The 72,089-nt window shown below is 44.1% G+C and overlaps 1 protein-coding gene across 1 annotated transcript; it reads left to right on the top strand.

Moving 5' to 3' along the window:
- The first annotated feature begins 23,422 nt into the window (after nt 1–23,422).
- Nucleotides 23,423–55,176, top strand: LOC147453189 (mitochondrial import inner membrane translocase subunit TIM8-like). Its single transcript, XM_086518659.1, has 2 exons — nt 23,423–23,581; nt 54,637–55,176. Exons 1-2 carry the CDS (start codon nt 23,537–23,539, stop codon nt 54,817–54,819), a joined length of 228 nt encoding a protein of 75 aa, XP_086374785.1. The 5' UTR covers nt 23,423–23,536; the 3' UTR covers nt 54,820–55,176.
- The last annotated feature ends 16,913 nt before the right edge of the window (nt 55,177–72,089 follow it).

Raw genomic sequence — 72,089 nt, 5'->3', positions numbered from 1 at the left:
TCCTAGTCTCCACCCAATCATGCTATCTTATAGCCTCCCCCTAGCGTACACACTGTCCAGCCGTGTTGGTGGCCTTGCCCGTACGACCCATGTCCTTACATTACCCCCCCTTGGAGAATCATTTTCTTAAGTGCGGAGACAATCTCCCATGTAGAACCTTCTTCAGGTCTATCTAGCCATTTTACCAACACCTATCGTCTGACATGATGTCTGGTGTGAAGCTCATGAGAATCCAAAATCTTTTCGGGCTCATGAGGGATGCTTAGCGGTTCGATAAGGTCAACTAACACACCTGTGTCAATGACATTATCATTCTGTCCTAGCTGTTTTCGTAAATGGCTAACATGAAAAACAGGATGACCTCGTGAGTGCTCTGGGAGAGCTAACTTATAGGCCACTTGACCTATACGTTTGAGAATGATAAATGGTCCACAATAGCGTGGTGAAAGTTTAGCAACTTTTCCCGTCTTCAGACTTTCTGAATGCTCCAAAACTTTGAGGAAAACCTTGTCTCCTTCTTCGAAAGTAGCAAGATGACGATGCTCATCTGCGTACTTCTTATATCGATCTTGAGCTTGCTTAACATTCTGTCGAGCAGCTCGAAGCATGTCAAAATGTTCTTGGAGAAAATCCTTCGCTTGTTGTATCTTCTCCTTAGCCAACCCCACCGTAACGGGTGATCTAGGTTGAAATCCATATAAAAGCATAAATGGACTAAACCCTGTAGTCACATGCTTTGAAGTATTATAAGAAAATTCCAACATAGGCAAGTAGTCTTCCCAATTGGTTTGCTTCTTGCTAACGTACGCTCGTAGCATATTTTCTAGCACTTGATTAACTCTTTTGATATGAACATTTGTTTTTAGACGATCAACCATACTAAGATTAAGTGTATTTTTCAACTTTTCGAACACGTCTCTCCAGAAGTGATAATCGAACTTTCGATCTCGTCACTAATGATACTAGCTGGAAGACCATAGAGTTTATATATATACTCTACAAATAGCCGTGCTAATTCCGGTGTCTTAACCGTAGTCTTAGTGGGAATGAATCAACCCTTCTTTGTGAGACGGTCTACAATTACCCAAATGGCATCATGGCCACAATTTGTAGTAGGTAGTCCTACTACAAAATCCATAGAGATACTCTCCCACTTACCTTGTGGAATCTCTAAAGGATGAAAAAGGCCACCTACCTTGAGGCGCTTTGCCTTATTAATTTGGCACTGTTTTGGCAGTTTAGTACGTACTCTTGAACATCATGATGTAAGCTCGGCCAATAAAATTTCCGTCAAACTAAGGCATACATCTTACAAATACCTGGGTGACCAGCACTTGGACTATCATGACACTCAAATAAGATTCGGCGCCTAGTGTCTGAGTCCTTTGGCACACATACTCTACCCTTGCCAAGTAAGTAGCCATCATTAATGAAAAATTCTTCCATCACTCAAGCTCTTCTTGAGTAGGGGTGGAGCTCTGTGTGTTGGATTTTTTATCTGCGTGTGCAGAGACATGTTGATCTGGCTGTACGGAGACATGTGAGTGTGGGATCCCTTTTTAAAATTGCACTCCACACTTTAGCATATGATTGATCTTGTGCACACTTGCCACGTAATGACTGCAAAAATCCACTCTTGATTTCCGTGAAAGTAAGTGAATTAACATGAGGCATCCGACTTAGTGAGTGATGAGGATCAAAGGTGTTTTATGACATAGGTTTCTATTTCAATATACCGGATGTGAATGTGTAGGTCTGGGTCAATGTTTTGACTTTTATTGTGCATACTCGTTTACTAATTGCTCTTGCTCTTTATTATTTTTGTTTTTTGTGAGTATAAGGCTTTATATATACATTCCCTAAGATTGGAGATTAAGAGGTCAGGGAGGAAGGTTGAGAGGGAAGCAAGTGAATGATGGATGTCAGCAAACACTCCCCCCGTCCTTGGGTAGATCATACCGTTTGAAATGTGCTCGTTACCCTTTGAAACCAATTGTTCCAGTTGGTACTAGGTGAGGATTTTTGCGAGTAGTTTTCTATTACCTTAGGTGCCTCGTCGAGTTGCAAGGGTGGTAAGGTACTCTCCCAGGATCGAACTTGAAGTGGTTCATCAGGCGATTCTTGAACACTAGGAGATGTGGATTTCTTTGTAGCTTCATGAAGGTCCACTATTGTAGGTGGAGGCTGTGGAGAAGCTTTTACCTCCATGGATGCATTATATGAGGATCTAGAAGCTTCATGGGACTCCCCCCTTCCTGAGCTAGGTGGAACAAATCGTCTTTCTTTGGTACCCAAACTAGATTTGGAGAGGGTGTGTAGCATTTTGTGAGTTTTTTCTTTCCGCGATCGTTCATTCGTTTTGGAGCTACAGGATTGGGCTCACATGGGTCAGGTGACAAGTAAGAACACAATCTACGCTTTGGCACCCAGATTTGATCATTTCTTTCATAGTAGCCTTGGGCTTCCAATAACTTTTTAGGAATCCAACGCCACGTTTTATTACATTTCTTGGGGCGAGAGGAACGTCTCTTACCAGGCTGCTATCTTTTAGCACTGGCTATGGTCGCTAAAGAAGCTTTAGGGACCCACTTGTATGTTTATTTCGTCCTATTAGGATGAGTCTTGTCAGAAGCTATATGCATTGCTTGTAGCATATTTAAGGGTACAGTCATTTCATCCCCCTCAGGTGTTACCCAGGTTGTCTCCCTATTTCCCCAAGTGTCTATGGTTGCTGCTAGGTGGACCCAATCCACATTGTCCGACACAATCATCCCAGATAGTACATCCATATAAGGAGAATCTTCCACAACATCATTGTCCACTTTACACGTATAACAATATTGCAATGGGGCCGAGTGAACTGTCGTGTCAAATCTATGATCAATTATAAACCTGTTTCCTAGAGGATGTGCTCGACCCATCACAAGATCCACTCGAATGACAGAATCTTGGAACTGCAAGTAGACATGGCTCTTAGACCAGTCATACACCATTTTTGCTTCCCTCATGAAAGGACGTCCTAAGATCATCTCCGATGCCATAGTGTGCTTGGAGAAATTCATAACAATGAAGGTAACTCTTATCTTATGTCCAAAGACCTTGATCTTGAGATCTTCTAGCATCCCAATAGGTTTAACAATATACCCATTGGCCATCTTCACTACTATGGTTGTGGTCGCAAGGTGGGGTCTTCCCATAGTTTCCCAACAATTTTTAGTCACAATGCTAACCCCAGTGCCACCATCAAGGATTCCCTTCACAGTTAATTCCTTAGTAGTGATTGGTATGGTCGCATTGGATTCATCACCATAAAAGTATTGTCCCAAACTTGTTAACAGGTATTTCTATAACAAGGTTCTCATCTAGGTTGGGTTGTGGATCTAAGTGTTCCTCCTCTATTGGCATCTCCCCAACTCCATCCATCTGTGAAAATTGTGGTAGCCCAAACTTTAGTTCTCCATTGAGGAAGGCTCGAAGAGTTGAAACTAGCTCAGGGTCTTTATATAGTTTGGACATGATGGTGGTTCTAACTTCTAAAGACATGAAATCCATCAATTTGGCAATGTTTAACGGCACCTTTTCGCCTTGAGTCCCTTGACGTGGGGAAGATGGGATCTCCATTTCTTCGATAGGATTAGGCAGTCCCTCTGTAAACATTCTTTCCATCGAGAAGTGAGTACGTCCACTTTCCCATGACTTTAAGTCATTTTCTTCTTGGATGACACTAGGTATGTCCAAGGGTCTATGGACTTGGTGAGGTTGTTGTTGCGTAGGGAACACGGTGTCTGTAATCTGGATCTTCCTAGGTGCTGGTTCTAGATCCCTTTGGGTATCTTCTACCAAAATCCTTAATTGCTTGACTCGCTCGATCTCCTCTGTAGGGTTTGGGTAAGTTCCTATCTTCTTTTTGGATCCTGGCCATTGTGGCTCATGAAGATCTTCCTTGTTGGTTTCTATGTTAGTGGTTGTTTTGGTCTCCATGGTTTCACCTGAATCAGAATCTTCTTCAGCGTCGTTCATATATACGGGGTCGTCACGAGTCCCTATGTTGGTCTTTGAACTAGGGTCTGACTTCGCTGCTTTTTGCGATCTCTTTCTTCGTGTTTTCTTATTTTTCTGAGATTGGGCAATTGATGCCGTGTCTCTTTCCTCAAGAATATAATTTTGTTTATGGAGCATCGATCATGTGAGTACGTTTACTGGTACCACGGGTGTACTTGGTGATGGCTCCTCGGTAACTTCAATCAAGTTTAATGGCGTGATCTTCGGTGCATTTGGATTATTTGGAGATTGGGCAATCAAATGATCTATGCCACATCGATTACACATGAGTATCGGCATTGTAGACGTGCTTGCTTGATTGGTTTGCATTAGTGTGGCATTTTTTTTGTAGCCTAATAGGACACTCGGCTACACGATGTGGACCTCCACACTCAAAGCATTGAAGAGGTGGTCTCTTAGCAGTGTAATTGATATTTTGGCCTCTTGCCGCAAGAGCAGCTACTTGATATACAGATTTGACTTGTCCCCAATAGTCCTCCATGTAATATTGTGGACTTTCTTCAAGCACATCCATCCCATAGGCAATATTAGGATCTATATCTTCCTCATAGCCTTCCAAACAAGCAATAGATGACTCACAACCCATTTGATTCATAGAATTGATTCTCGGATGTGGTGGTTGCGGTCCTAGCACTGGAGGTGGTAAGGGTGTTGTTTGAACAACATTTTGGGCCCTAGGCATTGGGAAACCCTCCATGATGTCATAGCCAGAGGAAGAGTCACTGGCCGCTATGTTCGGGTCTTGGTTTGTACTACCTTGAGTTCCCACCGAGGGCCCGGAACCTAAAGTAGGTGGATATTGAGAACTCGCGTAAGTCAAAATTCTCTCTAGTTGCTCTGTCTCTAGCACACGACCAGAGCGCAGATGCATGTGCCTTTGGCACCCTACAAACGTCGACGAATAACCTCGAAGGTTAACTGCTTACCTTTTTTAAGCGTCCGTTTTCACTCGTGTTTTTTACGTTTTTAATGTTTTTTAATGTTTGATTTTTTTTATTAAAGTGTGTGATAGCTTGAAATGAGCGTATCACTTAGAGGGTTGTTGTGTGCTTTACAGCACAATTTTTGGGCATCTTACGTTCCGTTGGTCCTCAAAAAATCGATTTTTAGCTACGTGTGAAGCTAAAATTCGTTTTTTTTTTTAAGGCGACTGAAGCTTAGGCCTGAGCGTGAGCTTGGGCTTGGGTCTTGGCTTAGGTCTGGGAGATATTCCCGATCCCGGTCCTACCTTTAAATTTTTTATTTTTTATTTTTTTAATAAAGGATAAGGTCGCCGTGGCCTGCGTGAGAGCACACACACACACACTCTATCTACCTACTTCTAACTAATACACCTACTGTTACACACTGACACACTCTATTAACTCTCACAAATCTACTTCCTACTTACTGTACACAGAAAACTAACAACCTTAGTATACAGAGGATAAACATAGTACCTTTGAAAACTCCATTAGCAAAGAAAACTAACAACCTTAATACACAGAGAATAAACACAGTACCTTTGAAAACTCCATTAACAAAAAAATATGACATAGTACAACACCAAATCCTTCTTCCCAACACACACACACACTCCTTCCTTACCTTTCCTACAATAGAAATTGCACCACGGAGAAGCACAGAGTGCTACTCGAGCTTAATGCACGGCATTCCCCGAAAACGGCGCCAAAAATATGCACGTATGTCACACGTGTCAATGCAAGGAACTTGCCGATACACCGTGCGCGAGCCATAAATGGCTCCAAGCACACAACAAGCCTAAACTAGTAAGCTCAAAGAAGGCGATGGTGTGTCACTCACCGCTCTACGCTTGCTTCGTGGAGGATTCCTCGCCGCGAAGAAGAAGGAGCCGCCGCTTCGCCGCGCTCAACCGCTTCACCGCCGCCGTGCCGTCGTCGCAATGCTCGATCGCACTCTCTCTCTCTCTCTCTCTCTCTCTCTCTCTCACGCATACACACATACAAGGAGATGAAGAAGAAGAAGATGGAGATGGAGCAAGAGCACTCTTCTATTGCACAAATGAGTGAATTTTAGGTTTAGTTGACTTTTATATGATCTCGCCCCATTCACACTTGGGCGCCCATGCTTAGCCAACTAATCCCTTGAATGTTCCAATTAGAGTGCGCCTCTCATCGGCGATCACTCTTACCCTTTTCCTATTGGACCAACAAGCCCGGTACCTGACTCTACCAAATAAATAATACAATGTCCACTGTAGGTTACAACGTCCGTCGTAGGTGATAGGGTGTCCGTGAGCCGTGAGGGTTAACACAGTAGCAACACAAAATCCTTCTTCTCAACACACACACCCTCCTTCCTTTTTCCTACAATTGAAATTGCACCACGAAAGAAGCACAGAATGCCATTCAAGCTTAGTGTATGGCATTCCCCGGCAACGGCGCCAAAAATGTGCGCGTCTGTCTCACGTGTCAATGCAAGGAACTTGCCGATACATTGTGTGCGAGCCACAAATGGCTCCAAGCACACAACAAGCCTAAACTAGTAAGCTTAAAGATGGCGATGGTGTGTCACTCACCGCTCTACGCTTGCTGTCGTGGAGGATTTCTCATCGCGAAGAAGAAGGAGACGCCGCTACGCCGCGCTCAACCGCTTCACCATCGCCGTACCATCGTTGCAATGCTCGATCGCACACACTCTTTCTCTCCCTCTCTCTCTCTCTCACGCATACACACACACACACAAGGAGATGAAGAAGAAGAAGATGAAGATGGAGCAAGAGCACTCTTCAATTGCACAAATGAGAGAATGAGTGAATTTTAGGTTTAGTTGACTTTTATATGAGCTCGCCCCATTCACACTTGGGCGCCCATGCTTAGCCAATTAATCCCTTGAATGTTCCAGTTAGAGTGCGTCTCTCATCGACGATCACTCTTACCCTTTTCTTATTGGACCGACAAGCCCGGTACCTGACTCTACCAAATAAATAATACAGTGTCCGTCTTAGGTGATAGGAATGTGTGTGAGGGTTATGAACAATAATCTCAACCCCTTGAACTACCGTGTCCCATACTTCTTTATCATTGCCAGATATCTGCTCCACCACATACTTGTGAGAGCAGGGAGTCTGTGTAAGCTTCAATTTCTTGACTAGCTTATAGTTCAAGAAGTTATGAGTTGCACCATCATCCACTAAAGTACGAACACGTTGTCCGTTAATAGTGCCATGCATGCGAATCAAATCATGGGGCACAAAGGTGGTCTGCCACATTGAAGCAGGTAGACAACACTTGTGCTTTTCTTCCATATGAAAAACCTCTACAACACAATATTTAGGAGATGAATCTAATGTGAGGCGTTACACCGTGTGCATGAGCTTTTCTTTGCCTTGCAAAAGAGGACAATATTTCTCGTTATGTTGGTTCGAAAGACATTTAAAACACAAATTGTGTTTCTTTGCATGCTCAAAATTGGCAGTGTTGAGAGACCCACGTGGAGTATCTCGTGAATGCTTAGGCTTCTTAGCCTCTTGTGGGTGTGGAGAGGTAGATTGTCTCTTATTCCTCTTGGAACGTGTGGGAGATCTACCTCGCCATTGGCTCTTAGCCACATTGCTCTTAGCAAAATCATTCTTAGAGTAGGGAACATTTCCTTTCCTCTCTTGGTCATCATCATATCTTTGGGCATGGCTGATGGCTTCTTCCAAAGTTTTTGGATGTTGGGTCTTGACATGAAGACGATAGTCTTTGTCAAGACCCCTATTAAAACTCCGTATCTTTTGGAATTCATCTAGACCTTCTAGTTTTAATATGATTTCCCAATACTTTGAAAGGTACTGTGTGAGAGAGAGGCCAAACATGAGGTATGCATCCCATGCTAACCAATTCTTATCTTTTTCGTTGGAGTCCAAAAACTCTTTGGAGAAAGAAGCTTGAAACGCAGCCCAAGACGGAGGACAGGCATCTATTGGAAATATCATCCACCACTTATAGGCCTTGCCTTTAAGAGATAGACTTGTTTCCACAGCCGTCTTTATATATGGGGTGTGTCTCAATCTATGAATATATCACTCCATTTGTGTAAGAATGTATTGACCACATTCTTGTTGCGATCACGCTCTTCTCCATGAAACTCAGGAATGGTGATATTCTTAAGTAATGCATTGCTACCTTTTGCATCTTTTGAAGCACTTGTCTCTTGGACTCCTTGAGTCATGAGAGCTTGGTTCCCTTGAAACGTGCCACTTGTGGCTCCTTGAGCCATCTGTGAATTCATAAATTTCACAAGTAACTCCGTAAGATTGGTAACATTTGCATTGAGTGCAGAGAGGTTGCGTTCAAGTATGCTTTGGCGACTTTCCAAAGTCTTGTAAGCAGCCATATCTACAAGGCCATGATCTCTTAGATCATCATCGTCATGCATATTAGTGTCAACAACACCCGTGGTGCCCTGATTTTGCTCTACGTGCTCAAAATCAAACGTGTGTGTAGGTGGGATATCCTCACTGGCTATGGTAAACACATACTAATGTAAAGAGAGAGAAAAAAAATGTCAACTTGTACCTTGTGAAATTGAAGTCTTTGTGTTTTGTATGCTCCGCGATTTGTATTGCATGCGAACCTCGCCTTGTGGAAATTGTAGCGCTTCACGTGTCGTTCATCGTAAGAACACCTTTGTCGATTCTTCACAAAAACTCATCATTTTTGTGAAGGATTTTGTTCACTTTGAAGCTACCTCCTTGAAGAAAAAAGAATTCTTGGAGGAAAACTTGCCTTCTTTCAAGAAGTGAAAAGGAAGGGTTAAACTACTTCTTTGAAGTTTGAAGCTTTCCCTTTCCTTAGAGTTTTCTTTTCAACACAAGTATGCTATCTTTCCTTGTTATACACAACAAGGGTCAATAGCTTGATAGTAAAGTGTTGGCCTCTTACTCTCATGGGGTGGGTTCAACCCTCCTTCATGCAAGGATTAAGCGGGCCTTTCTACGCGTGCAGCCAATGGCGCCAACAGAAACCTTCGAAGCCTCGGTGTCGTCGAGTTGCCGGTCGAGTTTCCCTTGGTCGTCCGCCTTGGTCGTGCGTTGTGGAGGTGGACGCAGTCGGCTGTCGCTGTCTATCTACGTACACTACGCACATGAAACTATGCATGTCCTTCTATTTACTGCACAACGGAGACGTCACTGTCTACGGAACATGGAGGAGAAGCAACGCGCCGCATGCACATGCAACTCGCTTTTCCTCTTCTCCAAAATAGCTCGGATACCAGTGAAAGGACGGTGGTAATGCGTGTCCTAGTCTCCACCCAACTGTGCTATCTTATAGCATTCCCCTAGCGTACACATTGTCCAACCGTGCTGGTGGCCTTGCCTGTAGGACCCATGTCCTTACAAGTGCAATGAAGATGGAAGCTTCAAGCACTAAGCAAAACACTTATAAAACATAACATCAATTCCCTCACGGTCTCAGACCCAATACCTCACACACCTCGAAGATGGTGAGAGCTAGCGGGGTATGAGAATAGATTGAGAGGAAGAAGTAGTAGTCTTATGAGAAAGATGTACATCTCCTCACATAATCACTCATATTAGCATAGCGTAGCTTAGTAGTTAGCATGGTAGAGGAGATAAGTATGCATTGAAGCTTGGCTCTTGGTTGGATTTGCATTATAAAGCCAAGAGTTGTTGGTGTAGGCCTCCCTTCTCACAAGCTTGGAGTAGGTGATAATCTTTCCATTAAAGCTTAAGAAGGAGAGAGAGAGTCTTCTTGCTTCACCATGAGCTTGTGTGAGTGTGTGTGGAATTATGCCTTGAGAAAATCAGCCCCCTCTCTCTCTTGGTCGACCCCTCTTGCTATTTGCTCATGCTAACACCCCATTGAACCTCTCCAGGCTTAGCAAATGGAATTTTAAGAGTATAAGTGATAGCATGTCCCCCTTTCCCCTTTTGTGAGAGCTTTAGGTTATTAATTAATGCAACTAAACTCTCATTGGACCCCTTTGTCTCGTGGCCAATAAAAATCAGGCAAGCCATTGGGTTGTTGAATGCTCATTGGACCCCTTGGGAGACTGCCCAATAATCTTCTAAAGAGCTTAATTCCTATTGGTTCTTTTATTAAGTGTTTTTAAATTAATTAAACTATATTTACTCTAGCCTAATTCTCATTGGTCCACCTCCATGGCCATCCAATAGGATTTGAGTACACCTTGTGGGCATCACATGTGTCTCTCTTTCCCCTTATGTAAAGGAAGCTTGTGAGTGAGTGAGTGTGTGTGTGTGTGTGTGTGTGTGTTTCTCTCTCATCCCCTACTTGCAAGGATCGCCCCCTCCTCTGTAGGATCCTTTGAAGACTTTTTGTACACACACAAAGCATCCAATTTAACTAAGCTTTGACCATTGGACACAACCTTTGAATTTTGGAACCTTAGCATTTTGGAAGTCTTAATAGGCTTAACCTTAGGGTCTTGTAAGCCCATTGTTGCACATTGCTCTTTTGCATATGGGCCCCCCTTTGGATCCCTATTTTCCCTCCTTTGGATCCCTATTGTGGCCAGTCTGCCAGCTTAACCAATATTCTAGCTTTTTTCTCCCCTGGTACTTCCCCATATTAAATGATTAGTTTAACATGAGAAAATCGTTTAGGAGAATTAGATATTAATTATTATGACATTACCTCTCTCTTGAAATTGTCCTCGACTATGGGATAGATAAGATAAAGCCTATTCATTAGTCCTTTTTCTAGCGGGTAGAGGATCCCTATGTTACCCTACGACATCGTTCCAGAATGGATGACTAATCCATTTGGCGCTTGAGAGCCCAAGGTTGCCGCAAGCATGTATGCACATTAGTTCTATCAATCTTCCATAGCAGACTGACAAGCTCTACTTGGTGTTTGGGAGACGTCATCTCCGCAAACTTGATCTAAGTATGCATACTACTTCATTTTTGTGCACAATAAAGAAAAAGAGAGTCTTATAAGACAAAAACTTTGTTCATTTTAAACATTTGTACATTTGCTTACTCTAGAAGCATATTAAGCATTGACAAGGTTTAGCTTATCCTTTAATTTTATGCCTTGCATCCATCTAGCATCTTCAAAAGGATAATTCTTAAACTTAATAAGATATCGTCGGATAGTCTTACTGCCTCTTAATACCTTGTCTTCATGTCGGAGAATAGACTCGGGCTGCAACACCTCTTCTTGGTCCTTAATCTCCGGTGGGTCTTCAATAGTTGGTTCTTGAGGTGGCTCTTCTTTGTAAGGCTTTAGTAGGCTCACATGAAAAGCATTGTGTATGAGTCAATGGCTGGGCAACTTGAGTTGATAGGCAATCTCATTGATTGGCCTATGAATCTGGAAGGGACCATAGTACCTTTTTGCTAACTTAGCATAGTACTTTTGGTGTCCCATAGGATTCTTGCCCGTCGTGTGTCTTAATCATTTTCTTTAAAGGCTTGGGCTCTTCTGTGCTTATCAGCAGCAGCCTTTTGCCTTTGCTGTGAGATAGAAATATCATCCTTAATATTTTGGAAAGATTCTTGTAGGTCTCAGCTATACTCATCTGTAGCGAAGATCTTCCCGTGTATCTTAAGTAGCAGGGGACTTTTTTATCTTCCCTCTATTACCTCGAAAGGTGCTTTTCCCATGGAGGTATGTAGAGTGTTGTTGTAGACATACTCCACTAAGGGTAAGTACTTCTCCCATTGGGACCTTTGATCTACTTCCGTTACATAGGCTTTTAGTAGATCAAGAATTGTTAGGTTAGCTATTTCACTTTGGCCATCCGTTTGCGGGTGATAGGCCAAAGAGAAGTTTAGCCTTGTCCCTAAATTCTCAAAGAGACCCTTCCAGAAATTACTGGTCATTCTAGGATCTCTATCCAACACTATGGACATTGGCAAGCCATGGTATTTGAAGATTTGTGATATGAAGAGGGTTGCCATTTGATGGGCTTTGATAGTCTTTTCGACAGGTATAAAATGAGCTGTCTACTATCGTCAATATTCCCGTATTCCCATGGATAGACTTAGGCAATCCAAAGATAAAATCCATGGATATGCTTGCGAGTGCGCGGATGCGGTGCATGTGCACACACACACACACACACACACACAGAGAGAGAGCATGACACAGGATGTGGGGTGGAGCTCCCAAATATCATTGTGTGAGCACCATGTGAGAATGTGAGTGAGATCTCCTTATTCTTTGCATGTATAAAGAATAACGAGATAAATGTGGGCGGTCGGGATATTTGCCGACAGACACAAGCAAAGCAAGGTGAGGCACACCGCCTTTACCTAACATTCTCCCACTAAAGGTTGTGTGCAGATAAGTGGCGAGAAGACTAGCCTACAACTAGTATATACAAGAGGTGAGAGAAGACAACTCTCAACCTATACCCACTGGCTCACTCCAAACATGCTCTAGTGTAGATGCAACATGCATACCACTAGGACTAGAGCCACGATGACACTCCTCATGCAGGTATTGAGTGATGACCTGCATGGCTCCACAATGCACAATGCCATTGTCAGTCATCGCACGACTGACAACTCCCACTGCAAATGCACCAACCGCATAAGCAAGATCAGGTCTCGAGACCAAAGGGTCAGACATGAGAGACCCAAAAGCTGACAAAACATGCACTATGTCTGTCAACCTATCCCTGTCAGCAGCCTCAGTGCCATATACATCCTCATCAGGAACCACCTGACTATGCATCACCATGTCAGCATCATCTGGCAAAGGCATATTTGTTGAAAATGACTACAAAACCGAAAAATCAGCACCACTGTAATCGTACATAGCTCTCTGAAGGACACTATCGCCCTCAAACGTATTAGACGCATCATAGAATAATGCATCGGTCTCTGGCTCGGTCTCTGGCTCAACTGATGTCACCTCAACTGATGACTGACAAAGCTGTGCATCCGCAGAGATACCACTATCTGCGTGAACGTCACCACAAGACAAATGCACAACCTACTCTCCATGCAGCACATCCGCAAAAGAGACGTCTCGTCTCTCGCTCCAAACACGGTTGCAAATACACAAAGACTACACCGCCTCGTGTGTCAGAAATATGCAAAGGGTACACCATACCACTCCTAGCACCTCTGGTTGTCACCAGTGATCCCCTATGTATCTGAAATGACCGCTCTCTAAGCAGTACACAATGTCCACTACTCTACAACCGACGCATTTAAATGAGACTCTGACTGAGTCCTGGTACATAACGTACATCTCGTAGAGTAAGCAATGCACCTCTAGGCAAGGACATGCATACATCTCCAGCACCCTCTATGTCGTATGCTGAACCATCAACAAACTGCACACAACCAAGTCTCCCACTAGAGAAAGAGCAAAACAAATCACGACGTGGCGTCACGTGAAAAACTGCATGCTCGTTTAGTAGAAAACGGGTAGACAATGTGCTATCCCAAGACACAAAGTAGTTTGAAGGCAAGCTAGACTCAAAAGTGACATGCCCGTCACATGCATACACTCTAGCATCTGTCCTCACAGTAGCACCATGCATCTGCCTCTTCCGCCGCCTCATACGCCTGAAGCAACGACACTTAATATGCCCATTGTGGCCGCAGTGCCAACATGTAAGTCGCCGCAATCATGAGCGAGAAGCACCTCTAACTTGAAGTGTCTCTTGCCAAAACTATGGCGAACAATGCTCAAGATCACAAGACTCTCCCACCTGAGAGCAAACCACCATCTCAAGCAGACAAAGTAAGCAAATTGTTAAGCTCACCAGCCTCTACAATAGGCAAATAAATTTGACAAAATTTTGGCAGAGTCTCCCTTGTAAATGGAGCAAAAACTCAACAGTAAACCGCAAATGGAGACAACACAAAATGCCCAAATGGCCGAATCCGGGAATGTAGTCGTCCGGAATCACCTCACAAAGTTATACAAAGAGCAAGCACGCTCTAGTCGGAGTACCACTCGACGAAATATTGACAAAACCTGTCAACCTGTTTGCATAAACAAGCTTCAATGGATGCGCATAAACAAATGCTCAATTGCGAGCATCAACCAAGCATCCAAAATACTTAGTCATGATGGCTCCACATCTCCACATCTGTTCCCACATAGAGCATATATCAACACAAAACCATGTGCCGAGAAACTGCATAAGGATGTGCCTTAGTCCAAGAACCACATCCCAAACTAGAGTGCTTCGTTAGCCGCAAAGTCCGAGGGTAAGAGAAAACAAGAAGACAAAAACGGGGCGGGGGGAGAGAGAGAGAGAGAGAGAGAGAGAGAGAGAGAGAGAGAGAGAGAGAGAGAGAGAGAGATGTATATTTTTTATTATCTCCACATAGGTCTCCAGCTATCATGGGCAAGCAGAGTCATGATGAGATTGTTAGGTAGGGGCTGTTACAAAAAGATGTCGTGCTTGGCAATGCTTTGGTTGACATGTATGCCAAGTGTGGCGTACTTTTTAAGCCCATGTCGACATTCTTTGCATTTGTTGGAAACATTGTAAATCTTTCTGGCACTTCTCTTATTGCACATATCACGCAATTAGTGAATTCGAAGAGGTGACATCCCGGACAGAGCACTTTTAGTGCTTTGTCAAGCGCTCCACATTTGGCATACATATCGATCAAGGTAGTACCAAGCACGACATATCGGCATCTTGCGTACATCCACATGCCTTCAAGATGCACGCTTATGTGACTGCATCTGGAGAGAGGCACTCGCTTCGCATTTGCTGAAAACAGACTAGAGCTTTTTGGTCTTGCCATAGGGGGAAACCTTGCAATCAGTGCATTCCAAGAGTCCACACTCCGGACAAGAAGCTCCTCAAGCAAATATTGCGTAGAGCCACATGCCTTCAAGATGTAAGCATAGCTTGCAAGACAAAAGTATATGTGGCTGAATTTAGAGAGTAGACGTGCTTTGCATCCCGCAATCGATGCTTTCCAAGAGGTGACGTTCCGGACAGAGCACTTTTTGTGCTTTCTCAAGCGCTCGACATTTGGCTTACATATCGAGCAAGGTAGTGCCAATCACAACATATTGGCATCTTGCGTACAGCCAAGTTCCTTCAAGATGCATGCTTATGTGATTGCATCTGGAGAGAGGCCGTCCCTTTGCATTTGTTGAAAACAGACTAAAGCTTTTTGGTCGTGCCATAGGAGCAAATTTTGCAATCAGTGCATTCCAAGAGTCCACACTCCGGACAAGAAGCTCCTCGTGCAATTACATAGAGCCACATGCCTTCAAGATGTAAGCATAGCCTGCAATACAAAATTATATATGGCTGAATTTGGAGAGATACACGTGCTTTGCATCCCGCAAGTAGTGCATTCTAAGAGGCGACATTCCGCATAAAGCACTTTTTGTGCTTTCTCAAGCGCTCGACATTCGGCATACGTATTGACCAAGGTAGTGCCAAGCACGACATATCTGCATCTTGCTTACAGTCACATGTCTTCAAGATGCACGCTTATGTGATTGCATCTAGAGAGAGGCCCTCGCTTCGCATTTGCTAAAAACAGACTAGAGCTTTCTGGCCCTGCTATACGGGGAAATCTTTCAATCAGTGCATTCCAACAGTCCACACTCCGAACAGGAAGCTCCTTGAGCAATTGTGTGGAGCCATGTGCCTTCAAGATGTAAGCATAGCCTGCAAGACATAGGTGGCATACATAGGTGGTTGCATTTGTTGGAAATAGGCTAGAGGTTTCTCTTGTGGCAAATCATGCAATCAGTGCATTCCAAGAGTCGATAGTCTGTATAGGCAGCTGAAAACAACCTAGAGCTTTTTAGCCCTGCTCCTGTTGTGCATATCCCGCGTTGAGTGCATTCCAAGAGTCCACACCCCGGACAGGATGCTCCTCGAGCACTCGCGTAGAGCCACATGCCTTCAAGGTCTAAGCATAGCCTTCAACACAAAAGTATAGGTGATTGAATTGGGAGAGATGCACTTGCTTTGTATTCGCTGAAAATAGCCTAGAGCTTTCTTGCCCTGTTCTTGTTACGCATATCCCGTAGTTAATGCATTCCAAGTGGCGACATTGCGTGCACAAGAAGTCCTCAAGCACTTTTTGTGCTATTGTATAGGAAAGAGAGGCAACATGTGTGTATAGGAAGGTGCAATCCAAGAAGAGGAGTAGCATAGGAAAGGAGAGCACCATCCGAATGTGGAAAAGGCGTGAGTTTGCTGGAGTTGTCTCAATAAACTCCACCCACTTTTGAGCAAGCCAATGAAATTCCTTGATGAAGAGTAAAACAGTGACCATAGCCACAAAGGGCACATTGAATTCGTCTATGAAGATGATCATGGCAAAGAGGATCTCCATAAGCTCGCACCAAAATTGTTCATTGAGTCGCTCAACTTTAGCTTCCTTGAGGCGACCAAGAATGAGGAGATTCAAAGTCTGCCAAGTAGCACACATGAGGACGAGGGCCATGTTGGAGAGGAGAACAAGGCTGATCTCAAAGGTAGCATTCAAAAACTTCAAAGTGCCCGCTCAAGCAGCTGAACCTGGCAGTGCTCCTGCCATGGCGTCACTGTTGCCCAAAGAGCCATTCATGGCATCTTGTTGCCTTTGCATCCTCTTCCTGCCAAAAAACCCCAAAATAAGATTTGCATTCCCGGAGCTGTGTGAAAAAATGTTGTCTGGCCACCTGTAACTTCCTTTGCTTTGCTTCCTTGTCGTCCTCAAGCACTTTTAAATCTATACTTGCTGCAGTGGTTGCCAAGCCATCTGCGAGTTTCTGGTCTTCAGACTTCGCCTCTGGCTTAAAATCACCGCGTTGCTCTGCAGTTAAGTTCATTCCATCTCGAATCATCCATGGGGGCAGTACTTTCATGGGCCCCCCAGCTACGTTCTCTTTGATATCTTCCTCTTTGCTCCTGCCATGCATAGTTTTGTAGTTTTGATCAGTAATATTAAGGCTCGCTTCAGACTGCCTGGAGCCTATGGGAGATGCTAAAGCAATTGAGCGGAAGAGACAACCTATGGAGACGAGCTGACGAGCTGCTACAGCGAGCGTGCCTGCGATTGAAAAAGCGAGGCTCGTTAAAAATAACGAGGGAGCCGTTAGAAAATGTCAGACACGTGGGTTAACGAGAGGGCAGCATTGCGATTTTACCTTCTACGCTAACGAAGTAATCAACACTTGTATACACAATTGCAAGTTAAATCAGCACCCAATGGACTCCACAATGCGACGTACATAAACCCAGATGTAATCTACACAATGATTTGCAGTATACAAGCCCTTAACTGTCAAATCTTTTGTGTCTCAAAAAATAAAACGTGGGTTGCTGTAGAAAATTTAGAGATTATAATTTCAAAATTTTGATATCACCATCGCATCCGGAACGTCGACAAACCCTGGGGTAGACCCCAAGATCATATAGATGTGAGTCCGAGTGTGCAAGATATGCCAAAAAACAATGTTTTCAACCCGAAAACGCAACAAAAACTTGCTGCTGTTGCAGAAATTTCAGAGGTCAAAATCAGCTCAAATCACCATTGTGTCTGGGGCATGCCAAAACCCCAGGTTACACCTTGACCTTACATAAATTACATTCCGTATGCAAAAGTTATGCAAAAAACGTTATTTTTGGGGCTCGAAAAATGACCTGCAGAAATGAAAATCTGCATTCTTCCTGCAAATATGATTGCAAAAAAGCATACACACTTGCAATACACTCTTCCCTCAAGCTTGGGAATGTCTCTCAAGCTTCCATGAGCACATATCTGATGGTTACTCACCAAACTCAAGCTCCCACCGAAAACAAGCTCACCATAGCCAAAAGCTCACTTCTCTGTAGCACTCCATCTGTCACGAAGCCAAAGCTTTGATACCAGTTGTGAGTGCGCGGATGCGGTGCGTGTGTGTAGAGAGTGCGAAGGGGGGAGAGAGAGAGAGAGAGAGAGAGAGAGAGAGAGAGAGAGAGAGAGAGAGAGAGCATGACACAAGATGTGGAGCTCTCAAATCTCACTGTGTGAGCACCATGTGAGAATGTGAGTGAGATCTGCTTATTCTTTGTATGTATAAAGAATAAGGAGATAAATGTGGGCGGCCGGACATTTGCCGGCAGACACGGGCAAAGCACGCTGAGGTACACCACCTTTACCTAACAATACTCCCATGGTGAATTAGGGATTGGCAAAGGTTGAAGCAATCCAGGTTGCTTCCCTCTATCAAACTTCGTCTTTTGGCCACACATTTAGAAACATACTCTTGTATGTTTGCTTTCATGGTAGGCCATTAGAAATATATTTCAATCCCCTTTACGGTAGACTGAATCCCTCTATGCCCCGCATAAGGAGGAGCATGAGATTCATACATTACTTTCTCATGTAGTGAGTTAGTAACGCATAGTCTATTGCCATAGAGAAGATAACCATCTTGTAAAGTAAATGGTTCCTCTTTCTTCCCTAGTGCAAGGGCTGAAATCACATCTCTAAAATCGGGATCAATAGCATACTCATCTCTCATAGAAGATAGATCCTTGTGAGTTGCTATGGGAACCGCATTCACTCTCGGCCGTTTTGAGAGTGCATCGGCTACTTGATTATGCTTGCCAGCAATGTGAGCAATATGAAAATGAAATTGTGAAAGGAAATTTGCCCACCTCATTTGTTTGTCGGAGAGCTTGGTCTGCGTCATGAAGTACTTAAGACTTTGGTGATCCGTTCGCAGAATGAAAGGAGTCCCCAATAAATAGTGCTTCCATGAGTCTAAGGCATGTAGAACTGCGAGGAGTTCCTTTTCATATATGCCTAGAGCTTTCTCAATAGGGTCGAGCCTTCGACTTTCATAGGCTATGGCGTGCCCTTCTTGGAGAAAAACAGCTCCAAGGCAATCACCACAAGCGTTACATTGGACCTCAAAGGGCTTTGAGAGATTCGACAGTGTAAGCACGGGTGAGAGATAAGCTTTTCGAAAGCATTGTTCTCCTTGGCAGACCATGTATACCTAATGTTTTTCTTTGTTAGGTCATGTAATGGTCCCGCGATTTGTGATAACTTTTCTATGAAGCGTCTATAGTATGCACACATACCTATAAAGCTTCTTAGTTCATGAAGATTCCTTTGGTTTAGGCCATCCTTTTATTACCTCCAACTTTGATGGATCCATTTGGATGCCATCTTGAGAGATAATGTGACCTAAATATTGAATCTCTTGCAATAAAAATTCACTTTTCTTTCGATTAACATAAAGTTTATTCTCTCTTAGAACTTGAAATATTACCTGGAGGTGTTGCTTGTGTTCATCTAGTGAATTAGAGTAGATGATAATAGCTACATGGCATAGCTTAGAGGACTCCGTGAAGCCCTCATCTCCAAACGCCGCATCGAATTGTTGGATAAAGGCCAAGACTTTGTCCGTAGCACCAAAGGTGCCATCGTAGGTAAGGAAAGAGATGCTCTTCCCTCCCTCTTTGAACTTCTTGAGCTTGGACGACCTCTTCCACGTGGCATAGGATTTCCTATGGCCTCTTCTTTTTGATGGTTCAAACGTTGCACCATCGCTTTCTTCAGAAGATGAAGAATTGGAGGAAGATGGAGAAGAGGGTGACTTCTTTATCTTGCCTTGGTTCTCTTTGTCCGCACCGTCACTTTCTTCATAAGAGGAAGAGGATGAAGAAGATGGAGAAGAGGGTGACATCTTTCTCTTCTCTTGCTTTTTGTCATCTCTCTTTGAATTATGGTGTGGAGAAGTGTGCGATGGTCTTCTCCGCTTAGGAGGTGATGGAGAGCGTTTTGCCCACCGTCTTCGTGGAGCCATCCCGCTGAAGTGGCAGGAGACTCACTTCTTTCTCGTTCTTTCGATGGGGGCTCTTGAATTCTTCTTTGGGAAGGAGGTGCGTCATCAAGAAGCAAATTTTTGAGCCCTTTGTATGGATCCTCTTCTTCTTCCCGAATCGGAGAGGCCTCTTTTGGAAGTCTCACAAGGAGGCTTCCTAGGTAGTCTCTCGTCATGGTGGGGAGTTTGGAGAATCCCATGAGCACGAAGCTGCCGTTGCACTTCACTTTGGAGGGATGGATTGCCCATGGCTTGTTGAAGCCTAGAAACAAGGTAATTAACAAGCATAGGGGCATCATTAGTAGCCTGCTCATTTGCAGAATCAAAGCTATCAACATTAATTTCACTCTCTTTACTATTGTCAGCCATTCTAACAACTTTTAGGTGTAAACTTTTTAGGTGTACTTTGGCACTTCAAGCCCTAGTTGCTACTCCTCTTTACCCCTTTAGAAAAAGCACTCAAGCTACTGTACGTGTGGCTCGAATACCATTAATTGCAAGGAATAGAAGAGAGGGTAGTTCAACACCAAAACAACACCGGCTCCTGCCAAAATTCTAATAGCTCAATAGTGGTTAAGCCGTAGGCAAGCCCCGTAGGAATCCACTATTAAGACCATAGCTCTCGACGGTGATGCCCCGTTATCTGCACGAAGGCAGACGCATTGCAAGGCTGAAAAATCCCTATTTTACTTACTCAATTGCAATTAATAATACCAACCATTTATAGCTAGCTTGAGGACCTCCCTTCTTGAGCAAGAAAAGAGAAACCTTGTGCTCTGATACCAATGTAGCATTTAATGGCCTAGTAACTTGTGTGTAGCGGAAAATAGCATGAACATAGTGAGCATTTCATTAGAATAGATTCCTAATGAGTATAACAAGAGTGCTTGGGTGGAGAGAGCAACAAAAAGCATAACACCTAGTTAGATAGCATGAACAATACTTCAAAAGAGAGAGAAATTAAGCTATTGACAATAGTTGAGGACCGGATTTACATGGAGCCGGTCCCCCCTCCAAAAGGCTTTGTATTATAGGTTTCTCCCATCAAGAGAGATATTTTACAATACAATTCTTTGTGTTCCTTCAATACTAGCTAGTGCAATGAGATGGAAGCTTCAAGCACTAAGCAAACCACTAATAAAACACAACATCAATTCCCTCACGGTCTCAGACCCAATACCTCACACACCTCGAAGATGGTGAGAGCTAGCGGGGTATGAGAATAGATTGAGAGGAAGAAGGAGTAGTCTTATGAGAAAGATATACATCTCCTCACATAATCACTCATATTAGCATAGCATAGCTTAGTAATTAGCATGGTAGAGGAGAGCATGCATTGAAGCTTGGCTCTTGGTTGGATTTGCATCACTAAGCCAAGAGTTGTTGGTGTAGGCCTCCCTTCTCACAAGCTTGGAGTAGGTGATAATCTTTCCATTAAAGCTTGAGAAGGAGAGAGAGAGTCTTCTTGCTTCACCATGAGCTTGTGTGAGTGTGTGTGGAATTATGCCTTGAGAAAATCAGCCCCCTCTCTCTCTTGGTCGACCCCTCTTGCTATTTGCTCATGCTAACACCCCATTGGACCTCTCCAGGCTTAGCCAATGGAATATCAAGAGCATAAGTGATAGCCTGTCCCCCTTTCCCCTTTTGTGAGAGCTTTAGGTAATTAATTAATGCAACTTAACTCTCATTGTACCCCTTTGTCTCCTGGCCAATAGGAATCAGGCAAGCCATTGGGTTGTTGAATGCTCATTGGACCCCTTGGGAGACTGTCCAATAATCTTCTAGAGAACTTAATTCCTATTGGTTCTTTTATTAAGTGTTTTTAAATTAATTAAACTAGATTTACTCTAGCCTAATTCTCATTGGTCCACCTCCATGGCCATCCAATAGTATTTGAGTACACCTTGTGGGCATCTGGGCTAGGGAGCTGACATGTGTCCCTCTTTCCCCTTGTGTAAAGGAAGCTTGTGAGTGTGTGTGTTTCTCTCTCATCCCCTACTTGCAAGGCTCGCCCCCTCCTTTGTAGGATCCTTTGAAGACTTTTTGTACACACACAAAGCATCCAATTTAACTAAGCTTTGACCATTGGACACAACCTTTGAATTTTGGAACCTTAGCATTTTGGAAGTCTTAATGGGCTGAACCTTAGGGTCTTGTAAGCCCATTGTTGCATGTTGCTCTTTTGGAGATGGCCCTCCCTTTGGATCCCTATTTTCCCTCCTTTGGATCCCTAATGTGGGCGGTCTGCCAGCTTAACCAATATTCTAGCTTTTTTCTCCCCTGGTACTTCCCCATATTAAATGATTAGTTTAACATGAGAAAATCATTTAGGAGAATTAGATATTAGTTATTATGACACAATCTGCATGATTTTGTAAATGTAGGGCATTGTAAATTCGAGAAGATTTAGTAAATTCGAGTGCTTAGGCGAAATTTGTAAATTCGGGGCTCAAGATCACGATCACTAGATTCACCACCACCCTTGATCCCCTCAATATTTGTGGCGTGTCATATAAAGAGGAGGATAGGTGGGCACTCTTTTACACACCAATAGCTAACAAACTCTCTTAATTGTAGTAGGACGCTTTTGTAGCGAATCATTTTGGTGGCCTCTCCACTTGTTGCGCTGCCAATAATTTTAAGTTGTGTGGCATTCACATCAACTTGCACAATTGTTGCCCAAGTTTGGGTTTGGTGTGTAAGGCTGGGTTCAGACGGGGCGGCTAAAGAAACCCTGTTTTCTCTTTGCTGCGTGTACCTTCATTCACGAGAGGTGGAAGCAAAGCTATTCGAGAATCATGCTCATCCAAGGAGTGGCATCATGCTAGTAAGGTAGTTCGTATGTAGACCATTGATCGTAGCTCTTCCGCGTATCTTGCTGAAAAGCAAGGGGTAGTGCAAGTCTTTCAAGAGGGGGGGACGCGGGGGACTCACCCACTTCTTGATGGGTCCAAAAACGCTCAAATGCAGTGTCAACAAATTGGCAGTCACCATCTCGAGCAATGCACCTTGCTAAGGGTGCGTTTAGATGAGGCAACGACAAAGAGAGTGCAAGCTGCGTGCACAAACTGTGGCACACAACCATTGGAGAGAAAAAAAATAGAGTTTTTGGACCCACCTCGAAGATGGGCGCGGACCCCTCCCATGGAAGGTGCAATTTTCTGCATGTCTTTTTAGCGAGAAGGAAGCTCAAGTGCTTTTCATCCTACACAAGGCCGCTCCCAGCCAATTAGCTGTAGATCAGAGCTTGTAGGCCGAGCTCTACTGCTAGCTCTTGTGCACATGTATGGCGCAGCCAATGCCAAGATAGCGTTTTGCGGTCAACGAGTGCTAGCTCAGTTGATAGAGCAAGAGCCTCTTGTGTCTAAGGTCTTGGGTTCAAACCTCCTTGACAACTCGTGTGACATGAAGCCCTTAGGGGCTGTTCCCATGGTCCATATGATGGATTGGCCACCCTTAACCGGCTGGGATGCTCCACCTCACGGAGTCGGGTGTGTGAGTTGTAATTTCAAGTTCCTACTGTCTCTCGAAAAAAAAAAAGATAGGGTTTTGGGGCCGCCTTCGTCTAAACCCAGCCTAAGTAGCTAATTTATTTCAGCTTTTTGAACCTATGGCCTTACGCCACGTTGGAGCCTAGGGCAGCACCCTAAATTGACAAAGTAGCACTCAAGGCTGGGCGTCTAAATCCTCACAAAAACTTAGGTTTGCCTGAAAGCTCTTGGAGCCCGACAATGGATTCCGATCGCGACAGAGCTGAATTGCAGAAGCTCCTTGAGGTTTGTCTGTGTTTCCTGTTTTTGACTGCGCAGAGAGAGAGAGAGAGAGAGAGAGAGAGAGAGAGCACATTCACAACACCAAGGTCTCCTACACACGTTATAATTTTTTGTTAAAACACATGCAAGTCAAGCACCTTCAGAAGCCATCACGTCAACTGGACTCTCTAAACTCGTAATCAATCAGTTTTCTAATCACACGTCTATCAATACAAAGAGCTTGTTTGCATGTGCTTTTGTCTAAGGTCTGATTACTCTCTTTCCACTCTCTGTGAGGGCATGCGTCCAGCTCCAAACATATTCTGTTGATTGATGATTATTACTCCCTTGGAAGCACTAATTACCAACTACATTTCAGTTTCCATTTGTGCTGCTTTCTTATCTTGGATGTTGCCATAGATTCATTAGCCTCATTATATTGCAAAATTGGATGAGAGAGGAGAGTCTAAGTGTAATAGACTTGGACACTCCAAGTCAAGAATCAACCGTGACAGCACCAAATAACCACTTCAAAACAATTCACAGATCACAATAGATTTGCACTGGCCCGGCGGAGTTCCGTGCCTAGAGATATTGGTCCCAAAGATTGGTGCCCCTTTCGGTATTTCTTTTTATATTAATTAATCATCAAAGTACAAGAGAGCGGTTAGGGTTTCACTCTCAGACTCTGCGTCCGGATGCTCTGAGAAGTGAGGCCCTCACCACTAATTTAAAGGTTACAAGGGATGCCCAAAAGCAGAGCCCCAAAAGCTTTTAAAATAAAAAGCATCAGCTCTCTCTCTCTTAGAGAGTCTTTTCTCTTTTTTTTAATAAAAAAAAGCAAGATTCGCGTTGCTCACCATTTTCCAAAAATTTTTTTTTTATAAAAAATTTTCAGCCTCCGCGATTTTCGAAAATTAGTGTTTCTGGCAGAAATTAGGGTTTGCAGGAATTTTAGGGTTTCTGTTGTCCGCCACCTCATCACTTTGTGACATACCCCCCTCTTGAAAGCATTGTAATCGACCGCGATTACGCCTGCAAAACCGACAAAAGCCATAAACCGTCTTAGTAGACACTGACTGTTAGTACCTACGTACTAGGAACACACGTCTAGCACATGTACAAAATCGACAGCCACATCACATGACATCACATGACATTCAACATTCATTCGGATCTTAGACCATGATTTATCGGCAATGTAGCTAGCAATCACATCTAGGTTCAATCGGGACCTCAATGATGTCCGATTGACTAACCCCTATTGCAACCATGTCTATTCGAGATCAGTCAGACCAAAATGCTGCAGCCATTTCGTCTATCAGTTTCTGCACTCACAAGAAGTCAAGAACAAATCAGTATCATTATCAGGAATTCCATTTCATAAAGTCATCCAACAGAATACTGTCAGCTCTCAGTATCCCTGAAGCTCAAAGAGACATCAGTGACTTTAGTATCAAAATCAAGGCATCTATTGACAAGGGAGCGGAGTGACTCCCCTCTTGTGCATCCCACTGCACCATATCTCCGGCCAAGCTGAATTCTCAGTTCCGTTTGGAGTAGACTATGCTAAACCAAAACATCGAGGTAAAGTTTCACAATCCGAGGAGTATCTGCTAGGTCCTCCTCCTCCATCCACTTCGCATCAAATGCAAGAAAGTTCTTGAACTTAACCAAGAACCGCCTTCGGACTTTACCTTTCTTCGTATCCTTATGTGCCAAAATCTGTTCAGGAACAAGGATCTCCTCGTTTTCTTCCACTTCGGGTTGCTCATCAGGCTCCCCATCATCAGGCACATCACCCTTAACAGGGTTCAAGAGACTCACATGCAATGCATTATGAATCCTCCAAGTATCTAGCAGTTTCAATCGGAAGGAGACATCATATATCTTGTCAGTGATCTGGAAAGGTCCGTAGTATCGCATACTAAGCTTTGGAAAAAGCCTCTCCTTTCCCTTTTTCTTTCGTAGGCGTGCCTTCTCAAAAGGAAGAGCACCCAATCATCCTCCTTCAGTTTCAAGTCGCGACGATGGCGATCCGCTGCCTTTTTCTGTCGTTCTTGAGACTCCTGCAAAGTCTCGCGAACCTTGGCAAAAGCCGTATCCAAATCTCGCGAATATTCATCCGCTTCAAATTTCTAATCTTTCGTGCTCAGGAAGGATGGAACCTTCGCAGCACTTCAACAATCTCACATGGCGTCTTCCCCGTCGAAGAGTGTATCGTGTTATTGTAGGCAAATTCCACCAAAGGTAAGTTCTTTTCCCATTGAGTCTTCTGATGCGAGATACAAGACTTCAATAAATCTAAAATCACTGAATTGGCAATCTCAGATTGCCCGTCAGTCTGCAAGTGGAACGATGACGAGAACTGCAACCGCGTGTCAATGTTCTCCTAGAGTGCCTTCCAAAACAAACTCATAAATCTGGGGTCTCTGTCGGAGACAATCGTCTCAGGCGTGCCATGTAATCGGAAAATCATCGTGATCATTCTGTATTCTCGGGAGATAAAAAAAAATGAAATCCATTTCAATATTTTCCCAGGGGCGGGTGGGTATGGGTAAAGGCTGTAACAATCCCTGTGCCTTATGCCTGTCAAACTTGACCTTCTGGCATACCAAGCAACTGCGCACAAACTCTTCCACATCCTTCTTCAGTCTCCGCCAAAAGAAATCTCTCTCTACCCCTTTCATGGTGGTAGCAATGCCGCGGTGACCCGTAAAAGGTGGACAGTGGCAATCAGTCATAACCTTTTCCCTCAACGGCTGTGTAACGCACAACATAGTCTTTTTCATCAAGTAGCCTTCCCGAAGGGAGTATCCAGCTACTGTCTCCCCATCCCGTATCCGTGTGAAAATATTTGCAAAATCTGTATCTGTGGCACACTGATCGACCATATCCTCGAAGCTCCTATGATGTATCGCGGAAATAGCCAGAACCAACGGTTTCCGAGGCAAAGCATCTGCCACCACATTCTTCTGTCCCTGCACATGGACAATCTGGAAGTGGAACTGTGACAAGATGTTCGCCCACCGCATCTGCTTTTCCGAAAGCTGCTTCTGTGACAAGTAGCAGCGCAAACTCTGATGGTCTGTAAAGACAGTAAAATCCGCTTCGAGTAGGTAATGCCGCCACTGAGTAAGAGCATGGATAACCGCCAAAAGCTCTTTCTCATAAATCTGTGTTGTCATCTCCGGCCTAGAGAACAAACGACTCTCGTAAGCTATGACATGGCCTTCTTGCATCAAGACCGCACCCAGACTACGACCACAAGTATCACAATACACTTCAAATGACTTCTGCAAGTTCGGCAAAGTCAAAACAGGTCCCGTAGTCAATTTCTCTTTCAATGTCCGAAAGGCAGTCACCTCTGTGGGTCCCCATGAAAAAGGTACTCCTTTTTGTGTCAAGGTATGCAAAGGGGAAGCAACCTCTGCAAACTTTCGTATGAACCCCCTGTAGTACGAACACAGTCCCAAGAAGCTTCTAACTTCATGGACATTCCTCAAATCGGGCCAATCACGGATAGTCTCTATCTTGGCCGGGTCCATTTGCACTCCTGCTGCTGACACAATGTGTCCCAAAAAGTGTATCCATGGTAGGAAAAAATCACTTTTCTTTGCATTAATCACTAGCGTGTGATCTCGTAATGCCTAAAAGACTTGAAGTAGATGATCTCTGTGTTCTGCCTCATTCTTGGAGAAAACAATGATGTCGTCAAAGAAAGTGCCAACACATAGCCTGTACTCTCGAAAATCGTGTCCATCATCCGGTTAAATGTCGCAGGAGCAATGGTTAAGCCAAAAGGCATCACCAAAAACTCAAATAACCCAAAAGTCGTCTGAAAAGCTGGCTTGTAGACATCTCCTGGCGTGATCCTGATCTGATGATATCCACTCTTCAAGTCAATCCTGCTAAAGCACGAGGATGCCTGTAACTTGTCGAGTATATCATCAATCCTACGAATCGGAAATCTGTTCTTGATGGTGATTTCGTTGAGAGTGCTATAATCGATGCACATTCTCCAAGATCCGTCTTTCTTCAAAAACCAACAACACTGGAGAGCAATACGGTGAAGTACTAGGCTGGACAAGACCCTTTTCCAAGAGGTCTTTCACTTGGTTCATAATCTTTCCATTCTGTACTCGGCTCACACGGTAAGGTGGCCGATTCGGTGGCGTGCTTCTAAATATCAGATCAATGGTATGATCTTTAGGCCCTCTCAAAAGCAATCGGCATGAGCGTGTAGAAGAAAAATATTGGCGTTCTTTTCTTCAGGCCAAAACATATTCAACCTTTATCCATTGTTCAGTTCTCCCAAAAGAATGAGTAAGAAAACTGAAGTTCATCACGTACAATCTCTAAGCCCTTCATTTATCAAAGTCGCTTTCTCGGCCCGGTAGTCAACCACGGCGTAGTTCTTGTGGTACCAAGGGATCCCGAGTAGAACGTCACTCGCGTGCCCTGAACAACCCTGTCATTGCAAACGAAGTTTGCCAATGCTTGGTGTAATGGCAACATCCAATCCGGGTGCCAGTCGAACTACCTCCGCCTGTGGCGTCAGTCTGTCGGGCGTAGTTCCAAATCGAGCCGCCAATTCCAAGTGAAAAGAAATTGGCCTTGGCTCCTTCAAAAGAGCTTCCTGATCCTTCACTTTGCCCCAAAAGCGGCAAAGTTTGTACTTTCATTCATTTGATTCGGTGCAAGTCCCACGCCATGTGGTACCAGTTCAGCTTTTCTATCTGCCTTTTCTGCCACATTCCTCAGCTGCTCTCAAACTCTCAGACCTGTCGTCGTCTTTATCATTCTGTTCTTTCTGTGCCTTATTAGGGCACTTCGTGGAGATATGTCCCTGTTCCCCGCATCCAAAGCACTTCCCCTCTCTAATGAAGCGAGCTCTCTCCTCAGGAGTAAGCTTGGGTCGTGCATCCTTTTTCTCTGGGTTGCTCCTTTTTTCTTTCTACTTTCATTCCCAGAAGTCTGTTTGGCTCGTTGTGTCATGGCCTCATCTGTGGGGTAGGTCAGATTGCCAGAGTGAATGGCAAAGCCCCGCTTCGCATGACTCATCAACTCCTGAATAGAAGCTGACTTCTGTTCCAAGCAGTGATCTCGGATCTCTGTAGGTAGACCCAAGGTAAACCGCTCAATCTGTTCTCTGAATGAGATCTTCTTGAATGAAGAGGCGGGTAGAAAAGAGCTCCAGAATCTTTCACAATAAGCATTGATTGTATCTTTCTTGGTCATCCGAAGGTGGTTCCAAACAGCTCGTATATCTCGTTCATATTCTTGCGTCAACCAAAAAGAAATAAAAAGCTTTTCAAATTTCAGCCATTTAACTGGCGCACTCTTGTTTAAAAGAAGCGTGGACCACTAAGTACGAGCATTCCCCTTAAGGTAAGAGGTAGCTCTCCGAATCTTGGAGTGCTCTGAATAGTGTCCTCCCGCGAAAGCGATGTCAAACTGCTGTATAAAAGACAAAGCCTTCGAAGCATCTGAGTATCCTGACAAGTATCAAACTTGATCGAGTGGCCACCTTCCTTAAACTCTTGGACTTTCTTGCTTTCATCTTCGAGAAAGTCATACTGGTTGGCTTTGTAAAAATTCTTCTTGTTCGCATAAAACTTTCCGTCATCGGAATCTGAGCTGTCTGAAGACGAGTCCTCAGTAGAACTGTCAGTCTCTGGGCGAGATGTAGCCTTCTTTGCCTTTTTCTTGCCTTTTCCGAAGCTTTGTTTCTTGCTTCGCTTTTTACCTTTTCTGTCTTCTTTGCTCGAATCCGAGGAGCTAGAAGAACTATCAGAAGAAGAAGAAGAAGCAGAACTGGGTACTCCTTCAAATCGAACACGCTTCTTCTGCTTCTTTGCCTTGTCAAAAGTCGACTGACGACCCAAATATCCTGGAAAGTCAGTGCTTTTCTTCTGCTTTTTGGCTTTCTTTTGCGCGTCAAAAAGCTGAGCAATCCGTGCATCAACCACGTTCTCCAATTCCTTCTCCATATATTTCTTGGAGGCAGAAGGTTTCTTGAGAGCGGGTTTCGGAAGTGTTGTTGTGGTTCTCTGCCACTCCATCTGTACCTCTTCCAAAGAGGTCTGGTTCATATATTTTGCCATCTTTGGGTCCTTGGCAAAATTGAGCATCATCTTTGTTGCATCGCCAATCAATTGACGACGCTCCATCTCTCGCTGCTCCGCCTGAGTAGGCCGAGGCGGGCCATACTCTCTGTCTGAATCTTCGTTGTGATCCCGGCCCGCATCTCCAGAGGCAGAGGGAGTCGACTGATCATTGCCTGAAGCCATAGGTGCCGTGGAATTTTTTTTCGGGGATCGGATTTCCCGTAGAAGAGAAATCGGCCGTGCTCTGATACCACTGTAATAGACTTGGACACTCCAAGTCAAGAATCAACTGCGACAGCACCAAATAACCACTTCAAAACAATTCACAGATCACAATAGATTTGCATTGGCCCGACGGAGTTCCGTGCCTAGAGATATTGGCCCCAAAGACTGGCGCCCCTTTCGGTATTTCTTTTTATATTAATTAATCATCAAAGTACAAGAGAGCGGTTAGGGTTTCACTCTCAGACTCTGCGTTCAGATGCTCTGAGAAGTGAGGCCCTCACCACTAATTTAAAGGTTACAAGGGATGCCCAAAAGCAGAGCCCCAAAAGCTTTTAAAATAAAAAGCATCAGTTCTCTGTCTCTCTTAGAGAGTCTTTTCTCTTTTTTTTATAAAAAAAAGCAAGATTCGCGTCGCTCATCATTTTCCAATTTTTTTTTTAAAAATAAAAATAAAAATAAAAAATTTCAGCCTCTGCGATTTTCGGAAATTAGGGTTTTTGGCAGAAATTAGGGTTTGCAGGAATTTTAGGGTTTCTGTTGTCTGCCACGTCATCACTTTGTGACACTAAGGCTGGTAACGAGCCTTTGGTTTGTATGTGTTTGATCTTCTCTTGCGTGACAGATTGTATTAAGTTTACTTGATCATGATGCTCTAACGTTACATGGCACAGCTCGAAAACAAAAGATAAGAATAACCATTATGTGATAGAAAATCAGTTTGCTGGATTCAAGAATCATGAGTTAGCAAGAAATGCAGTTAAAGAATTATATGCTGTCAAGTTTGTAGCATTGCTTTATGTGGTTTTGCTTCCTCTGGTTGGTACGTTGTATACACTCATTGTAGTCTTTAGCTGATATTAGGATTTTAAGAATATTTTTGTTCCTGTTGATGTATTGAGTTTCAATTGTAGGCGCTAAGTCTTTGTGTCGTGGTAGCCCTGTGATTTTCTTGATTGAAGTAAGCTTTTTTCATTTGTTTACCTAGATCTTTTCACTTAGAATTTTCAGGTAAATATTGTTATATTCCTAGCTTTGTCTTATGAGACAACTAAGGCAGTTATTCACATTACCTTGATACATTATTATTTTTCTTTTGTGTCTTACGGAAGTGTTCTAGCCCTTATTTCAGTTTTTATTCGATGATATGCATGAAAACAAACAAAGATATAATGAATTGCATGATCTATGTGTAAGTCAATGAAATTCATATAACTCTTTGTAACCAACCTGGGCTTCTACCCAGGCAGCGGGGGACAACAAACCAGTAATTTTCAGCACAACAGAGAGAGAGATAGTGTATTCAGTTCACAATTGAATGTAAGACACTGATAGTTTAGAGCTCATAGGATTACTGAAGAAAGGAAGAGAGAATCCAACTGATAAGTAGTGTACAGAAGATGAAGAGTGAGATAGAAAGAGAGATGGAGAGGCGGAGTTCCTCTCCTACATAACATTGGCCCCTGAATTGCCGACCATCACGATATTTGTTTATTATATTAAAATTCAGATGTGTTCCTAAAGTTCTCTCAGAGAGAGGGATCGCTGCAAGAAATGGTGAAGAATGTCCTAAGTGTCACAAACTGGTGACGTGGCTGCACACACATACACCCTTTTAGCATGGACAACCCCCGGGAAAATTCCTGGCAATGCTGACGTGGCTGCCCAGTGCACACTGTTGACCTGGCTGGCAGTAGCAAGCTGATGTGGCAGCAGTACGGACAGCAGTTGATGATGTGGCAGCATTTGCGGCAGCGATCAGCTTTTGGCTGTTTTTTTTTGATCCACGCGATGCTGGCTCAAAAGTCCTACGTTGAAGCTTTTTGGCCTTGCTTTTATTTACGTAAGCTTGAAAGAGAGAAAGAGCTTTAATTTTAAGAAGCTTTAAATTGCAAGCCTTTTCTTTTTTTTGGGGGCAGCTTTTTATGGAAGCTTTTGGGGCTCTGCTTTTAGCATCCCTTGTACTCTTTAAATAAGTAGGCAGGGCCTCACAACTCAGAGCATCTGGACGCAGAGTCTGAGTGTGAGCGCCTGTCCGCACTCTTGTACTTTGAACTCAGATTAATACAAAAAGAAATACCGAAAGGGGCGCCAGTCTATGGGGTCAATATCTCTAGGCACGGAACTCCACCGGGTAGTGTCGAATAAATTGTGAACTGTGAACTGTTTTGAAGTGGTTATTTGGTGCTATCGTGGTAGATTCTTGACTTGGAGTGTCCAAGCCTGTTACAGTGGTGTTAGAGCACGGCCGATTTCTCTTTTACGGGAAATCCGATCCTAATTTTTTTTTCTGCGGCACCTATGGCTTCAGACAAAGATCAGCCGACTCCCTCTGCATCCGGAGATGCGGGAAGAGATTACAATGAAGATTTCGGCAAGGAGTATGGCCCGCCTTGGCCTACTCAGGCGGAGCATCGAGAGATGGAGCGTCAACGATTGATCAGCGACGCAACAAAGATGATGCTTAATTTTGCCAAGGACTCGAAAATGGCAAAATATATGAGCAAAGACCTCTTGGGAGGAGGTGCACGCGCAGTGGCAAAAAACCACAACACCCCCAAAACCTGCTCTCAAGAAACCTCCTACTTCAAGAAGTATACAGAGAAGGAGTTAGAAGAGGTGGTTGATGCATGAATTGCTCAGCTGCTTTTTGACGCGCAGAACAAAGCTAAAAAGCACGGCAATGTCACGTGACACATCCAACTCTATGTGTGTGGACAAGCTACAGCATGACCAGGGTTCAGTCCAGTCAAGTCAGTCTAGAATAGGAAATGATCTGGCACTTTTGTGAGTCTGTTCGCAGACCGTGCATGACGAGACACTTAGATTATCTGGTTGCACACAGCATGATCATAAGCATTCCCATCAGAATCCATCAGGGGAATTTTTCAGTGCATTAAACCTATTTTCCCTATTTTTGACATTTTTCACTTATTTATTAAGTGACTTTTGTTGGAAAGTAGGTAGAGCAATTTTGCTAAGATAATATATAAGCAAACCAAAGCTAGCACTTTCTGGCAGAAGAGGCAGTAGGAGCTTGGTTCAACAAGCAACTTCTCAAGCAAGACCCACTTGGTGGCGTGTCTCCTCCAAGCAAGAACCTCCCTAGCGTTTTTCATCAAGACCTATCGCCATAGACCTCCCAGCCTTGGCGTTTTTCATCATAGCATCATCGCCAGAAGACCACCTCAGCTTGGCGTTTTTTAGGAACTCCAAATCGCCCCCCTTTGCATGGCGTTTTTAAGCAGATAAAGAACCTGCAGATTTCAGCCTTGGACCACCTAAAGAAACAACAGATTTCAACCATCAGAGACCCAGCCATATTAGCGGTTTTGGTTCCAATGATTTGCAGCCATTAGCGTTTTTGGGACAGCAGCAAATCTGTGACAGATTTCAGCCAGTAGTGTTTTTGGACAGCAAAACAAAAGCATCAGTTTTCAGCCCTTAGATCGGTCTCGCCATCCCCGTCATCGTCATCAATCTAGCCTAGACTTGCATCAGTCACATGCATCCCCTTTGTACCAGTTTGTGCAATCAATAATAGAGCACTCTCGCCAATGAGAGTGGGGCCTTCAGAGAAGGGTTTTACGTCTCTGGTGTCGTATTCTCTTCTCTATCTCTCAGTCTCATGCACCTTCGCTCATAGTGTTTATCCACTTTGTTTGTATCCATTGCACTCTCTCATTAAGAACGGAAGGCTCTCCCTTTCCTAAGTAAAAGGAACCTTGAGCACAGTTCGGAGCACTCATCTTGAGCAAAGTTCAAAATTCATTCCGCTACACCTAACATTGGTATTAGAGCTTTGGCAGTGTTTTGTATCACTCAAGGAAAGAACCACAAGAACCACATTTTTTTTTTTTGCTTGTAGCTGTCGCACGAACCCAAGTCCCTTGGGCGTGTCGATTCCTAATCGTGTTTTCAGGAAACCCAAGAAAGAAGGGCTTGTCCAGCCTCCCCTTGTGCCTCTTTTTACTTCACCGTATTGCTCTCCAGTGTCGTTGGTTTTGAAGAAAGACGGATCTTGGAGAATGTGCATCGATTATAGCGCTCTCAACAAAATCACCATCAAGAACAGATTTCCGATTCCTAGGATCGATGATATACTTGACAGGTTACAGGGATCCTCGTGCTTTAGCAGGATTGACTTGAAGAGTGGATATCATCAGATCAGGATAGCGCCAGGAGATGTCTACAAGACAGCTTTTCGGACGACTTTTGGGTTATTTGAGTTTTTGGTGATGCCTTTTGGCTTAACCAATGCTCCTGCGACATTTAACCGGATGATGGACAGGATTTTTCGAGAGTACAGGCTATTTGTTGGCACTTTCTTTGACGACATCATTGTTTTCTCCAAGAATGAGGCAGAACACAGAGATCATCTGCTTCATGTCTTTCAGGCATTACGAGATCACACGTTAGTGATTAATGCAAAGAAAAGTGAATTTTTCCTACCAGAGATACACTTTATGGGACACATTGTGTCAGTAGCAGGAGTGCAAATGGACCCGGCCAAGATAGAGACTATCCGTGATTGGCCCGATTTGAGGAATGTCCATGAAGTTAGAAGCTTCTTGGGATTGTGTTCGTACTACAGGCGGTTCATAGAAAGTTTGCAGAGGTTGCTTCCCCTTTGCATACCTTGACACAGAAAGGAGTACCTTTTTCGTGGGGACCCACAGAGGTGACTGCCTTTCGGACATTGAAAGAGAAATTGACTCCGGGACCTATTTTGACCTTGCCAGACTTGCAAAAGTCATTTGAAGTATATTGTGATGCTTGTGGTCGTAGTCTGGGTGCGGTCTTGAGGCAAGAAGGCCATGTCATAGCTTACGAGAGCCGTTTGTTTTCTAGGCCGGAGATGACAGCACCGATCTATGAGAAAGAGCTTTTGGCAGTTATCCATGCTCTTACTCAGTGGCGGCATTACCTACTCGGAGCAGATTTTACTGTCTTTACAGACCATCAGAGTTTGCGCTACTTCTTGTCACAGAAGCAGCTTTCGGAAAAGCAGATGCGGTGGGCGAACATCTTGTCACAGTTCCACTTCCAGATTGTCCATGTGCAGGGACAGAAGAATGTGGTGGCAGATGCTTTGCCTCGGAAACCGTTGGTTCTGGTTGTTTCCGCGATACATCATAGGAGCTTCGAGGATATGGTCGATCAGTATGCCACAGATACAGATTTTGCAGATATTTTCACACGGATAAGGGATGGGGAGACAGTAGCTGGATACTCCCTTCGGGAAGGCTACTTGATGAAAAAGACTATGTTGTGCGTTACACAGCCGTTGAGGGATAAGGTTATGACTGAATGCCACTGTCCACCTTTTATGGGTCACCGCGGCATTGCTACCACCATGAAGGGGGTAGAGAGATACTTCTTTGGGCTGAGACTCAAAAAGGATGTGGAAGAGTTTGTGCGCAGTTGCTTGGTATGCCAGAAGGTCAAGTTTGACAGGCATAAGGCACAGGGATTGTTACAGCCTTTACCCATACCCACCCAAGTATTGCAATGGATTTCATTTTTGATCTCCCAAGAACACAGAATGATCATGATGATTTTCCGATTACATGGCACGCCTGAGACGATTGTCTCCGACAGAGACCCCAGATTTATGAGTTTGTTTTGGAAGGCACTCTAGGAGAACATTGACACGCGGTTGCAGTTCTCGTCATCGTTCCACTTGCAGACTGACGGGCAATTTGAGATTGCCAATTCAGTGATTTTAGATTTATTGAAGTCTTGTATCTCGGATCAGAAGACTCAATGGGAAAAGAACTTACCTTTGGTGGAATTTGCCTACAATAACACGATACACTCTTCGACGGGGAAGACGCCATGTGAGATTGTTGAAGTGCTGCGAAGGTTCCATCCTTCCTGAGCACGAAAGATTAGATATTTGAAGCGGATGAACATTCGCGAGATTTGGATACGGCTTTTGCCAAGGTTCGCGAGACTTTGCAGAGTCTCAAGAACGACAGAAAAAGGCAGCGGATCGCCATCGTCGCGACTTGAAATTGAAGGAGGATGATTGGGTGCTCTTACTTTTGAGAAGGCATGCATACGAAAGAAAAAGGGAAAGGAGAGGCTTTTTCCAAAGTTTAGTATGCGATACTACGGACCTTTCCAGATCACTGACAAGATAAATGATGTCTCCTTCTGATTGAAACTGCCAGATACTTGGAGGATTCATAATGCATTGCATGTGAGTCTCTTGAACCCTGTTAAGGGCGATGTGCCTGATGATGGGGAGCCTGATGAGCAACCCGAAGTGGAAGAAAACGAGGAGATCCTTGTTCCTGAACAGATTTTGGCACATAACGATACGAAGAAAGGTAAAGTCCGAAGGCGGTTCTTGGTTAAGTTCAAGAACTTTCCTGCATTTGATGCGAAGTGGATGGAGGAGGAGGACCGAGCAGATACTCCTCGGATTGTGAAACTTTACCTCGATGTTTTGGTTTAGCATAGTCTACTCCAAACGGAACTGAGAATTCAGCTTGGCCGAAGATATGGTGCAGTGGGATGCACAAGAGGGGAGTCACTCCGCTCCCTTGTCAATAGATGCCTTGATTTTGATACTAAAGTCACTGATGTCTCTTTGAGCTTCAGGGATACTGAGAGCTGACAGTATGCTGCTGGATGACTTTATGAAATGGAATTCTTGATAATGATACCGATTTGTTCTTGACTTCTTTTGAGTGCAGGAACTGATAGCCGAAATGACTGCAGCATTTTGGTATGATTGATCTCGAATAGACATGGTTGCAATAGGGGTTAGTCAATCGGACATCGATGAGGTCCCGATTGGACCTAGATGTGATTGCTAGCTACATTGCCGATAAATCGTGGTCTAAGATCCGAATGAATGTTGATTATCATGTGATGTCCTGTGATGTGACTGTCGATTTTGTACATGTGCTAGATGTGTGTTCCTAGTACGTAGGTACTAACAGTCAGTGTCTGCTAAGACGGTTTATGGCTTTTGGCGGTTTTGCAGGCGTAATCGCGGTCGATTACAATGCTTTCAAGAGTGGGGTATGTCACAAAGTGATGACGTGCCTACGGACAACATAAACCCTAATTTCTGCCAGAAACCCTAAAATTCCTGCAAACCCTAATTTTTGCCAAAAATCCTAATTTTTGGAAATCGCGGAGGCTTTTTTTTTTAATAAAATAAAAAATAAAAAATGATGAATGACGCAAATTTTGCTTTAAAAAAAAAAAAAAAGAGAAAAGACTCTAAGAGAGAGAGAACTGATGCTTTTTATTTTAAAAGCGTTTGGGGCTCTACTTTTGGGCATCCCTTGTATCTTTAAATAAGTGGTGAGGGCTTCACTTCTCAGAGCATCTGGACGCAGAGTCTGAGAGTGAAACCCTAACCGCTCTCTTGTACTTTGATGATTGATTAATACAAAAAGAAATACCGAAAGGGACGCCAGTCTTTGGGGCCAATATGTCTAGGCACGGAACTCCGCCGGGCTAGTGCAAATCTATTGTGATCTGTGAATTGTTTTGAAGTGGTTATTTGGTGCTGTCGCGGTTGATTCTTGACTTGGAGTGTCCAAGTCTGTTACATTGTGAGTCTGTTCGCAGACCGTGCATGACCAGACACTTAGATTATCTGGTTGCACACAGCATGATCATAAGCCTTCCCATCAGAATCCATCAGGGGAATTTTCCAGTGCATTAAACCTATTTTTCCTATTTTTGACATTTTTCACTTATTTATTAAGTGACTTTTGTTGGAAAGTAGGTAGGGCAATTTTGCTAAGATAATATGTAAGCAAACCAAAGCTAGCACTTTCTGGCAGAAGAGGCAGCAGGAGCTTGGCTCAACAGACAACTTCTCAAGCAAGACCCACTTGGTGGCGTTTCTCCTCCAAGCAAGAACCTCCCTAGCGTTTTTCATCAAGACCTATCGCCATAGACCTCCCAGCCTTGGCGTTTTTCATCATAGCATTATCGCCAGAAGACCACCTCAGCCTGGCGTTTTCCAGGAACCCCAAATCACCCTCCTTTGCATGCGTTTTTAAGCAGATAAAAAACCAGCAGATTTCAGCCTTGGACCAAGGAACAACAGATTTCAACCATCAGAGACCCAGCCATATCAGCGGTTTTGGTTCCAATGATTTGTAGCCATTAGCGTTTTTGGGACAACAGCAAATCTGCGACAGATTTCAGCCAGTAGCGTTTTTGGACAGCAATACAAAAGCATCAATTTTCAGCCCTTAGATCGGTCTCGCCATCCCCGTCGTCGTCATCGATCTAGCCTAGACTTGCATCAATCACATGCATCCCCTTTGTACCAGTTTGTGCAATCAATAGTAGAGCACTCTCGCCAACGAGTGGGGCCTTCGGAGGAGGGTTTTACAACGATTCTGGTGTCGTATTCTCTCTTCTCTCTCTCTCAGTCTCATGCACCTTCATTCACAGTGTTTATCCACTTTGTTTGTGTCCATTGCACTCTCTCATTAAGAACGGAAGGCTCTCCCTTCCCTAAGCAAAAGGAACCTTGAGCACAGTTCGGAGCACTCATCTTGAGCAAAGTTCAACATTCATTCCGCTACACCTTACAGACAAAAAGCAGAAGAAAGGCGCTGACTTCCCGGGTTATTTTGGTCGTTAGTCGACATTTGAAAAGGCAACGAAACAGAAGAAGCGTGTTCGATTTGAAGGAGTACCCAATTCTTCTTCTTCTTATGACAGTTCTTCTACCTTATCTGACTCGAGCGAAGAAGACCGAAAAGGCAAAAAGCGAAGCAAAAAGCACCACTTCGGAAAGGGCAAGAAAAAGGCAAAGAAGTCTAAATCTCGCCCCGTGAGTGACAGTTCTACAGAGGACTCATCTACAGACAGTTCAAACTCTGACGACAACAACTTTTATGCAAAGAAGAAGAATTTTTACAAAGCCAACCAATATGACTTTCTGGAAGACAAAAGCAAGAAAGTCCGAGAGTTTAAGAAAGGTGGACAGTTAATTAAACTTGACATGTTTTCTGGTTATAGAGATGCTTCGAAGGCTGTCTTTTGTACAGCAGTTTGATATCGCTTTGCGGGAGGGCGTTACTCAGAGCACTCTAAGATTCGGAGAGCTGCCTTTTACTTTAAGGGGAATGCTCGAACTTGGTGGTCCACGCTTCTATTAAGCAAGACTGTGCCAATTAAATGGCTGAAATTCAAGAGGCTTTTTATTTCTTCTTGTCTGACTCGAGAGTATGAACGTGATATACGAATTGCTTGGAACCATCTTCGGATGACCAAGAAGGATACAGTGGACGCTTATCGCGAGAGATTTGGAGCTCTTTTCTATCCGCTTCTTCAAAGAAGATCTCGTTCAAGGAACAGATTGAGCGGTCTACCTTGGGTCTACCTACAGAGATTCGAGATCACTGCTTGGAACAGAAGTCAGCTTCCATTCAGGAATTAATGAGTCAGCGAAACGGGGTTTTGCCATTCACTCTGGCAGTCTGACCTACCCCACCGATGAGATCATGACACAAAGAGCCGAACAGAAATGAAAGTAGAAAGAGGAGGAGTAACCGAGAAAAGAAAGATGTACAACCCAAGCTTACTCCTCAGGTGAGAGCTCGCTACATCAGGGAAGGGAAGTGCTTTGGATGCGGGGAAACTGGACATATCTCTGCGAAGTACCCTAAAAAGACACAGAAATAATAGAACGACAAGGACGACAAAAGGCCTAAGAGTGCGAGAGCAGTTGAGGAACGTGGAAGGAAAGGCAAGATGAAAACAGGACTTGTTCCACATTGCGTGGGTACCGATCCCAACACGGTGGACGAGAGTACAAAACTTTGCCGATTTTGGAACAAAGTGAAATACTAAGAACCCTTGATCTTCTTTAATGGAGGAGCCAAGGCCAACTTCATTTCACTGGAATTGGCGGTGCGGCTCAAGATCACTCCCGATCAGATGGGACCACTTGCGGAGGCAGTTCTAGCGGCACCCGGCAGGGACGTAGCCATTACACTTGTCATTGGCAAACTTCGGTTGCATTGTCAGGGGTATTTGGGGCATGAGGACTTTTACATAATGCCTTTGGAAGGTTGTGATGTCCTTTTGGGAATTCCTTGGTACCACAAGAACAACGCCGTGGTCGACTATCGGGCGAGGAAAGCGACATTGACTACAGAGAAGGGCAGAACCATTGTACTCGATATAAAACTGAAGGGCGAGTCTGTCCCTATTGTATCGGCTTTGGCCATTTCAAAATTAATGAAATCCAGTCTTTTTGTTTACTCGATCTTTTTGAAAGAGTTGAGTGATGAGGATAGGAAAAATATGTCTGAACTTGATAAAGAACGCCAAGATTTTCTCCACTCTCATGCCGATTGCTTCTCAGAGGGTTTGCTAGGCGAGTTACCACCTGCTCGTCCTGAAGATCATACCATTGATCTGATTCTTGGAAGCACACCACCAAACCGGCCACCTTACCGTGTGAGCCGAGCAGAACGAAGAGATTATGAACCAATTGAAAGACCTCTTGGAAAAGGGTCTTGTCCAGCCTAGTACTTCATCGTATTGCTCTCCAGTGTTGTTGGTTTTGAAGAAAGACGGATCTTGGAGAATGTGCATCGATTATAGAGCTCTTGTCCAGCCTAGTACTTCACTGTATTGCTCTCCAGTGTTGTTGGTTTTGAAGAAAGACGGATTATGGAGAATGTGCATCGATTATAGAGCTCTCAAAAAAATCACCATCAAGAACAGATTTTCGATTCCTAGGATCGATAATATACTCGACAGATTACAGGGATCCTCGTGCTTTAGCAGGATTGATTTGAAGAGTGGATATCATCAGATCCGAATCGTGCCTGGAGACGTCTATAAGACAGCCTTTCGAACGACTTTTGGGTTATTTGAGTTTTTGGTGATGCCTTTTGGCTTAACCAATGCTCCTGCGACATTTAACCGAATGATGGACATGAGGGATTTTTCAAGAGTACAGGCTATTTGTTGGCACTTTCTTTGACGATATCATTGTTTTCTCCAAGAATGAGACAGAACATAGAGATCATCTGTTTCAGGTCTTTCAGGCATTAAGAGATCACAAGTTAGTGATTAATGCGAAGAAAAGTGATTTTTTCCTACTAGAGATACACTTTTTGGGACACACAGTGTCAGCAGCAGGAGTGCAAATGGATCCGGCCAAGATAGAGACTATCCGTGATTGACCCGATTTGAAGAATGTCCATGAAGTTGGAAGCTTCTTGGGATTGTGTTCGTACTATAGGCGGTTCATTCGAAAGTTTGCAGAGGTTGCTTCCCCTTTGCATATCTTGACACAGAAAGGAGTCCCTTTCTCGTGGGGACCCACAGAGGTGACTGCCTTTCAGACTTTGAAAGAGAAATTGACTACGGGACCAGTTTTGACTTTGCCGGACTTGCAGAAGTCATTTGAAGTATATTGTGATGCTTGTGGTCGTAGTCTGGGTGCGGTCTTAATGCAAGAAGGCCATGTCATTGCTTACGAGACCCGATTGTTCTCAAGGCCGGAAATGACAGCACGGATTTATGAGAAAGAGCTTTTGGCGGTTATCCATTCTCTTACTCAGTGGCGGCATTACCTACTCGCAGCGGATTTTACAGTCTTTACAGATCATCAGAGTTTACGCTACTTCTTGTCACAAAAGCAGCTATCGGAAAAGCAGGTGCGGTGGGCGAACATCTTATCACAGTTTCACTTCTAGATTGTCTATGTTCAGGGATAGAAGAATGTGGTGGCAAATGCTTTGTCTCGGAAGCCGTTGGTTCTGGCTATTTCCGCGATACATGATAGGAGCTTCAAGGATATGGTGTATGCCACAGATCTAGATTTTGCAGACATTTTCACACGGATACGGGATGGGGAGATAGTAGCGGGATATTCCATTCAGGTTGGCTACTTGATGAGAAAAACCATGTTGTGCGTTACACAATCGTTGAGGGAAAAGGTTATGATTGAATGCCACTGTCCACCTTTTACGGGTCACCGCGGCATTGCTACCACCATGAAAGGGGTAGAGAGATACTCCGCTCCTTTGTCAATAGATGCCTTGAGTTTTGTATACTAGAGTCATTGATGTCTCTTTGAGCTTCAGGGATACTGAGAGCTGACAATATTCTGCTGTCTGACTTTATGAAATGGAATTCCTGAATATGAAACTGATTTGTTCTTGACTTCTTTTTAAGTGCAGGAACTGATAGACGAAATGATTGCAGCATTTTGGTCTAAATGATCTCGAAAAGACATGGTTGCAATAGGGGTTAGTCAATCGGGTATCGATGAGGTCCCGATTGGATCTAGATGCGATTGCAAGCTACATTGCCGATAAATCATGGTCTATGATGCGAATGAATGTTGAATGTCATGTGATGTCGAGTGATGTCTTGTGATGTCGTGTGATGTGATTGTCGATTGGTACATGTGCTAGATGTGTGTTCCTAGTACGTAGGTACTAACAATTAGTGTTTGCTAAGACGGTTTATGGCCTCTGTCTGTTTTGTAGGCATAATCGAGGGCAATTACAATGCTTTCAAGAGGGGGGTATGTCACAAAGTGATGACGTGGCTGCCCGCTACTTTGGTGGGAAACCCTAATCCTAAAAAGCTGTAGAAAATGCTGACGTGGTTGACGGTACGGATGATACGTGGCAGTAGTACGGAATCCCGCGTTTTGCGGCGCAATTTGCGGAGGCAGCGCTGGCAGCTTTTTAGCCATGCTTTTTCTACGCAATTGGTGAGAAGAGAGAGAGAGATAAAACATCCTTTTCTTTATTTTAAGCGAGAAAGAGAGAGAGAAACTACTGCTTTATTTTTAAGCTTTTGATTTTCAGCTTTTGGGCTCTGCTTTTGGCAACCCTTGTAACTTTAAATAAGTGAGCAGGCCTCTCACAACTCAGAGCATCTGGACGTAGAGTCCGAGTGTGAGCGCCTGCCCGCACTCTTGTACTTTGAACTCAGATTAATACAAAAAGAAATATCGAAAGGGGCGCCAGTCTTTGGGGCCAATATCTCTAGGCACGGAACTACGCCGGGCGAGTGATGAGTCAATTGTGAACTGTGAACTGTTTTGAAGTGGTTATTTGGTGCTGTTGTGGTAGATTCTTGACTTGGAGTGTCCAAGTCTGTTACAGGAGCGCTAGCAGAGATCCAACCGTAGCGTTTTCAAATCAGCCCGTCTGGTGGTTTTGATCCAACATCGCAAATCAGCCGAGTGTTTCTACAAGCAACAAATCAGCCCAGCGTTTTCAGTTTTCACCCCTCTTCCCCGTTGGAGATCGCGTGGATCTGCAAACGCTATCTTCCTTGTCGTGGTCTGAAATTCAGCCCCGGAGGTGCTTCATTTTGAAGAGTTACCGAGGCGACTTTCTCCATTTGAGTCAGTAGAGTCCGCACTTGAGGTATTGCATGTATGTACATTTCATTTATCAATCATTTGAGTCAGTAGAGTCTGCACTTGAGGTATTGCATGTGTGTAATTCCATTTACGCAATCAGAAGCAAATATCTCATTGGCATCGGTGTGGGGGGTCCTTGAGAGGGTTGGTTGGGACCCGATTGGGTGTCATTCTCCTCTCTCTCTCTCTCTCTCTCTCTCTCTCTCTCTCTCTCTCTCTCCGCATCTCTACGGCTCTCTCATTCCCTCTCTTCAGGGAAAATAAAAGGAACCATCATTCATGCAAGGAAAGAAGTAAGGATTTGAGATAGTGGTAAACCCAAATCTTCACCTCACGTGCACATGGCTTTGTGTGCCGCGTGGACATGCTTTATCGACCTCGAGAGCCAATTTTGTACCTAGTCCTAGATAGGATTGTCTAGAATCCTAGGGGCAATTTTGTGAGTCTATTCGCAAGACTTGCATGTTTGGACGAGTCCATTAGATAACCCTCTTGCATAAATGGCGTTTTGACAGATGTTATTACACTTCTGTGGGCATTTGACATGTTGAGCATGTAGGTCTGGTCCAATCCGTTCGTCAAATGAGTTATCAGTAGAAACTCACATGTACGCACATTTGCACATTTTTTCCCACTTGGCCTAAAATTCCCTATTTGACGAAAGCGCCCAGATGGATGGCAGCCTTCACGCGATTGGAGGTTCTTATCTCAGTTCGAGCTTGCTCAGAGACTATACCCTCTCAGTTTTTCGAGCTAGAGGGCGAGGGACGCCTACACCGAGTTGCCGTAGAGGCTCCGGAGGTGGCTGAGTGCTGTTTTCAGAAGATCCTCGTGGTGGGCATCTGTGGGAGGACTTGTCATAGATCCCGACCCAACAGCTCTTGAGAGTTGAGACTAGCCACTGGAGACTGTGGGCTTGGGAGAGTTGTCCACTGGCACGAGTACAATGGGATCCTGGAGAGTGGCTTTGGAGGGACCCTTTCTCCTCTGCAGACCATCCAGGCGTCCCCTACTTTCAGTACACTGTTCGACTGGGACGTCACATACTAGCAGCGCAGAGAGGCTCGTCCTGCTGTAGCACCTCATTGGCAGGGGGAGGGTCTCATAGCTGAGTTCTTGGAAGCTTTTTGGGAGAGATTGTGGGACTCCAAATAGCCGAGACGTGTCACTTTGTTTCAGTGGCTGGTTGCACACAGAGCTACAACAGGGAGCTGGCTTGTACATAGTGGTCTCTCGGCCGCATGTGCAGCTTGTGACCATCTTGTGGAGAGTCAGCGTGACTGTCTTTGGGATTGTCCTTTGGCACAGCAGGTGTGGCTTCGTGTCCTTCTGCTGATGCCAGCTCTTTCCACAGCTCGGCAGTACACTTGGGGGGCAGCTGCTTGGTCCACTCTCACGGGCTTGGCACTTCAGTTTGAGCTATCTTCCACCTGCAGGATGATAGTGATGCAGGGGGGTCGACCTACACTCCAGCCTGCTACAAAGCTTACTCCATAGGAGTGGTGCAGTGAGAGAGAGGAGTGTTGGGAGCTCATCAGTGGCCTGACACTTTGGTTCATCTTGCGGGCCCTTTGCTTCCGCATCTTCGAGGCTCGCCTAGTATCACCAGCAGAGATTTTTCGAGATCTTTGGCTAGAGCCGATCCATACTCTCAGAGGACAATTCGAGAGACTCCAGGGCAGTTCCGACCGCATGCGGGAGCGCAGAGAGGCTTTCCTTCGACTCTGGCGTCTTGGGCCTTTTTTCACCATGGTCTAGGGTGTGCTTAGATGGCACTACCATCCACCTGTGTGGCTTTTCCCTCCTCCCATCTCTTGATTTAGCCTCATTGTACATATGCTGTTTTTTCATTGGGAGAGTCTCCCCATCAGGATTGTTGTAGGCCTCTTTTGTAGAGGTGGTTGTAGCCCTATGGGTAGTTTCATTAACTAATAGAAGGATCTTTTTCTCGGAAGCAAAGCAGAGCTATGGGAGTTGCACTCAGTTGAAGCAATATAAAGAAATACCGAAAGGGGCGTCAAGTTTGGGGCCAATGCTCTCTCTTGGGGTGGAACATCGCCACTCCCCATCTCGTGTGTCGTGCACTCTCTCTCTCTCTCTTCTTCTTCTTCTTCTTCTTCTTCTCTCACAATTCAGTTGTTATTTGAAGTGCTTAAAGTTGTACAATCTATTCTTTTCCGTCGGTACGTGGTGTCCGTCTCTCGTGACATCGGTATCAGAGCTTTAAGCGTGCGCTTTTCTAAAAGCATATCGGTCCTACCAAAGAGCAGATGGAGCAAGATGGCACTTCCAAGTTTTACAGGGATTCTATTAAAGTATCTCCGTGTCTCGACCCCGGACTTATTATCCACTCCCACCCTTACTTCATTCGGCATTGGGCGCGCTCCAGTTTTCATCGCTATGTCTTACAGGGCATAAGCCATAAAGATCTCCTGCAAGAGAAGAATCAAAGATTTTTCAAGCCGGTTTTTTTCTCAGAGGCAGTGCCATGCAGTGGTGGATGTCTATAGCTACCAAGCCGCACACTCCAAGGACTTGGCAAGCTTTCAAGAAATTTTTTTGCCGGAAGTTATATGCCTTCAGACACCTTTCTTTGGAGTGCTAGGGCCTTGACAAGGTAAGTGAAAGGGCAAAGACCTGGGGCATGACCTTTGGAATTGATAAATGCATGGTCACGGTGTTCCACGGAGACTTGCAGGATCTCTCTACGAGGATCTTTATTCTGGGTGGTGAGATGGTTGCAGTAGGTGAAACGTACAAGTACCTTGGCATCGATGTAGACTCGACCTTCTCCATTGAACGCATCGTCAAGGAGCGAGTGGACAAGGGGAGGAAAAGCCTATTCGCATGTTAGTACCTACTGGCAAACCGAGCCATCCTATATGGTCTCGACTGACTGTTTTAAAGGCGTGCGTATATACAATGATTTGTTATGGCGCGGATATTATGGGGGCCCACGATCAGCGTGTCCTTCACTCTCTGCAGCGCCTCGTCGCCATCGGGTTGCGAATGTTACTTGGGAAGGGAGCAAGGTCAACCTTTGTAGGGACGGCAACTCTCCATCTCGAATTTAACATACCACTTGTACCTGCTTTTTGTGGGGTACAACGAGCAAGGGCTTTTGACAAGTATCGCTCGGTTTCATCTACCTGGATAGGCTCCTTGGTAAACAAGAAGCCTAAGAACCAACCGTTCAAGAAGTGGACTTGGATGACAAGAACCCAAAACTGGATGAATAAGTATATCCCAGCGGCTGACTTTAGCTCAGCTCGCTACCACGCATGGGACAAGTGGGACGAGAGGCATTCGTGCCTGGCGTTGGAGCCCTATAAGACGGCCGGCTTTAACAAACTCGTGGATACCTGCTGCAGCTCAATAGGAGCACTATAGTGAATAGGAAGGAGGAGAGAATGTTGGCTCTCGTGAGAGTAGGTGGGCTCAAACTGGCTGATAGTTATATGCACGGACACAGCATTTGCACGCTGTGCTCCCAGTTAGAGGGTCGTTCGCTTTCGCATTTACTGATGAACTGTTCAGCGGTAGATGATTCTAGGGCGAGATGGCTAAACCGATTCAACTCCACCTTCAACTTACTCGACCCTTCGTTGGACCCTGAAGAAAGGACTGTTATCCTCCTTGGTGGGGAGGCTCGCGGGAAGCGGATGCCCTTCTGGGTACGCCGTGATCCGCACTCGAGGGACGGAAACGCAGGGCACGTGCCTGTGGCGAAGTTCCTTGGTGAAGTTGTACCCCGGTACTTGGGTGCGTTGCATAGGCGGATGGGGAGATAATGCTCCCCTTCCTATGCTGTTATTGAATCCGATCCCCCCCCCCCCCGGGGGAAATGACGTAATTCTCCCCAAGCAAAGCCATATGAGCTACAAGAGCGCCCAAGTGCTATTCCCTCCCGTGGGGGGGGGTCAACTTCACCTAAAAGGGGTTGGGAGGTGGAAAAGGGAGACATCACCAACCTCAGCGGACGCCACCTGTGAGCCGACGCCCTGCCAAGCGGGTATGGATTTCCTAGGGGAAAACCGTCAGGTTACAAAGGCAGTTTAGTGAGGTGATCGATAAGTTACCTTGAGGAGGCAACTCCAAAGGGAAGACCGAAGCAAGTCCCGCAGTACCTGGGCCTCTGAACAGAGGTACTTGGTTGCTGTCACGCCCAAATCAAGTTGGCGAGATGGGTCTCTCAAGGGAATCGTCATCGCCCTAAGAGTGTAGATAATTCTGGCCTCTCATAGTCCAGAGGAAACTAGTGACAAAAGAGTCTGCCTTCGGTTTCTGGGTGCATAGTCTTGGTCGTTCTTCATGTGCACTTTTCGGTGTATGAGGAGAGCGGCCGGGCGTGCCCTACCCGACTCCGAAAACAAAACAAAAAAAGTGCAGCTTCAAGCAGAGTGGGGTATCTTGAAATACTTGCCATGAAAACCCCAGCAGATTACTACTTGAAATTTCTCTATGTCTCTCAGTAGGTGTCTCTTCTCGAGCTGATAACCTTGGAGGCCCAGTGTGATTGCTTTAGCATTGGACTATCATCACCGCCACAGGAACACTGTCTGTCGAGGCTTGTTTCGATTATTCAGGAGCTTATGGACCATGTTGCGCTCGGCTATAACCTTACGAAAGAAATCTAATCCTAATTTTGGCGCAGGTTTCAGGATGGAAAGTCAATTGATTTTTGTAGCTCGAGTTATGTCGAGATTGTTTTTCAAGTTTCAATTTGTTTGGAATGGATGGTATCTGTTTTGAACGTGTCTTGGTGCCGATTTGAAATGTTTGGTTTTAATACTGGTTAATGCTAGGTGATTTACTCTCGGGTGGAGTAGTGAGAAATACAGGTTTGGTTGAACCTTGGAATGACGCAAACGGGATGTCTGGAGAGCGTTTCGTTGTATGCTTGAAAACCTTCAAACGATGCAACTGAGATGTTTGGGGAGGGTTTGTTTGTATGCTTGAACCTCCAAGCGACGTAGGCTACGGTCTGGGGAGCGTTTGGTTGTACTAGTTCTCTGAACTCATGGCTTGGACCTTTTTAGGTTATTTGCGAGGGGAGTGACGATGTAGTCGTTGAGTAGCTTCATACCGTTGACCGTCCGTCTTGGGGGAGTGCTTAGTGGTGCTGTTTGTTGTGTCTTGTAACATAAATATGTAAGCATTTGTGCTGCATTGTGATGTGCCAACCATTGAATAATCCTTATTGGATGAGGTTCTTCTGGGAAGCCAACGACCCAGGAAATCACGAGCTCCAATCGGGAATGAGACTCCTTATTTGATGAGATTCTTTTGGGAAGCTGACACAAGAAATCAAGAGCTCCAATCTGGAATGAGACTCCTTATTGGATGAGATTCTTCTGGGAAGCCAACGACCCAAGAAATCAAGAGCTTCGATTTGGAATAAGAAAATTGATTGTCCCTCGTATTTTTTTTTGGCTAACTTGAGTTTGTTTTGCAGATATGTTGTAATTGCGGACGATTACCTTCTTTCAAGAAGGGGGGATGCCTCAAACTGTTGACGTGTCAAGTCACTGAAGAATGGAGCCAACTTGCAGGCCTAAACCCTAAGTGAAGAAGCATAAGAAGAAGAAGAAGAAGAAGAAGAAGAAGAAGAAGAGGTTCTCACCAACTTATGGGACCCCGTCCGATGGGGCCCAAGTGACCTAAAGAGATTAAATAAAGCGGGACCTCCCCATGCACACACACAACATGGAGAATGATGACGTGGCAACAGATGTATGGAATCGTGCAATTTCCGTTGACATGCTAACATGGCAACCTGTACGAACAATCCTGCAATTTCCGTTGGCAATGCCACATGACAATTGTGATTTTCGTAAAACGCGCTGGTTGTTTTTTGAACCAAAAGCTTTTCAGTTTGATTGCTTTTCATGTAAACTGGTTTTAGGGGCCAAGGGCCTTTAAATATGACCCATGGGCTCTCATTTGGCAGTCTACTCGCGGGAGATGCAGAGCAGAGCCATGGGAGTTGTACTCAGTTGAAGCAATATAAAGAAATACTGAAAGGGGCGGCAGAGTTTGGGGCCAGTGCTCTCTCTTGGGATGGAACACCGCGACTCCCTGTCTCATGTGTCGTGCACTCTCTATCTCTTTCAGTTCAGTTGTTATTTGAAGTGCTTAAAGTTGTACAGTCTATTCTTTTCCGTTGGCACGTGGTGCCCGTCTCTTGTGACACAAAGTGTTGACGTGTCAAGCCACTAAAGACCATGGGTAGAGCTCTTCGAGCCTAACGCTAGTTGGCTTGCAGATCCCAACCGAGGGTCCTAAACCCTAGAAGTAGTAGAAGAAGCACGAGTTCTCAACAACTTACAGATCCTCGTCAAGTGGGACTAACAACCTATAATAAAGTGTTACCAACTTATGGGATTGTCACAAACGGGAGCGCATAACAATATAAAATACATTCGGATAAATAGAATTTATCACTTATTACTGAAGCCAAAGGATATAGAGAGAAATGGATAGAGAGAGAGATAGAGAGTGAGAAGATCGACACAGTATTGGGGACCAGAAGATGGGCTGGTCCCCCCCCGTAATAGTATCTTTATTACTGAGGAGAAGTCTATACAAGCACTTGAACCGAACGTATTACCACGTTCGTTCTAGAATAAGATTTGATGGTTCCCGAAAGCCTTAGCTTCCGATTCCTAGGGCAAAACCCTATTCCAAGGAACTTCCGTTCCTTATTCCAAATCCTTGAGAACCAAGGTTCTCACCTCTGGATCTCACCTTCCAGACTCAGGGCATGACATCCCTGCAACTCTTTTCTAACTCTGTTTCCAGAGTCCTCTTCTTGCAGATTAACTCCGCTTTCCTGGACACGAAGTCCTTCCCTTGGGAATTTCAACTTCCGGATCACATCTCAAGAGTCTACCTCTCTTCGATCCGTGGATTTGCTTCCCAAACTTGGGTACGAAACCCTTGGGCTGATTTGGCTCTAGTTCCTCAGAGCGCTTTTCTCCTGCAGAGGCTCATGCCTTCCTCTGCTCCTACTCCCTCACGAAGAGGAAGTACACTTGCAATCAAATACTTAGAGATCATAACATGAAAATCGTACCTTCAAAGTCTCTACGCTCGTAACGCAACTCGGTTCTCGAAAAAGCAATTCCCCGGAAGAGATCTCTACATAGAAAATCCTCTCTTCCAATCCTACACACAAAAGAGGTGTGTTCTTGTGTTCCTTCTCGTAAATCAGCCCCGTCTACGACGTTTATGGGTTGAAAACTGAGAAAAACAGCAGCTTGTCGCGATGGAAACATGCTCCGTAGGCACTTCTTCGCGAGCGAACTCGCGCATTGGGTCTTGGCGACATCGGGTACAGTTGGGACAATCATGGGCATCACCGACAAACGTCTTCTTTGCGGGTGAACTCTGCAACAGCATCTCCTTCTTGCAAAAACTGATCCTCCCTCTGAGTGAGGGCATGTGATGCTTTTATAGTTCCTAGCCACGGGCACGAATAGGTGCTCGCGTAGAGATCGCGACCGGGTTTTTTTTTTTTTTTTGTGCTGTTCTGCCAGAAAAAGAGAGAGAGAAAACGCTGGCTGATTTGTGGCCTTATTTATCAGATGGCTGCCCACTTATTAAGTGGGCGGTCGACGTATTTTAAAAATAGTCCGAACCTGCCCAAAAACTCAATAAAACCTTATAAGTTAAAAACAATGCTTTCACAGCACTTCCCAAGCATCCTTGGATGCAATCACATGCACATTTGCAATGCAGACATAGACTTCCTCGCAAGAAAGCATCTACTTTCCCGAAAAGCAATCCGGCTTTCTCAGAAAGCATCTATTTTTCCTCAAAGTTTCCTATGAACCCATCTTCATTCAAGTGCTTGCTTTTTCCTTGTGCACAATTCTAACACAGTTCGGAATTTCCACCTGACTATGGATATTCCCTTTCCGATGCACCCGTCACCCACCTTGTGACGCATCAGGAATACCCATCACCTAGTCCTTTCCTACCGAACTTAGGGTACAATCTCCTTCACGATGCTCTATGTCACCCATCCTATGACGCATCAGAGATGTCCGTTCCCGGACGGTCGGATACTTCTTTCCGATGCTCCTTGTCACCCATCCGATGTGACGCATTAGAAGCACCCGTTCCTGGTGGCCTTACAGGTATTCCCTTTCACAGTGCTCCCGTCATTACTTTGAATGACGCACTAGGAATACTCCGTACTCGGATGTCTCCAGTTAGAAAAACCCTCTCACTTAAAATTCCAATAATTCATTTAGAATTATTTTTCCTTGGTGTTCCAAGCGAGAAAACCCTCTCACTTATAAATCCAATAATCCATTTTGAATTATTTTTCTGTAAGATAAAGCCAATTTAGCAACAGGGATCCCATCCAATGGGGCCTATAATTAGTAGGACCTACACTCACACGCACAAAGTTTCCCAACGTAAAAAAGATGACGCCCTTGGTTGTACGGATTGCCTCTCAAAACACGTTGACATGCCACATGGCAATCTGCCCATGTTTTGCATTGTAGAGTGCTGATGTGGCACCAATACAGATTTTTGCGTTTTACGTGAGGGCCTTTTGAGGACCAGATGCTTTTAAGCTTGTCACTTTTCATGTAACTACTTTTGAGAGGCCCAGGGCCTGTAAATTGAAGGGTGGGCTCTCTTCTCTGGCTACCTTGCAGGAGCAAGAGCAGAGTAGCACAGAGCCGCGCCGACTTGTGTACTGAGTTCCAACAATATAAAGAAACACCGAAAGGGGAGCCAGGGTTTGGGGCCAATGCTCTCTTGGGTGGAACTCCACCACTCCCCGTCTTGTGTGTTGTGCTCTCTCTCTCTCTCTCTCTCTCTCTCTTTGAGTTCAATTGTTATTTGAAGTACTTAAAGTTGTTTCGTTTGTTCTTTTCCGTTGGCACGTGGTGCCCTCCCCATTACATAAACTGACAAAGAAGAGGACATTCCCACCCACTGTTCCTTGACCCAAATCCATGTTTTTTATTTTGGGTGGAGAGAGAGAGAGAGAGAGAGAGAGAGAGAGAGAGAGAGAGAGAGAGAGAGAGAGAGAGCACCGCGCTCAGGGCTATGGCTGCCTCCCTGGTGCCTCCTTGCCTTTGCTAGACGCCGATCTGCGCTCAGGGCTATGGCTGCCTCCCTGGTGCCTCCTTGCCTTTTGCTAGACGCCGATCTGTCTCTACGTTCATTTGGACACATTGGTGTGCTACTCAGAATTCCTTCCCTGCTCATTCTGCGCACATTGAATGCCATCTCTCGTGTACCCTCGGTGGTGTCCCTTGCCATCCTGCGCTACAGACGCTGCCCCTTGGGGGCCTGTTTTGCAACGAGGCTGCCTGGATTCTTCACCCTTGGCTTCTTAGCTTCTACCTGGTGGTCGAACCGCAGTCTTCTTGGATTCCTTCATGACATTTCATTGGTGGTTCCTTTGCTTTACTGGCTTTCCATGCCTACCTTGCTGGCTTCCACTTTTGGTGATGCTTTTTAGTGGCTCCCTGGTGGTTCCCCCCCGTCCTCTTGATTTTCTTCGCGGCATTTCATTGCTGTTCTCTCTTTTTCATTATGGACGGGCACCTTTTGTGGCAGCAGTTTGGGTCATCCTCTTCAGCCTCTTCTCTCCCATCCTTCACCCTCTTGTGCAGTGGTGGTCTCTCAGTGCATCTTTTGATGCTGTCTTGGGCTTCTCAGTTACGCCCCATACCTTTCTTGGTTGTTTTTCTCTTTGCAGCAGTTTGGAGGTGCCTGTCTTTTAGAGGCTTTGGTGGATACCCTCTCCCTCCAGCCTGGTGTGGTTGCTAGGGCACTTTTTATCCTTACTAGGAAGGGTTTCTCCTCTTGGTTTCTAGCCATTGGCCTTGTAATTGCCTACAGGTGCCTCATGTAACAGTTTTTACTTCCCTTGGGGTAGGGGTAGGCACCATTTTGGCGCAGAGAGAGAGAGAGAGAGAGAGAGAGAGAGAGAGAGAGAGAGAGAGAGAGAGAGAGAGAGCACTCTCTTATTAGCTCGTTTAGACACCATGCTATTCACAGTTGATACTAACCAGTCTGAGGGGATTCATGCTAGATTGACATATGATGCCACCTCTCCGCACCTTGCCCTTCCCGGAGCTCGATGGGAGGCCATTAGAGTAGTTGGCTCCCGTGGGAAGCGTCGTTGTGTTGACCCTCGTTTTGCTTCCGCCAATGCTGCACTTCGGAGGCTTTGGGTGTGGGAGGGTCGTGCCCTATCTCAGCTTTATTGGGACCCAGGCGAGTGGCATTGGCCTCACTCTGACCCCACTGGTGCACCAGTATCCTTCTTTGAGTACACTGTCAAGATTGGACGGTTAGCACTGATGAGACAGCAGCCAGAGCAGCCCACTCGTATGCGTTTCTGGTTACATTCAGGCCTCTCCCATGCCTATCTGCAGCAGTTTTGGTCCACCATCTGGGATTTACATGCGGCTCGTCGTATTTCTTTTTTCATGTGGATGATTGCACATGCGGGACTTCTAGTTGGGACTTGGCTAGCTACTATGGGTCATGATCCGTTATGTACTCGCTGTCCTTTGCGACTACTTGAGTCACCTGCACACTGCCTTTGGTCATGCTCAGCTTCCCATGTACTGTGGCTTGTAGTTTGCTTTCTACTTAGCAGAGCAGGTGTTCAGCATGGATTTCTTACTTGGGGATCTGTCTCATGGTTGATGCCGATGCCCGGCCCCCATCTTTTTTATGAGGGCTCAGAAACAGATCCAGCCTTTATGCTCACATCGATTGGTTATCGGCGAGGTACTTTGGCTATGCTACCACAGATTGCTTGGCAGGGGGATTCTCAGACACGTGATGAAGTTTTTTCAGTCATCACTAGTATTACACTATGGAATGTTTGGAGAGCTCGTTGTCTCCACATTCTAAGTGCATCTCCACAGCTCCTTCAGGATACCCTCACTGCCATTTGGCTGGACATCATTCATACCCTGATTTGGCAGTGGGATTCATCCTCAGGTACATCTCGAGCAGCCGAGGCACGCCGATTTGCCTTCCTTCGGCGTTGGGCTCGATCCCCACTCTTCTTCACACTTACAGGTGGCCAGATTACGTGGCATTATGCCCCTCGGTGGTTTCTCCTCCACTCATCACACCGACCACCATGAGATAGTTCTAGTCGAGTTGTCACTATAGTGGCTCTCCTCCTTACATTCAGCTTGTACACCCCACGTGATAGGCTATTTTGGCATCCGCTGGGGATTATATTGTACTCAGTAATATACAGCCCTGACTTTTTTTCAAAAAAAGAGAGAGAGAGAGAGAGAGAGAGAGAGAGAGAGAGTCCTTGGTGATTTGTTTGAGAGTTATTGGTAATGTTTCTTTGCCAGCGTGAAAAGAACCGAGCAATGATGAATGAATTGGTCAGCAAAGTGACAAGTACATGTTGGGACAAGTGTGTTGGCACACCTGGCAGCAAATTCAGCTCAAGTGAGAACTCATGCTTGACCTATTGTGCGCAGAGATATTTGGAGACAAGTGCCTTAATTGTCAGACGGTTTGGAATAGATTAATGTGGTCTTTTGGGCCTGCAAGCTACAATTTGGTAACATGCGAAGATTATGTTAGGACTCTGTTAGAATATTTCAATGGGGCTTATTTTTATATGCAATTGCTCAATTTTTCATGCGATATTTTACATTCTGATAAAAATGCTGCTGTATATGCTCCTTTACTGGCGGGATGTGACAATGAGCTACATAGTTTCTGGGCCAGAGCTAAGATGAAGGCTTAGAAAAGGACATGCTGGTTGTAGCTCTTGCTTGTGTCATGCAAACATCCATCTGGAGAAACTGCATTTGTTATGCGATATGAAGACATTTAGTCTATGCTCCTAAAAAAGTGATGGAGGTGAATCACATTTTGATGTACTGCATGAGTTGGGTGATGCTTTTGATTTGCTTTGCTGAAGATGTGAAATAGATTCTGGTCGGAGAAAAAAAAATGTAGTGGTGGTGCATGTTCTGTTGATCTCATGTTTGCTTGCATTCTAGAGCCAAGAATAGTGGTAGTGGTAATGTCTTTCTTTGCTCTGATATGACAAATCATGTAAGAATGTCGCAGGATAAGCAGATTTAATTGGTCCGGAGGACACTGCACGCCAAACATCTTCTCTGGCGTCAGTTGTTGCTATTTGTAGGAATAGGCACCTTACATGATGTGTTATATTTGTCCCAGGTGCTTACAAGTCTGGTTGACGAGCTGTACTTTTTCTTACGAGGGATTTGTAGATATGCATTTCTTTGACATAATGCCAAGGAAAAAGCAGTTTTTGAAACCTGGTCTTCTTGGACTTCGTTATCCATTCCGCTTGATGCTTGTGGGTTTAGAGCCTAGCCAGCTCAACCCATAGTGTAGCATATGTTGGTGAGTTTTCTGATTTGGGGTCATGATTTTGCGGTTTTCTTGGTCACTCTTTCGTACCACAGCCATTCCCGTCTTATTAATAAGACACGGAAGAATCATGTCACATTTGGAATTGCTATGTTGTCAACTTCTGAGTGCACCAACAATGAGGTAAGGTCCTCAAAGTACAGGCTTCGAGAATTGCATTTAGTTTTTCGGTGATGATAGATGCCCCTGGAACTTAAATCATCTAAGTGGAATATAACCTCTATGTCAATCTAATGGTTCTCATATTTTTTGGTGGGACATGGTAGCATTCATCAGCTTCAGGGAATGAAACAGGTCCCATGAATTTTCGTTGTATATTTACTATCATTATGCCAATAAAATCAGGTTCGGAAGGTCTCGAAAATTCTATAGCTGGACTTGTGGAAACTTGTAGACTACACGTGTAGTGTGTTAGGTGCACTCCGCCCCCATTCTTGAGTTTGAGTGCGTCCTCACATATGCAGATAGTGTTGGTACAATGAAAAGTATGGCAGCTAGTCGGCTGTGTTTATGCATCTCAAATAAGGTCGATCTCCATGCTTTCGATGTCCAATTTGATGTACTAATCGTTAAGGGCTATTGGGAGTAGTTTGAAGTTACTTAAGAAGAGGTGCACCCAATTTTTGAAGGAGAGCCCTATTTTTGCATAGAAGAAGCTTTCCATTAATAGAACATTACAAGTACATAAAATTTAGCAGCAGGAGGGATTGGGGACGAAGCACGAAGTGATTTTTCTTAATTGAACATGGCACAATGTCTCCTACTAGGCATATGTGACTCAGTGACTTAGGGCAATGGTTTCTGAATTGTTAGATGTCCGTGTAAGTTAAGACCTCCACCATTGCGATAGGGTCACAGATGAAGCAATTGAAGGGAATCTAGGCAAGATTCTGCCTAATGAACTGACGAGGAGCCAAATAGTAGTAGGGGCCACTAGTTGAAACTCCTATAGAGGAAGAAACTATGGTGATACATGGTAAGGAAATCATGACATGGATTGTTCTGTTTGGTGGATAGTATGCAAGAAGTTTGTGAGGGATGTAGGAAAAATATGCATTTTTACATGACAAGAATGTGAGTAAAAATGTTCTTCAGATTGTGAATTTAAATGTGTGGAATCTTGCAAAGACCATCTCTATGCATGGCTATAGGTGTGATGTAGCCTTTTAGATGATCATATAAGGAAGGCATGGCTTAATTTTATGAAAGAAAAGAATAAAATCTTAAGTCCTTTAAAGATTTTAAAGCTATGGCAGGAAAAAAAGGAGAAGGCTTGCATGTGAAATGTATAAGCTTAGGTAGACAAGGAGAGTAATTTTAGTCTCCAAAGGTTATGCATAGATGTTTGGCATATTGATTATGAGGAAATTTGCTCCTATGAGACGCCAACTTATGAGTTGCACCCGAAGGCTTGTTTTTGCATAAGTTAGAAGTGAAGAATCGTTGTATCCTTGGTGATTTACAAGGAGAGGTGATTTAGAATATCATGTAAATTATATAGATGAGAGTCATCTTAGTATGGGTTGAAGGAAACCAAGAGCATCTTATTACTCATGTTTTTTTGTGGTTGATGTAAATCAATCAATTCTTCAATGTGAGAGTGAGTGATAGAGAGATTGTCATTTTTACCATAAATGTAGAAGACCTTATGGTTAGGTGATAATACAAGACACCCCATTGCAATAAATTTACATTGGAACAGTATTACATGTAGATAACCTTGGCAAGTAGTATCCACATTTTGACCTTTAGTCTAGCTTTATATCCTTGTGGTGCATTTCAAGCACTACACAACTCCCTTCTTCCTCATCTTGTGAGGCAGATTTTGGTAATGATGTGGACCACCCCAATGTTTTTTGAACAATTATACGTGATGATGTCTATTGGATTGTGAATGAACAAATCATAATTGTACAAAGTGAGCATAGGTAGCGAAAGATGATAGTCACTACACATGGGTGACTATGCTGGTTGCCCGCTTTTGTTATTTTGTACATACAAGTGAGTGGGTTAGAAAAATGAGCAAAAACTTTAAAATAATTTGATAAAAAGAGGTATTTTTTAACATCTTTCTATCAAGAGCAAGGTGGACTTTTTAGTTATGGAGGGAGGACATGTTTTTGTGGCCTTGATGAAGGGTGGGAATTTGGTAAAAAAGGTGTGTGTGATGCTACACGAGGGCCTTGCTTATTTGAATCTCTCTCTCTCTCTCCTAAACAGGTCCAACGTGGGTGATCATGACTCAAAGTTTATATCATCTTGTTTGAATTGAGAAAGCCATGTGCCTACAACTTCCTATAACGGCTCTAGTTAAGGAGGGCAGGATTCCGGCTATTATCTTGATATGGCAGTGACGTGTATGGACACACTTAGGACCGTTGAGGCACTTTTTTCAATCCCTTAGACCCCCCCCTCCCTTCTCTCTTGTATATATGCCCATCATTCTAGGGCAGACCACACTTTTGAACACTTAGTAATGCTACTTCCTATGTTCTATGCTCTTGAGCTCCATCTTCGTGTGTAGTTTTGCAACCCCATTACAAAAAAATGGTATAAAAGTAGGCTTTGGCATTCTTGGAAACATTTCCAGCACACCCTTGGCTTAGTTTCTTAGAATATTATGATATTTGTTGAGTGTTTGTAGGGTGACATACCCTTTGAGCTCATTTTGGCTCACGTTCCCAATACCTAGGATGTTTGCTTGTTTTGTGAACTTTGTTTTACTATTGGAGAGGTTTTGCAGAATAGACACATTATAGTCTTTCCTTGGTTGTGCTTTGAAGAACTTTTGGTCCTACACATAACTAACTATTGAGTCATGTGTGGTCTGTCTTTGTGTCTTTTTTTTCAAAACTCACAATTGTGAGTAGATTATATTAATATAGCAAACAAAATACAAGTTTCTGTCATGTCCGTGTCGAGCCACGATAGCTTCCCAGGGCCATGACTACATCGGCTAAAGCCATCCCATGGCAAGAGATGAGCTCAGAGGATTACCCAAGAGAGTCAGACATAACGGCGTCTAAGGCTTGTTCCACTCATCTGAGTTTGACTGTCTTTTGATGGCGATGAACGCCTCTCTTCTTTCCTGTATTATCTTTGTGAAGTGAGCTGTTTCCAATGTGCTTTTGAAAATCCGACCATTCCTTGCCTTTCAGACTTGACGAAAATAACAATATCTCACAATTTTTGTGTGGTGATGAGAAGCTCTTGACTCTTAAACACCTTCCCTCCCAAAAAAGGGTCATCCTTGAAGCAACCTATTTTTCAAGTTTTCTGGACCCATTTGCAGATTTTCCCGGCTAGGCCACAAATCGCGGGGCACTCCTTCAATAGGTGAATGCGGTCTTCACTAGCCGATCTACATTGTGGAAATCTATCTGGTCCAATCCCCCTAGTGCACACCTTCACCCCAGTTGGGATGGCTCCCCACAAAACCTTCCAAACGAACACCTTCATCTTATGCGGCCAAGGTGGGCGCCATATATTTCTCACAACTATCACCCACCTTGACTCAGGCCAGTGCTTGCCCCACTGCTTATTAAGTGGAGAGAACCAATCCTTCAAATACATTAGAGTGCAATACACTTCCTTGGTTTGAGGTTTAAGGAAGTGTCTCCTCTTAGGCCATTGCCAAGCTTTCCACTGAAATTTGGATTCACACACTAGAAGACACACCTTAAAAACCCGTTCTAGGGCTCTGCTAATCAATAGTCTTTCTGTCCCATTCAAGTTATACTAAAGAGCTAGCTGGTCCGTTTCTTTCCAATTACAACTACTGTAATCCCAAAGTTGACCAAGCTGTTGAATACCTTTGCTATGGATTTTCCTGGCAACTTCTCTCTAAAAAGGGGTCAACATGTAGCCTTGGAGAGCCAAGGGGACAATGAGTTATGAAATTATGAAAGTATCTAAACGACTCTCCCCATTCCAAAGACTCCAATGTTGCATTTTCGAGCGAGCTCTCCTGTCATACCCCCAAGTTTAAGGATGGCCCAACATGGGGCAAGCAGCTTGTCGTGCCCTTCCAATCCTTTCCACTAACCTCCTTTCGAGCATACTTTAGAGTGATCTATCATAGCTTTAGCCATAATCGCCCAAGCCTGGTCATGTTTTGTGAGCACAGCCGACAAGCTTGGCGCATTGGGCTTTCACATGAATGCTAAGGTTAAGAATCCCAAGACCACCTTGCTCCACAGGTCTAGCAACGATCTCCCACTTAGCCCACTGCCATTGCATTGAGTCATTTGTTCTATTCTTCCATAGAAATCTCTTAACTGGTTTAAGAAACTCTTTCTAGTTGCATTTGACAAGCTTGAGCAACGGCCCATTGAACGGTATATAGGGAAGTAAAAAGGAACTGATAACCTTTATTCAGCTTGAAAAAAGGAGGAGCACGTACTCCCACCTTTGCATCTTTCTCTTCACTATCAGGACAAGGATCTTAAGAAACAAGGCTCGACCTAGGGGACAGGGGCCTGAGCCAGGGGCTTGGACTGGACCAAATTGGACTGAGGATCCGTCATATTATGGCTAGGGATACGAGTTGCCTATATATAGGGTGGTAGGGAAGTGGATCTGGCATCTCAATCTCCTAGGTTCTATATTGGTATCACAGCTCAGGGAGGGGGGCAACTATGGAGGAGGGGAAGTATAGGGGCATGGCCTCTTGTTCTCTCTCTCCCTCTCGGCATGGCCTCTCTTGAGATCTCTCCCTCCATCCATCTCTCTCTCTCTCTCTCTCTCTCTCTCTCTCTCTCTCTCTCACGCCCATAGAAGACTATGGTGCTGTCAAGAAAGGGGATTCTTCTCTCTCGATTGATCTTTCTCTCTCAGGAAGTGCTTGCATGCCTTTGCATACTCGGGAGCAAAGACAAGCCATGACCGTGGGTAGCTTTCGCTGCAGAGCCGAAAGTAGATGGCTGCGGGAATGACCGCTTACAAGGAAAAGAGGGTCGGGATCAAACTCCACATTATCGCCCGCATGTAGGCTCGATGGACTCGCGCTGCAATGGGGAAGGATTTTTGACACAGGAGCTTACGTCCTCGCGGTCTGTAGATGACGCCATCGCCTTCTCCCACTTTGCAGTGCATGTCCTCCATCTCCACACTATGTTCACACTTATTTTGTTCAAAAAAGGAACAAGTTGGGCGCCCTCAGGGTGCCCAAGGGCCGCTCCCACAACATCAACCATGCAAGACGCATAACTTGCAAGGTGCAGAATGACCATTGTGTGAAAAGTGCAAAAGGAGATGCATTTCACGGGATTAATAAGAAACATCAGAGCTTTATAGCAAGGCGAGCTTCAACGAGAAAAAAATCAAATAACACCATGCTCATCAGGTTCAGGCAGGCAAGGGCTATGGCAGGTAAGGCAAGGATATTCGCATGACCGACTAATTGTTTTTTGTCTACAAATCTGCGACAATTAAAGGGCGTTTAACAAAAGCATGCAAGGCGTGCACAAATTGAACCAAGCCAGTATGACAAGGCAAGTCGATTTTTAGAAGGTAAACAATAGCTTTATTTTTGTTCGACAAATTTTTCAAAATAGGTTGCATAGCCCTATCATGCAACAAAGGTGGGTGCACTCTACGCACTCAAAGCACAAGCACGGCTTGTGATAGTTATAATACACATTAAAATTTTACCACATATATCATTGGGAAGGACCAATCATTAGTTTCCAAATCAAGCACGGCTTGATTACAAACCGCCTCTCTAGCATCTCAAGAAGATTGGCATGGCCTATTGCTAGACTTGGTCTTACCCCATGAGGCAACTCCTTCAAAGGCAAGGTGCAATATGGGAGTTTTTTTTAGTCGATCACATAAGACACTCAATGGCTATGAGCCGCAATTGAGACCAGGGGTTTCTCTACATTGCATTCTAGATTTGAATTCTTGCTAGGATATGGTTCCTAGGCAAAGCTTTCTAGAGGTTCCATCAACCGAGATAAATCTATAAGGTCAAGGACAACCTGATCAAGCCAAGCAGGTATGAGGTACATTCTTTGCAAGTTAATAAATAAATAAATATGTGGTACTATTTGACAAGGTCGATTATTCGTAAATGCTTGACAAGGTCGACTTTCTTTTGCTATGGCATCTATTTGCAAGAAAAAGTATCTTTAGCTATGAGCAGTGGTAGCATCCAAAACGGCGCTACTGAAAAGTATCATGCAAAGACAAAAATTCCCACGTTTGGAATATGCTATGAGCATACGAACGTGGGAGTGGACTTGACAAGTGTCTGCAGGCTATTTCATTATGTGCCAAGTTGGTGTATACATTGCATATGGCAACTCTCTCTCGCGTAGTAAATATGGATATGAGCCAGATTTAAGCAAGTTTTAATTTCTAAAACAAGACAACTGGCCATAGCAGGGCAACCTAGTTAGACAATTTCAAGTTTTCTTGTTTTTCTACATTTTAACTTTTAAGTTGGCAAAGATTGCCTATTGTACAAAGCAAAGTGCTTTGACAATGTTTATGAGAAGCAAGGCTTCTAATATGTACCAAGATCCTTCCCTTGACTTCAAATCAACAACAATTCTGGGCATTTGACAACGTGATGATATAAGCTCACAATTTAAGTATGATAACGACAAATTGTGATGTATCCATGCCCGATTGTGCAAGGCACTTCTGGTGTCGGCTCAATCTGTAGGGCCGTCAATGTTGCCAAGGGATTACACCTTTGCGTGCATGGCATGCAAGTGAGATTGACATAATTCCATCTCATTACTATTTACGCTTTCGCTATAACACTAACTACTATGTCAAGAATAAGGATAGTGACTAATGTCTTAAAACATTTATTTATTTATTTATGTTTATTTATAGGCAATGTTCCATACATAAGTCACCAGGAAAAGTGCCATACCTAAGTCACTCTGGTACAGTCATGATGACCACATATATAGTAGGTGGGTCCAGATGTGAATTATGGTATCTTTCTCTACGAGAACATTGTACAAGCACACTGTTGTACGCTTATATGATAAGCTATGACACAGACATGGTCTGCACAGGAGAATCTGCAAGGGACATACAACACATTAGAATAAGGGGTTTTCCTTAGCCCAACATTCTCTCTTGAGCAGGAGCTGAGTAGATGGGAAGAGCGAGAGGGCATAAGAGCACCAGGGCAAGCAGGTTTCAGGAGAGGTTTCTCCACTCTTCACCAGATTTTGACACTTAGAGCTATTATTGAGGAGGGCAGACACCATAGCAAGAGGATCTATTGTAGCTTTGTGAATTTCCGCAAAGCTTTTGACACAGTGTTGAGAGCCAGACTTATACATAGACTATAGGACATGGGTGTGCCTACACAACTGATATGGGGTATTCTGGCTCTATTTAGGACAGTGATGGGGTTGGTATGCACCACTGAGGGAATGTTTGACATGGTCCACTCCACTATTAATGTAAAGAAAGGATGCCCCCTATCCCCAAATCTCTTTGTGATGTATGTGGGCGAGTTTTCAAACTATGTAGAGCGTCAGGGAGAAAGGGGGGCTCAGCTAGCAGGGAATTGGATTCCATCGTTACTACATGATGATGATATTGTGCTGATTTCTGACTCTCCAGAGGGGATGCAGTGTCATTTGGATGCTCTACATACATCTGCTCGTGACAATGGATTGTCTGTCAACCTGGGGAAAACCAAGGTTATGGTGTTCAACACCACACCACAATGGGTCTAGAGATCAGCACCCACATTTACGTATGGCCAAGAGACTGTGGAGTACACAGATGCATATACTTATCTTGGGGTAGTCTTCGGTGGACCGGTGTTTTCACTAAGGAGAGCATCAGAGACTAGACTAACATTAGCATATGCAGCTTTGGGAGGACCGGAGAGGATGTGTTCGCAGATTCAATTTCAGGAACCGTGAATAAAGCTTTGGATTTTTGACACTCTAGTGACTCTAGCTATGCTCTATGGAGTTCAGGTATGGGGACCCTCAGTAGACCACCATGGGAGATCTGGAAACACGGATGGACGGAGAGGTATGGAGAAGCCTCTGGTCTCTGTGATTGCTCGGATGATTCGGGCTAAGGCCTTAGTGCCGCATGAGATTATCCGAGCCGAGCTAGCCGTCCCCCCTCGTGGTGGAGGCATTGACTGGATCAGTATCCTTTATGCATGGTATATGGGATCTCCTCAAGGACAAATACGCTCGGCTTGCCCTGGAGTCATCTCGACAACTAGCTCTACAAGGCGATACAACATGTTGGTATGGACAGATGACATCATGGTTTCAATTGCATGGTTTCAACATAGACATATTGCCTCTGTTTCAATACTCCCTGTATGCACCCTCCCTGTCTCTCACATGGACAGAGATCACCAGACTTATACGCCAGGATCTGATTCAGCTAGATACTAGGATCACATGGATACAACCGACACACGAGTTGGGCACAAAGATGGCCTTCTACAGAGAGCATCTTCTCCAACTCATGGAGGACGACTTTGTGACTAGGCATGCATACATGGATAGGAACTTATCTCATGGGATAAGATGCGCTATTGGGTAGATATGCACATCCTCACATTAGCTCTAGATCGAGATTGGCCGATTTTGAGGGGGTGCCAGCAGGGCCCAAGATATGTCACCTACGTAATTTAGAGCCAGAGATAGAGCTGCACTACACATGTCATTGCCCGACGTACTATGAGATACGCGACCGCTTCCACTGCCTGTTCAGAGAAGGTTTTAGACCTTTTTCTAGAGTCATGTCTCGGATTGTTCCTGTTAGAGCTGCACAGACTTAGAGAGAGCTTGCTGAGGATATCAGGCGAAAGACAGTCTCAGAGATGAATCACAAATTTTTTTACACCAGCCAGGGGAGAGCCAGAGGAGCAGTCATTACAACAGATCTCATAGCGCACCCATACTAGAGTTATGCTACTTGATCAAGCCACTGAGCTAGGCAGATCCAGACGCCCACGACCTCGGGGGGTCTCCCACCACCGATGAAGGTTGCAACAAAAGATACAGATCACTCTAGCTCGACATGCAAGACGCCCAACCAGCGTATTGACCATGGAAGAGGTTGATGAGATCCGACAGCGACCGATGAGAGATTTCATATGAACCCACCAAACCCCCCCCCCCCCCCCCCCCGTATCTCGTATCCATTCCGAATCAACTTCAGATTTATTTCCTTTCTTCTTAGTGTTTTAATGTTAGTTCTTTGTAACTTTGTAATTTTCATACTCAGACATGATATCAGATTCACCACTTGTAACTTTTTGGTCTCATAGGTCATTTTGGCCTTTCGAAGACGTTAATATAACATTTCCTCTCTTTCTCTCTCTCTCTCTCTCTCTCTCTCTCTCTCTCTCTCTCTCCAGATTCTTTGCGGGAACGGTGAAACTAGGCGTGATTTTACTAAAATCTTTCTATATCAATATGGTTTGTCAATTTGGACACGGTTTGATGTTCTTGAACCCACTCTCGCAGGAGTGAGGATTTGCGTATGCTTGTGTGGCTACAATACAGGCTAGTCACAGGTTTCACATGTTTTTGCAGATTTTTGCAAGCAGTTTCCCTTGTGGGACACATTTTGAGCTAGTTTGCTCTCTGCTGCTCGGTTGAGCAGTTTGTCCCAATTTATGCTTGCAGAGTTTTCAGATTGTGGAGTTGTTTTATGCATATGTGAGCATCGATCGATGCGATTGATCATGCTTTTGAGCATTGTGTAGTGATCAAGTTATCTCCCACTTTGTTTGCCATATTTTTGGCATGGGTATGGAGACACTTCAGGTTAGAGGTGGTTCTCGCTCACGATCGCGACTGACATGTTGGCACTGCGGCCATGATGGGCATATTAGGCGCCGTTGCTTTAGGCGTATGAGGCAGCGAAAGAGACAGATGCATGGTGCTACTATGAGGATAGATTCTAGAGAGTATGCATGTGATGGGCATGTCACTTTTGAGTCTAGCTTGCCTTCAGACTACTTTGTGTCTTGGGATAGCACATTGTCTACGCGTTTTCTACTAGACAAGCATGTAGTTTTTCACATGACTCCATGTCGTAATTTGTTTTTCTCTTTCTCTAGTGGGAGACTTGGTTGTGTGCAGTTTGTTGATGGTTCAACATATGACATAGAGGGTGTTGGAGATGTATGCATGTCTTTACCTAACACTAGGTGCCGAAAAATACTCCCCTTAGGTACAATCTCCCTATCCACATTGATGGATCAAATGAGTCATTTTGAGAGAGAGAGAGAGAGAGAGAAATCAATCTCGACTTTTCAATGTTACACTTTGATCATGATGGTAAGGCAAACGTTTGTGCAATTTCTAGGGCCTTCCTAATGACTTGGGAACATGCTTTGAGAAAGTGTAGGGAGTCATCCTCAAAGAGCTTAGCCAGAAGTTGGTCAATGTTAGGTAAAGTTAGTCCTTGAATCTCCCCTTTAGCCGCATTGTTTTCAAGTAATGTTACCAAAGAATGGGATCCAATGGCAAACATAAGAGGGGCAACTAGGCAACCCTGCTTAAATATATCTTTTTACCTCAAAGACCCCCATAACCCTTTTGGCTACCAACAAAAAGAGTGCTGGCCAGTGTGCACATCTGAGGCCCAAATCCTAGAGACTTCATGACATCTTAAATAAAAGACCATGTGGATCCGTCATAGGCCTTATCCAGATCCAATTGCAGCAGGATGCACTCTTGCTTAGTGGTAGAAGCATAATCAATACCAACCATCGCTACTAGAATGTTATCATAGATAGACCTGCCCTTTATGAATCCCTGATGGTGAGGGGTGATGAATTTGTCTAGGAGGGGGTAGAGACTAAGGCTATAACTTTAGCGATAATTTTATAGGCGATTGACATCATCGTAATGGGGCACCAATGCTTTAATTGGGAGTAGCCCACTTGTTTAGGGATAGGCTTGATGAGGCCTCTTTTAATGATCGGGCCCAAGACCCCGTAAATCAAGGCTTGATTGGCCATTCACATGATTGGGGACTTAAGATCATCCCAAAATTCTTTGAAGAACTCAGTAGTTAATCTATCCCATCTAGGGGATCATTCTTTGCCAAGAGCATATAATGCAAGAGAGCCAACATTATAAAAAAGGTCATTATATATGCTTCTCATGTCTTTTGAGGAAAAATTGGATGGAGACAACCATTCATTGTGGCCTTACATGATGCAACATGTTCTACTTGCAAAGTGCATTAAGAACATTGTGCAAGATAGTATGTACGACAAAGTTTTATTGATATGGGATTGGTGGATGATGAGTTTTAACAAACATCAAAGCAGGTAGTTTTGAGAAATGTAAAATCATAGAAAAGCAACCAAAGAAGAAATGCACACCCATGTCTCTGTGTGTGTGTGTGTGTGTGTGGAAATAGGGTTGCAGGGAAAGGCACACAACTTGGAGAAGACGAAGGAAGCTTAATGCACACAACAGAGAGTGTATTACTTAGTGTGAAATGGAAGATAATTTAGCCTTAGAGTGATAGACATATATACAATGCACGGGGGAAAAAAACCCTCCTAGTGAGGGGAGGGAAAATGCCCCGACGGTCCTAACTTTGTTCACACACATCACTACCACATTATATGGTAACAAATCCCCCCTGGGAGTTATGCAATGAACGAGAGCTTCTGATGGGCTATTATGAAAGCCTTGTTTGACCAAATGAGTGTCAGCTTTCTCATACCAAGCACGAAAAGATTGCTTCAGCCCATACAAAGCTTTCTTGCATTTGCACACTTTATCTTCTTGCCCTTTAACGACAAACCACGAGGCTGTGTTACATAAACTTCCTCAAATATGTCACAATTTAAGAAAGCAGTCACAATGTATGATTGATGCATATCCCATCCAAAATGAGCTACCAATGCATATAGAAAATGTTGGAATTAGGGCTGCAGGAAAACACACACAGCTTGTAGAAGACTAAGGAAGATCAAGGTACACAATAGAGAGTGTATTACTTAATGCACAACGAAAAGATAGATAGCCCTAGAATGATGGGCGTAAATACAATGCACAGGTGGGAAAACCTCCTAATGAGGAAAAAAATGCCTCGACGGTCCTAACTGTGTTCACACACATCACTACCACATGTATATTGTAACAAAATCCCCCCCCTGGAGTGGTGCAATGAACAAGAGCGGACACATAGAATAAAGAGAAGTGCCATGCCCTAAGGACATGATCAGTCCACAAAGGGGAGTAAGCCCAAAGGTTTGCGGACAGCTTCGAACTTCTCATGAGACAATGCCTTTGTGAAAAGATCTGCAAGGTTGTCTTGTGTTGGCACATAAGCTGAGATGATCTCTCTTGCTAAAAGCCTCTCCCTGACATAGTGATAATGCACCTCAATGTGCTTTGTGGGAGTTTGAAAAACTGGGTTCCTTGCAACTACCAATGTGCTTCAACAATCAATATAGATAGTGTTGGTAGTGTCCAGTCCAACACGCAAATCAGCCGTAGGGTGTGTGAGCCATACACACTCAACTGTAGCTGTGAAGACTACCCTGTACTCAACCTCACAACTAGAAGTGGCCACAATAGGTTGCTTCTTGCTCAACCATGATATACATGAACTGCCAAGCATGAAACAAAACTCACTTGTGGACACTTGCATGTCAAAACAACCAGCCCAATTTGAGTCCGGAAAAGCATGTAAGTCTCTCGACAATGATTCCCCCTTGGGATAAAACAAGCCAAGATGTAAAATGCCACTTGAGTAGCAAAAAATACTCTTGAGATAGCTTGCCAGTGCATAGACCCTGGGCTTGCATGAATCTGCTAACCTATGAGACTGCAAACTGAGTAACCGGCCTCGTGTTGCATACATAAATGAGGCAACCAATCGCAGTTTGGTAAAGAGTGATATCGACATGATCACCATCATCATGAAGACTCAACTTCAAACTTGTTTCCATGGGAGTGGCAATAGGTTTGCAATCCTCAAGTTCAAACTTACAAAGAAATGTCTCTATGTAACTTTTTTGACACAAGGCAATACCACCATCACACTGTTTAAACTGTATGCCCAAGTAATGATGCAACAACCCCAAATCTTTAATCTTGAAAGTAGCATTCAAACAGCCTTAAATTCAGCAATATGTCTCTCATTTGGTTCAGTGTTCAGCAAATCATCTACATAGTGAACCACAATGAGAAGTACATCACCCTCACGCTTTACATACAATGTGCTTTTTGTTGGACTGTTTTACGAAAGCCTCGTTTGACCAAATGAGTGTCAGCCTTCTCATATCATGCACAAAGAGATAGCTTCAACCCATACAAAGGTTTCTTACATCTGTACACTTTATCCTCTTGTCCTTTCTTGACAAAATTGCAAGGTTGCTCTACATAAACTTCCTCAAATATGTCACCGTACAAGAAAGCAGTAACGATGTCAGATTGATGTACATCCCAACCACAATAGGCTGCCAATGCACATAGAAAACACACAGTAATCATACAACAAGTGGGAGCAAATGTCTTTTCATAATCTATGCCTTTTTGCTGTGCATAACCTTTTGCAACACGTTGAGCCTTATGGCGATAAATCTCACCATCCAGCTTGCGTTTCAATTTGTAAACCCACTTTGTACCAATGGATTTTTTGCCAGGAGGCAAATCACATAAAGTCCATGTGTCATTTTCTATAAGTACATCTTCGTAGGACACCTGTTTGATAGATAAGTGGCACACATGATGGGGTGAAAGCGTGGTTTGGTGGTACAAAAAAAGGACCTATTTTACTTCTACCAATGAAACAGTGGGGACTGGTAAATTTTTTGTAGTTTAGGTCAAAACTTTTCGAACCTTGTGTTTTTAGATTCTCCTTTTGAAGATCTATCCACTGATATATAGTATGATAGGTAGTTTTTCATGTGACATGTAGAAATTGTAGCTCAAAGATTTGTCAAAGGTGCTATCAAGGACAATCCTTTTTGTACCACCAAAGCATGCTTTTAGCCGATGGCCTCAAGCCAAAACGAATGCGGCAAAGCTTGACTTTTGACCATATATCATCGTGCCATTTTCGTAAGTGACCTGTTTTTTCTCTCAGCAACACCATTTTGCTGAGGCATATAAGGCACTGTACATTGGTGTTTTATCCCATGACTAGCCAGAAATGCATTAAATTCATGAGACATATACTCCTTCCCTCAATCCGAACGGAGGGTGCCTATAGTACATTTTGAGACGTTTTTAGCCATAGCAAAAAATTGTTTGAAGCACATAAATACTTCAAACAAGGACGGAGTTTGCATGGGCCCACAAACATTACTATGCACAAGCTGCAACCTGCATGTGGCTCTAACTGAACCATCCTTTGGAAACTTCGAACGCTGCGTCTTATAAAAAATACAACCTTCTCAAACATGTTTGACAGGTGCTTCAAGAGGCGGCAAAGAAGCAACCATCTCAGATTTCTACAAATACACCAAAGTGGAAAAATTCAGATGTCCAAAACATGCATGCCATAGTTTTGCATATGAAATAGCCTTTGAGTCCACAACTGCATTTTGAAAAATTTTGCCCACACTTGTCATACAAAGTGCGCTTATACAACCCACGATATAAAATGCCAGATGCAACAATTATCAACAAAACTTAGATCATGTACTGTACATCTCTCATCCACAAATTTGACTACAAGTCCAAGTCTAGCAAGTGTAGATATATACAAAAGATTCTTCTTTATCCCAGGTACAATATGTGCATCAACAAATGTGAAAGAAATTCCATTTGCAGCAATAAGCACAATTTTTCCAACTCCTTGAACCAGACAAGAGGCATTGTTGGCACAACCTGCTTTGATACCAATTATTGGAATTAGGGTTGCAGGAAAACACACACAGCTTGGAGAAGATGAAAAAAGCTCAAGGTACACAATAGAGAGTGTATTACTTAATGTGCAATGAAAAGATAGATAGCCCTAGAATGATGGGCGTATATACAATGCACGGAGGAAAAAACCTCCTAGTGAGGGGAAAAATGCCCCAACGGTCCTAACTGTGTTCACACACATCACTACCACATGTATATGGTAACAAAAAACACATAGTAGTCATACGACAAGTGGGAGCAAAAGTCTCTTCATAATCTATTCCATTTTGATGTGTATAAACCTTTGCAATAAGTCGAGCGTTATGCAATCAATCTCACCTTTCGGCTTGCGTTTCAACTCAGAAACCCACTTCATACCAATGGAATTTTTGCCAGGAGGCAAATCACATAAAATCCATGCGTCATTTTCTATAAGTGCATCATCTTCTGATTGCATGGCAGCCATCCAAATTTATGAATTATGTTCTTCATCAAAAGACGGAGGTTCCTCTACATCACATAAGCTAGAAACAACCGATGCATAACAATCTGATCCATAAGATACATGGCAAGAACCTGAACGAGTATGACTAGACAAAGGTGCATCCAATTTACTATCACGTAAAATATGCACCAACCATTTTGGCACGCCTCTAGGTTGCTCATTCTCAACCCTTTGCACATGAAGTCATCATACAGAGGCCAAAATGAGTCCGAATCAAAATTCTGAGCACATCTATCTCTATGAGCTAACCCAAAGTATTACTTGACCTATCAAAGAAAGTGAGTAGGGGGTGCTAGCGACACTAGAGACTCTACCTGGGAGAACACAACCTGCTCTAATACCAATTGTTGGAATTAGAGTCGCAAGGATGCACACACACCTTGGAGAAGATGAAGAAGCTCAAGGCACAAAAGAGAGAGTATATTTCTTAGTGTGCAAACAAAAGATAATTTAGCCCTAGAGTGATGGACATATAAAAAATGCACGGGAAAAAACCTCCTAGTGAGGGAAATGTGCCCCGACGATCCTAAGTGTGTTCACACACATCACTCCCCACATATATAGTAGCAACATTCAAAAAATTTAGAGGAACTAAAGCATATAGCAAACATTGTGATGGCTTGAATCTAGAGCATCAACCTCATGAAAAGATCTACCAAATTTTCTAACATAGATACATACGCAAAATTGTCCTTTTGGTAGAGAGTCTCTCCTTAACATAATATTAATGCACCTCAATGTTCTTTATACAAGCACAAAATGTTTGGTTCCTTGTAACGGTCAATGAGCTTTAGCTATGAGTGAAGATATTGGTGGAAAATTGCAATCCCTCACCCAAATCAATCATGATGGTTTTGCTGCTTCTTGCTCAAACATGAGATGCAAAAAGCCACTTATGAAGACATATGTGTTGCAACATAATCTATCCAAATATAAAATGATCATGGCAATAATCCCCCTTTATAATAAACAAACCAAGGTGTACAATGCCACTGAAGAATTGAAAGGTTTACTGCATAGCTTGCCAAGCCTTGTAGCCTGGGCTATG

The sequence above is a fragment of the Adiantum capillus-veneris genome, chromosome 8 (assembly GCF_014529385.1).
Source record: "Adiantum capillus-veneris isolate H3 chromosome 8, ASM1452938v2, whole genome shotgun sequence".
NCBI classification, from domain to species: domain Eukaryota; kingdom Viridiplantae; phylum Streptophyta; class Polypodiopsida; order Polypodiales; family Pteridaceae; genus Adiantum; species Adiantum capillus-veneris.
The sequence above is the reverse complement of the archived record's forward strand: the minus strand, read 5'-3'. Positions and strand labels throughout refer to the sequence as shown.

Bases quoted from the DNA above. Each gene is read 5' to 3' on its own strand.
- LOC147453189 (XM_086518659.1), top strand. From the start codon at position 23,537: ATGGATTCCGATCGCGACAGAGCTGAATTGCAGAAGCTCCTTGAG. The intron at 23,582-54,636 runs GTTTGTCTGTGT...TTTCTTTGCCAG, and splicing joins AATTGCAGAAGCTCCTTGAG to CGTGAAAAGAACCGAGCAAT.